Here is a 72,089-nt window from a genome sequence, read left to right on the forward strand (position 1 = left end):
AATAACAGCGAGTAGCTAGCTAAAAAGCCCCAATGTTCACTTTGAACCAGAAAGCTAACGTTAACATACAAGATACGGTTGGGCCAGAGTGAATAAATATCACTTGTCTACAAGGTGAACCAATACGCGTAACTGGTTGAAATAAAATAAGAGTTTAGAGTTATACGGGTCGAAATACAGAAAATGCTATATTACTGCTCAATTCTTGTCCGATGACGAACCTTGCTTTCTAACAGTAAAATAGCTAGCTACATCCAAATAAGCAGTTATGTTTATTTGTACTAATAGCACAAACTCGCATCAAGTTTAAAGGAATTCAGAAGGGGCGTGGCATCAGAGGTATTTGGTGTTATAGTTGTGAGCGAGATGCGTCATGAGTGTGTTCTATTAATTAGTACATAAAAAACATTGTGCTTATTTGTACATAGTTAATGAGAGACTGGGTTGCAACCACACGACTGCGCGTATTAGCGCCACCGGTGTTTAATTTTTGTTGGACGGAAGAGAAAAAAAATAGCTGGCTAGCTTGGTCGCCGCCGATTTGTTTCTAAATTGGTTTCCGCGTACAGGTCAGTTTTTCGGCCTATTATTAATCACAGGAGTAGCGGTAAAGCAGGTACGTTAATCCAATGACAATGTATTTAGTGACCGAGCTACCTTTCTCATTCGTGCACAATGTAACTAGCTAGTAAGTTAAGTAGGTAACGTTCACTAACTATGTATGTGCAATGCGGTCCAGACAAACCGGCCTAGTAGTGGCTAGCGAATGCTACTATGCCTTTATTTACTAACGTTACCTAAATAGCAAACTATCTATTTACTTCCTACCGTCTCGTATTGTCTGCGGTGTTTACTAATGCAAGACACATAGGTTATAAACATATGCCAAACTTGCATTGATAGTTGGTTAATAGTGTTAGCCAGAGGTGAATAATAGGGAAACGAATATTTTTTTGAAGTCAATGACTTAAGTAGACAAGGCAGTTCCCGCATGGTTGATGTCTGTGAGAGCCACCCCTGGTCATTACGTAGACACACTTTTCAATGGTAAACTGCCTGAGTGAACAATTTATTTATCGACCATCATTGGTGTTAGTTAGCTACTGCGTATTGCCAAAGATAGTCAGCTAACGTTAACGTTACGTCTTAACGTTATCTGGCTGGTGAGTCCATTTCGTCGTCGCGTGGTCCAAAGCTGTCATGCCCACGAAGTGTGCTGCCAGTACTGGCTAACGTTAGCTAGTTAGTAAAATTAACGACGTTACCACATGCAATTTGAGCATATATCGCGCCAAATATAGCACTAAACCCGTCTTTGATCGAGCTCATTGGCTCCCAAATATGCCTGCCTTGCCTGCAACGATCGTCATTTACTGCCGTTACGCCCGGTATGTACTTCCAAAAAAAAGTCTACATAAAAATGTAGATGTATTTTTTTTTTACCTCTTCCAGTCAAAAACAATACATACAAAAAAATCTAAATAAAAATGCACAACAGATTTTGGGGGGAAGTACATACCGGGAGTAACGGCAGTAAATTACAATAGTTGCAGGCATATTTGGTGAGTAACGGAAATATTTTGACATAAGGCTTGTAGAGCTGGTGAAGGGTAGCTTGAATCACAGATTTTTGTAATTTAACCAAGATAGACCACAGCCTGTCGTTTCTAATGGGAACAAATGAGCCCGTTTTTTTCGTTGTAAATCCAATCTGGGGTGTGTTCATAAAGTCACTCTGAATATCTACTCCGATTGTAGAGCACTCATCTGAGTGTGCCAGAGCGCAGAATAATGGACGAATTAACAAACGCTCAACACCCGTTGAATATGTCGGTGTCAGTAAACGTCCACAGCTTAACCAGCTCTAATAGGGTGAGTAAAATGGTCAGTGAAGTGTTCTCTCATTTGTGTCTGGAAGTAGCTAGCAAGCTAGCCAACATTAGCTTGGGTACTTGACTGCCGTTGTGAGGTCAGAATGCTCGAATCAACCATACTCTTCAGCCAGAGCCTCCAGTGTGCGCTCTGAACGCTCCGAGAGTGAAACGCTCTGAATTTACGAATGGACAATCTGGCAACACTCTATTCAGAGCTTGCCAGATTGTTCATAAATTCAGAGCGTTAAGCTCACGGAGCGGTCAGAGTGCACACTGGAGGCTCTGGCTGAGGAGCAGTGTTGATCTGATCGTTCTGACCTCACAATGGCAGTCAAGTATCCAAGCTTACATTGGCTAGCTTGCTAGCTATTTCCAGACATAAAATGAGAGAACACTTCACTCATACCATTTTACTCGCTCTAGTAGAGCTGGTTAGGCTGTTTTCAGGTTATCCAGATCGTTGGTGACTAACTGCTGCTGGCAACAATTTAATATATATATTTTTTTTTTTACTGACACTGGTCATATTCAGCTGGTGTTGCACATTTGTAGATTCATCAGTTTTTCTGCACTCTGGCACAGTCATGCATTGAATATTTATGTTAAGGAATGCCTACTCTGAAGTGTGCATTTGCAATAACTCATTTCGCCTTTGCCGTCCTAAACAACTCAATTTTTAAAAACTTAGTCCACTGTAAATAACAGAATACAGTTTTATGTTCCCAAAACTATAATAAGATACAGTTGAAGTCGGCTTTTTACATACACTTAGGTTGGAGTCATTAAAACTCATTTTTCAACCACTCCACAAATTTCTTGTTAACAAACTATAGTTTTGGCAAGTCGGTTAGGACAAGTACTTTGTGCACGACAAGTATTTTTTCCAACAATTGTTTAGACAGATTACTTCACTTATAATTCACTGTATCACAATTCCAGTGGGTCAGAAGTTTACATACACTAAGTTGACTGTGCCTCTAAACAGCTTGGAAAATTCCAGAAAATGATATCATGGCTTTAGAAGCTTCAGATATGCTAATTGACATAATTTGAGTCAATTGAAAGTGTACCTGTGGATGCATTTCAAGGCCTACCTTCAAACTCAGTGCCTCTTTGCTTGACATCATGGGAAAATCAAAAGAAATCAGCCAAGACCTCAGTTTTTTTTTTTAAGACCTCCACAAGTCTGGTTCATCTTTAGGCGCAATTTCCAAACGTCGGAAGGTACCACGTTCATCTGTACAAACAATAGTACGCAAGTATAAACACCATGGGACCATGCATCCATCATACCGCTCAGGGGGTGCTTTGCTGCAGGAGGGACTGGTGCACTTCACAAAATAGATGACATCATGAGGAAGTAAAATTATGGCGATATATTGAAGCAACATCTCAAGACATCAGTCAGGAAGTTAATTAAAGCTTGGTCGCAAATTGATCTTTCCAATGGACAATGACCCCAAGCATACTTCCAAAGTTGTGGCAAAATGGCTTAAGGACAACAAAGTCAAGGTATTGGAGTGGCCAACACAAAGCCCTGACCTCAATCCCATAGAAAATTTGTGGGCAGAACTGAAAAAGCGTGTGCGAACAAGGAGGCCTACAAACCTGACTCCGTTACACCAGCTCTGTCAGGAGGGATGTGCCAAAATTCACCCAACTTATTGTGGGAAGCTTGTGGAAGGCTACCAGAAACGTTTGACCCAAGTTAAACAATTTAAAGGCAATGCTACCAAATACTAATTGAGTGTATGTAACTTCTGACCCACTGGGAATGTGATGAAATAAATAAATGCTAAAGTAAATCATTCTACTATTATTCTGACATTTCACATTGTTAAAATAAAGTGGTGATCCTAACTGACGTAAGACAGAATTTTTGCTAGGATTAAATGTCAGGAATTGTGAAAAACTGAGTTTAAATGTATTTGGCTAAGGTGTATGTAAACTTCTGACTTCAACTGTAAATGTTTCATCGATGAGAGAATTTGGTGAATGTCGGCCAAAATCCCATCTTCTCCCGCTACCGACTAGTCGGCTTCCTCTCTACCATATTTTGTAGTGACTGGAAACGCCAAGTGGATTCTTCACAGATATTTCAATAGATGTATAAATGTCTCATGGTTCTATCGGTGCTTGAATGGTCGCTTTCTGGGCAGAAAGTAGATCTCGTCATATTCATCCTCTCCTTTGCCAAGATACTGGTTCAGCTAGGACCCCCTCCGCCTGACTTGTTTATGTTCATTTGTAGCAAACTGTTACTTTTTATTTCAGCATCTGCAATTGTGAATCATCTACATGGCAGTCAGAAGGGGACACATCAGATACCTCAAAGTGAGTGGCTCTGTCAAATGTTTTTGAAAGTTATTTTGTAACTATCCCAGTGGGCAAAACCAGGTTGAAAAGACGTCTTATTCTGGTTGAAAAGGGACATATTTTTTTCAAGTCTTTTTACTGACCAGAATGACGCATTTTTCTGGCCAACCAAACAACCAGTTGGTCATAATTGTGCCATTTATTCTGACGAAATGGTCATAATTCTGATCACTATGTAGCCTACTGGTCATAGTTAAGACCTCTTCATAAACTGGTAATGACCACCTGACTACAGCTTATTACCTACTGTAAAAAGTATTTTGGAGGATAAAGTTGGATATTGAAAACATTGTTCATTATATTTCTATTTATTTTCCTAGTCACCAATTAAAGTTGGAATCTGAAACATATATTCTTACATTTAAAATAGATCACGCAATGGCAAAAACAAATCTAAAAATGTTTAACAATTGCACACAGTAATTGTTTAATAATTCACCCACAGGCATTACACGCATAGAAATACTGGGACAGAGTATATAAACTCCCATTGTTTTATTTTATTAATGATTAAGAGTGGCGTGATGGGGTAGATCCTCATCAAGGACCTCTGAGCACAGAAGGTGAACTGGAGTGTGGTGGCCCTCTTGAAGAGTGGTGTGATGGGTCAGATCTGCAGTGAAGAGAATCGGCACATTACAACTTTATCAGTCTGAGATTTGAAATGGACATTCCTGAAGAAACTTTGTGGACTCAGCTGGCTAAAAGTTTGGCAGTTATAGCTTAGAGGGGCGGCAGGTAGCCTAGTGGTTACAGCGTTGGGCCAGTAATCGTATGTATGTGTGTGTATGTATGTATATATTATTCCAATTTAAGATGCACTCCTTCTCTCCAACCCTTACATCTTGTATGGTTTGACAGGAAGACGAAGGGATGGTGTGTTAACCCTTCTTTCTCCCTTAAATTGGCCTGACCTCAACCCCCTTGATGCCTAATCCAAAGCTCTCCACCCGTATCACCTATAGCAATCCTGTGACTGCCTCCCCTCTACACAGCACATTCCAAATCCATCTGGCTCCTACAGATAACCATTAACTTCTGATGTAAAAACCAGTCTCTATCACTCCTCAGATACTATAGTATTACTTCTGATGTATCATGTCTCTAGTATAACAATGTTCCAAGTTTAACCCAGAATCTAACAGTCCCCCGTTTGGAACATTTAACTCTGTACTGTTCAACATTACATACACTTGGAAATTACTTAAATGGACAAATAATAATAAAACATGATTAACATTCCCAGTTATGCTTATGACCGCTGGTCTATATGCACACTCTTCATCACACAACAGAATGCCTTTCCAGCTGAAGTTGTTGGCTTCCTCCGCTTCAGCTGGAGCTGCTTTTAGTTTCTCCACTTTCTCCCTCTGGTTCCTAAGAGTGATGGCACAAAACTTGCAAAGCAACGAGAAACACAAAACATAACACTATTAACAATGTGGTAAGCTATGCGTAATTTATATATGCATGAAACCCAAAGTCTGAGACATGACAATTCCAACTCTCTCTTCACCTGACTCTATGCCTCTAGAATACTTTTCTGCTGGATTCACAAAAATGAAAGCCCTAAAAAGCCTCATGTTTTCGCCCAGTCTTTGCCTTTACGGCCCCAGGTTCCGAGAGGTGTTTGCAAGCCATGTTTTTTTCCCTTTGTTCCCCATCTCCTCCATTGCCACCTGATAGGCACGTCACCTGATAGGCAAGTGCGTATCCCTAATCTACGCTACATCCTCTTGAGGTAACTCAGCACTGTATATGCTTTCACATCAATGCCTTCAAAATGTTGTTGAGAGTACAATTACCCCCAACATCTATCCTTTCATATGATGCATTAACCAAAAAAGCAGCTAACCCAACTATGATGTCAAAGTAGCTCCCAGACCCAACCCATCTGCATGTCTACAGTGGAATCTAGTCTCTCTCGCTCCGCTTCCTCTGTCATGGCGTCTTCAAGCTCACCCATTATGCAGCTGGACCTCACTTCCCGTGAGTACTGTGCACCCACCGAGGAGAGACATGACTATCTTTACTGCTGCAGATGCTGTGAGGAGTACTGTGTGTGGACCAGATCAACGCTGTCCCAACACCCCGCCTGGTGTATCTTGATGTACACTCACTCTCCGGAATTCAGCCCCTGCCCGTGGTTATCTCCTGCTCCTCGTGCTGCTTTCACCTGAGGATATACACACTGCGACGCATGGGTCATTTCCTGACAACATCGCCTCCCCCCTTATGGCAAGATCACTAGTTTGTGACATTTGAATAACAGCCCCCGTTTCCCATCGGCCTCCCACTTACCAGCTACCCAGCCATGTGACATGAGTCCTCATAAACTGATAACCCTATAATGCTACTAAAGTAACCCCTGCTACTACTAACATGGCCCATGATTATAGCCTCCTTCAATTACTGTCCCTACAGCGACTGCCGTGAGAATAACTACTATATGTAATCTGTCAAGTGTTCGCCGGCTGTTAGAAATTGGGGAAGATTAATGAGTTGGAAGAATATCCAACCTAACAAAACTCTGAGCCACAGGTTTCTTAAAAGTTTACCATGCTGTCTGAAATGCCACCACTATCTCTTCTACTCTCACCATGATCGGGGTTTATGTAATGTTCAATTTAACTTCATAATAGTCCCTATATTGTGCACGGTTAGCTGTCCTCCCTCTCCTACGAGCTATCTCCTGTAATAATATACATAGTCTCTGGGAATGATACCACATGTATCATGTCTCTAGTATAACAATGTTCCAAGTTTAACCCAGAATCTAACACTATTTAAATAAAGGTTAAATGAAAAATAAATGTCTTCACAAAAGAGCATCTTGCTCATATATACTGAATAGGGGGAAAAAAATAGAAACGCAACATGCAACAATTTCAAAGATGTTACAGTTCATATAAGGAAGTTAGTCAATTGAAATAATTTCATTAGGTCCTAATCTATGGATTTCACATGACTGGTAATACAGATATGCGTGACACATCTCCTTTGCATAGAGTTGATTAGGCTGTTGCTTGTGGAATGTTGTCCCACTCCTCTTCAATTGCTGTGTGAGTTTGCCAGATATTGGCGGGAACTGGAACACGCTCTCGTACACATCGATCCAGAGCATCCCAAACATGCTCAATGGGTGACATGTCTGGGACATTTTCAGCTTCCAGGAAGTGTGCACAGATCCTTGTGACATGGGGCTGTACATATCATGCTGAAACATGAGGTAATCACGTTTATACACTGAACAAAAATATACATGTCAAGTGTTGGTTTCATGAGCTGAAATAAAAGATCCCAGAAATGTTCCATACGTACAAAAAGCTTATTTCTAAATTATTTGGACACATTTGTTTCCATCCTTTTTAGTGATAATTTCTCCTTTGCCAAGATAATCCAACCACCTGACAGGTGTGGCATAAAGAAGCTGATTAAACAGCATGATCGTTACACAGGAGCACATTGGGCTGGGGACAGTAAAACGCCACTGTGCAGTTTTGTCACAACACAATGCCACAGATGTCTCAAGTTGAGGGAGTGTGCGATTAGCATACTGACTGCAGGAATGTCCACCAGAACTGTTGCCAAATAATTAAATGTTCATTTCTCTACCATAAACCACCTCCACCATTGTTTTGTTTTTTGTGAAATTGGCAGTGTAACCAACCGGCCTCCCAACCGCAGAACACATGTAACCACGCCAGCCCAGACCATCCACACCTGGCTTCACCTACGGGATTGTCTCGGACCAGCCACCCGAATAGCTGATGAAACTGGGCGTTTGCACAACCAAAGAATTTCTGCACAAACTGTCAGAAAACGTCTCCGGGAAGCTCATCTATGTGCTCGTCGTTCTCACCAGGATCTTGACCTGACTGCAGTTTGCAGTGGTAACTGGTTTCAGTGGTTAATGCTCACCTTCGATGGCCACTGGCAAGCTGGAGCAGTATGCTCTTTATGGATGGTTTCAACTGTACCGGTCAGATGGCAGACAACGTATGGAATCGTGTGGGTGAGCGGTTTGCTCGATGGTGGGGTTATGGTATGGGCAGGCATAAGCTACTGAAAACGAACACGATTGCGTTTTATCGACAGCAATTTGAATGCACAGATAGCGTGACGAGATCCTGAGGCCCATTTTCTTGCCATTCATCCGCCGCCGTTTGCATAATAATGCCACAGCCCCATGTCGCAAGGATCTGCACATAATTCCCGGAAGCTGACACTGTCCCCCCCCCCCCCATGACCTGCATACTCACCAGACATGTTACCCATTGAGCATGTTTGGGATGCTTTGGATCGACGTGTACAACAGCGTGTTCCAGCAACCTCATACAGCCATTGAAGGGTAGTGGGACAACATTCCACAAGCCACAATCAACAGCCTGATCAACCATGCAAAATATGTCATGCTGCATGAGGCAGTCATGTGAAATCCATAGATTAGGGCCTAATTTATTTATTTGACTGATTTCCTTATGAACTCTAACGCAGTAAAATCTTTTAAATTGTTGCTTTTAATATGTTTGTTCAGTGTGGATAACTGGTCAGATTTGAACCAAATATCAACTAAATTAAGATTTCTTGAAAAACACTAATCTGGTTGTGATCTGGTTATAAGACGTCCCGACCAGATTTCAACCAGTAAAATACGTCTTTATCATGTTGTATGCCCACTGGGATGCATTGTGCTGTTGCGCAGAAGTTTTGGCCTGCATTGTATTATGACTGTTGTGAAATGGACAAGAACTAGGAAAAGGAGTGGAATGGTGTCAAGTGCTCAGTTGTCTGCGTCAAAGGATTGTAAATTAACCAGTGTTTCTCTTGCAGGTGTGTGAGGTACAGAGTTGTCAGGGTGACAACAGAGAGTCACAACGGCATGGAAGTAAGGGTTCAATTAACATAAAGGTAAGTCCACAGATGATTCAACTTTGGCTGTATTTTGAGAAAGCATTGTGTTTTGCATGTCTTATTCTTTTGGAACATGGGCAGCATTCTCTATGATCGGAACTAGTTTACTGTTTATCACCCTTGATGAAGTTGTCTTCGGAATGGCTCACTTACTCTCATCCCATTCTCGTGAAATTATAGCAAGTAGTTTATGATAACGATTACGACGAACACATGGCAGATGAGCCTAAAGATGCCAAAACCAACCTTATCGTCAATTACCTTCCCCAAAACATGAGCCAGGACGAGTTGCGGAGTCTCTTCAGCAGCATCGGCGAGGTGGAGTCTGCCAAACTCATCCGCGATAAAGTGGCAGGTAATCCCTATCACAAAAACCAGAGTGAGTCCAAACCCTTTTCTTTTGACCTCAGTTCATTTACTTTAATCACTCTCCAGAAGGTGGTACATGGCCCTGGCCTTCTGTGTCTGTGCACATGTAGTCCACTACAAAAGTCTGATGTTGAATGTGACATCAAATATTTTTGTTTGACTTTACCAATATTTTCTTTCTTGATTACTAGTCTGTATATTCAATGCATTATTTGTTGGTTACTGTAATTGTATTTTACTTTGTATGCAACTCCTGTGTTTCCTAAAATTATTTTACTAAATGTATTTTGATACTAAGTTTTTTTTAAATTGCAGACTACCTGATTTGGTGTTGGGATCAGGGATAGTATTTTATTTTTTTCAACTCCTGTTTTTCTGTGCTATATTTACACCTTGTTACATCTGTTCTTTAAACTTTTGTTACTTGACTATCTCTTTTAATGGTGGTCTTTGGGGAGTTTTGTTTATGGTCTTTGCGGTTGTTTTCTTGTTTCATTGGGCATTATGGCTGCTCTATGTTATTAGATTTGGTGATAACTCCATATTGTAAAACCAAGCATTAAATACCTTTTCTTTGGTGACTAGTTATAATGGGTTTCTATTTAGTTTCAAATTGAAAATTGTAACGTGTGAATATTTATTGGAAAGAGGGCGTTCAAGTTTTTTTTTAATTAAGTGTTCGATATCAAGGGTCGCATTAGCTTTATGTAAATCTGCATTTTCACAGCGTAGACCATTTAAAATTAAAATAAATCATTTAAAAAACATTTCACCTGCATTTTATATTGTAATTCAAGTGTTTTACTTGAAGTTAGTCTTGCATTTGAACCTACTACTGAAGAAAAACTACACCGGAGGAAAGTACTGGAGAAAAGTACGCTACACATCAGTGAGTCTGGTGATCCAATGATGAGCAAAGATACTTTATCTGAGTGGAGGTGAGAAATTAAGCTTTGCGTATCGGCCTCAAGGCCCCAAAAGCTCTGACGAAGGCCTTGAGGCTGTTACATAAAGCTTAATAAAGAGCAGTGATACTAGCAAGAGCAGTCTGCGGGTTTCTTCATTTTTCTCATCTTATTCAATTTACTATGCACCTGCAACAAAGATGTCTCAGATGTGCGAGTGCCTTTTGAATCTGAGCGAAGTGCAAATTAGTCCTTTTACATTTGTAATGATTTTGCGCGAACCCTGACTGAAGCCGAGCAGAATTTACCATTTTTGATCTGCGTTTACTAAATGCAGCACGATATTTTTTCTGTTTGACCTTTTTCAGAATCCTGCATTAACGTGACCCCTAAATAATTTTGATAGAATACTAACGTTTGAATCTATTGTTATTATATAAGGTTGTTCTCCCTTCTATTTGAAAAATGTTTTTTAATTTACACTATTTCAATGTGGGTCTTTTTTTCTTGGGCCATATTTCGCAGAAAATGTTTTCCTTTGCAAATGTTTTTGCCAAAATGCATGCATTGTGCTGATATCTCCTGTGGGAGACTGGTATCCAATCTGTAAATATGGACAAACTTTTGTTATTTTATTTTGTTGTTTTTCCCCCCTTTTTTTTCTCCAGGCCACAGTTTAGGGTACGGATTTGTTAACTATGTTAACGCTAGTGATGCAGAAAGGGCTATCAATACCCTCAATGGGCTGAGACTACAGTCTAAAACTATCAAGGTAACGTGCAATCAGGTGTTTTCATGTTTCAACTGATGGATGTGATATGTTTCTCAAGTAGTCCCTGGGCAGTTGAGGGGGAGCCCTCCTGCAAAGTGTCTATTTGCAAAAGCATATAAAGGTATTTGGGTAACATGTCTACTTAAACAATCATGTCATATTTAAATGTTTTTGTTCTATAATTTATCGGTTTTGGAAAGTTTGATTTGAAGCAGTTTGCCTGTGTGGGTAACCTGACATGGTTTTATTTTCGGCACATATTTATACTGAAGCTTATTAATTTTGTTCAGACTACTTTAGTTTTTAATTTAACACTACTGGTTATTGCAGAGTTAGTTTTGCTTGAGTGTGACGTTGTGCCGACTCAAAGCCCTGCATTTCACAATTACATTTATTATAATTTTAATTTTATAGCTTTTAACTTTTCAAAATGGACCCATTTTTAGAAATTATATTTACTTAATTTAGTAGCTGCTCACCACTGACAGAATTTTGTGGATTTTAATATTTATTTTGTTCTTTTGTTTTGCTTTTAAAGTTTACGAGACATTTTGGGAGTTTTTGATTTTGAATCTGATTTTTTTTTAAAACATGTTTGTAATTTTGTCAAATTAATTCCAAAGCATTCTTTTTTTAAATAAATATTTTCTTTAAATTGCACAATGGAAACTGACCTGTCGTCTCATCAGGTGTCCTTCGCCAGGCCGAGCTCTGACGGTATTAAGGATGCCAATCTTTACATTAGTGGGCTGCCCAAGACCATGACACAGAAAGACGTGGAGGATATGTTCACACGCTATGGTCAGATCATCAACTCACGTGTCTTGGTCGATCAGGCCTCAGGTAGGCAGGCACTGCACAAATATTTCTCATTCAGGCTGACTCAATTAAATGAGCACAAGTGATGCCACTCAAGTGGACTTTCCACTCTCCAAATCCTAACTATTAGGGCAAAACAATTTTTGGGCATCTGTAGCCTATTCCATTAACGGCTTCTCCATTTCCTCCCCTTGCTTCTCAGGCCTGTCCAGGGGTGTGGCCTTTATCCGCTTTGACAAACGGGCTGAGGCGGAGGACGCCATTAAAGACCTGAATGGGCAGAAACCCCCTGGGGCCTCGGAGCCCATCACAGTGAAGTTTGCTGCCAACCCCAACCAGGCCAAGAACTCCCAGGTCATCAACCAACTCAACCACAACCAGGGTCGGCGCTTTGGGGGCCCAGTACACCACCAGGCCCAGAGATTCAGGTGAGTGGCCGACTGCGCTACACAATGCTTATCAGTGCCCGGTTGTTAGCAAGGGTATTTTTGTGATCTCGGGGAGTTGAGACTAGAACCCCAGACAACCTAGACCCCTGAATTGTTCGTGATTTATATTCTGTGTTTCCTTGGTCATCAGGCCTGCACCTTGTTTGTGGGTTATTTTAAACCGGCATCTATGAAGTAGTATTTGAAGAACCGTTGTTCTGTGCCCCTGGCAGGTTCTCTCCGATGAGTGTAGACCACATGAGCAGCATGTCTACGGTCAGCGCTGAAGGGAACTCCACGGCCGGCTGGTGTATCTTCATTTACAACCTGGGCCAGGACGCTGACGAGGGCATCCTGTGGCAGATGTTCGGGCCCTTCGGAGCCGTCACCAACGTCAAGGTCATCCGCGACTTCAACACCAATAAGTGCAAAGGCTTCGGCTTCGTCACCATGACCAACTACGAGGAGGCGGCCATGGCCATCGCCAGCCTCAACGGTTACCGGCTTGGAGACAAGATACTGCAGGTTTCCTTCAAAACCAGCAAGGGGGGTCACAAGTAAACCGAAAAGGGTGAAGGGGTACTTGTTTTCCATACTTACAATAATAGAGGAGTGGGGGGGAACTAAATGAGATTGGAAAGGCTACACATTTGTTCTTGCAAGGGGATATCTCCTTAGTTCTTGTAATATAATTTCTAGGCTAACTATCACTTAAATCTTTCTTAGCTAGTAGAAAAGTAGTGTCTTCTTGCTGTGACATAAAAATAACCTACGCCATTGTTTTTTTTTTGCTGGGCACGGGGAGGGGTTCTGAAGTTTGCAGAAAGGTTGTTGTCCAATTCTTGTGGCTTTTGTGTGTCTGTGTGCCACATACATGGTTGACGGTGACAATACAAAATCCTGCCATGTCTAATGGTTTGATTCCTACCTGCTTGTATTTTCTCAATATTTTACGTAGCCATTTTATCATGATCAGTAGTTCTGATCCGTGCTAGGCCTTTCTACACGTGCTAGGCCTTTCTACGCTAAGTCTTTCTACACTTATATTCTGTCATTTTTAACAAACGTCCTTTGCTAAATCGACACATCAGAGTATTAGATCAAGCATGCCCTTCTTGATGTGGAAGTGGGCATGTGATGGCAGTGCATTTTATTTTTATTTTGATATCTTTTTTGAAATCGAAAAGGTTTGAGAAAAGATTGCTATTTAATGAGCGACCAAAGAGGGACGACTGGGGAAGAAGAAAAAAAGTGTGTGTATATATTTCTTTTTTTCCCCCATCATGCCCTGTGACATCTTTTAATATCTGAAATGTAAAAGAAACCTCAAAGGTTTAAATGATTCAGTTGATTAGAAGATACTCTTCTGTCAACTGTAATTTTGATACAGTGCTTTGTTTCTTTCTGATATAATTGAGTATGCAAGCTGTACTTAGTCCTATGTTTTTATTTTATTGAAACTGCCTTTCATTGTCAACTTGTTTCCCGTGATCTTTTTTTAGTCTTTCCAGTAACATTTTTGTAGTGGAAATTTTAGTTTGTTCCTGTTTTTTTTAAAGTTACACTTTGCTTTTAATTTGGGTCATTGAATTTGAAAGTTACATAAACATGACTAAATACCATTCCAACTTGGCTTCAGTATGTGTCCATAATTTACCTCTTAATTTGAATTGGAAAGCCCTGTCTGGGCATACCCTGCTTGGTTCAGTTAATTTGAACCTAATCAAGGTACCGCAGGAGGTTGTTTATGGGGTTTCTTGTATGCTATTATTTCCTCACGAGGCCAAATGATGGGGTCCTGGAAGGGGAGCTCACAGTTTCCCAGTTAGATGTGCGTTATGGCCACTTCTGCGATTTGTGTGTACACAGTCAGCAAATTATTATTATTTTATTTTTTTCTTCATTTGACTCTGTCCAGAAAAAATTTATGTTTTGGTCTTTCGCCGAGGAATGAAACCTTTTTGGTAACAGCTGATAACATCCCCATTCTCAAATAATAAAACACTTCTCCATGTGAGAAGTTAAAGCTATTTGTTTTATTCTGGTTCTAGTTGCCTTCATTTTACCCTGAAACCAACCCTCATGGGCTTGACTGGCTGCGACAGACTAAGACTGCCCAGGCTTTGTGTGGGTGTTCAGCTTCTGGAAGGATCTGAGATGTACTGCACTGACCAGATGGACAAAACCTCTAAATGACACAGCAAACACAGCTATTTTTGGTGGCATCTTCTGATAAGGGTTGGGCAGTTTTTTTTTGTTTTTTATGGAAACCTTATCCAGTATCGATGGCCACAAAACACTCCTGTGTTGAATGCTCCAATGAGTAATAAGTAATATGATGTAGCTGATTAAAAATCCATACTGTACCCTGATGAATTTTGATACATCAAAGGGTCTAGCTAGCTTTCATTTCTATAGTAGATCTGAAAAGCTCAATACCCAAGATTAGTTCACACAGTGCTGTTTGGCCATAAGGTGGTGTAATTACAGTGAGAACCAGAACCTGCCGAAAACCCAAGAAGGTTGAGTTGTGGAAAAACCTTTGACACTAAGCAATCCTATATCAAGGGCTCACACATGTCTATTAAAACATTGATAATCCATATTTTTACTTATTCTATTGACCAAATTCCCATCAGATCCAACAAAATTGGCTGCATAGTGCCTCTGCCAAATTAGTCTACATTTAAGATGATAAAGTGCAAATGTTTATTTTCCACATCTCGACATTGTTTGCCAACTGTAATAAACTGCCTGGCGTGGAATTGTTAAATTCCTTATTACAAGTCTGTTTAAAAAAATTTGGGCATAAAAATAGATTCCAGGAGATTTTGTCAATTTGACCCAGATCGAGGCTGGGAGCATCAAAGTCCATTTTACAGCTTTATCTACAGTAAGGCTTGTATGTGATTATAGCACAGGATGCCTTTTGCGTAGTAGGTCACAAAGTGCCAGCCTGCTAGACTTACAAATGGCTTGTGTATTCAACATCTCAGTGTGTGTTGTTGGAGGAACAGAGGGCTTGAATTGAGGGCTGCCGTTAAATTGCCTTCCTCCCTCCCGCCTATAAACGGCTGTACACATGACCTGAAAATGTGTCATCCAGTGTGACCTAATTTAGCTACCAGGCAGTGGCATGCACCTCTCCTGCTCTTTAACCCTGACCAGACCAAAATTTGGTGATTATACTGATCCAATTTAAAGAAAAGTCTATTTTAGACTATTTTAATGCACTGTTTGAGTCTATTTTAGACTATTTACACTTGGAGTTTTCAATATTTATAGTCCACAAGATGGCAGTATGCACCATATTTCTGGGTTTTGTTTCTCCTGCCAGCCTTATTTTTGCTGTGTACCATATATGGAAATGCAGAATTTTTTCCTGCCCCTTGGCAATATGTGTAAAATTGCAAGAAATTAGCTTTAAAACAGCAGCATTTTCTCTCAGCCTCATGGCAAAATGTGTGTGATGGCATGAGATTCGCTATAAAACTGCACTTTTCTCTGCACCATGGCAAAATGTGTAGAATTGTAGGAAGTTAGCTGTTCTTCCCCCCCCCCCCCCAAAAAAAAATTGTTGTTTGGGGGGGGCTTGCTCAGACCCAGCAAAACTGTGGTATGCCACTGCATGCAGACTCCTAGTTTTGACCTACTAGCTGGATAGTAAGCTGAGCTCCCTGGAAGTTGTTTTCACTCAGAGGACATTCTTTCCACTCAAACCAGGTCAGTTATTCCCACCCCTCTCTTCCTCGCTCTCTATCACCTTCAACAGAGCCAACAGGCAGCCAGGGGCATCTAGCAGTGGCCTACTACTCTGTGTATGCAAGTAGTCTGAAATATACATTGGATTTGATGATCATAAATTGAAGTGTTTTTTGTCAATTTTGACCCGTTTAAATACACAAATGAGAAACTATGACATTTTATAAAAAATATAACATAGAAGGCCCCTACTGAACACACTTGTCACACCAGTGGTTTTCTATCATACTCAATCTCTCGTGACAATGCATTTATGGTTTCTTCTTTCTAAACAGGAATGGGACCAGTTGTTATGCCTGTCCATGCTCCAAATTGTCACTTTCCCTCCACAATGAAGCATGGCGCTCTTGTTTATTTTGCAAGATATCAGATGTTGCCGCTAATCTTGTTTCCTTTTTCTGCAGCTGTTTTGTTGTTGTTTTAGAGAAACGTTCCTCTCCCTTAAAGGACAAGCTCTCATCTCTTTATGTGGTTGGACTGGAGAGGCAGGGTTTCTTCAACTATGAATGGGTCGGGACCCAAAGTGGGCCCTGGGCATGTGAGAGGACAAATAAAATTGAAGTGTATTTGTCGCATACACAGAGTAGAAGATGTTAAAGTCGGTGTAGTAAAATGCAAATAATTCTAGCTGCAGCAGTGCAGTAAGTGTCTAACAGTACAATACGAATGCACAAATACCCCCCCCCCCCCCCCCCCCCCCATCAGAACGAGCAATGTCAGAGTCCGGAATATAAAAAAAATGGTTGTATAGACAGTATGGACAATATTTAAGTAGGAAAAGGTATGTACAGCAGTAGTTATATAGGATGAGCAATGTCGAGAATACAGTAAATACATATAAAGTGAGTAATCGATTAGCTTAATTTCGGAGATCAAATTAAATTTCAACAAAATAATGTTGTAGAAATGCTTATCTGTCTAACTACAGAAATGATTTCAGAACAAATTGTTAAAGTGACCAGTGTTCAATGCCTCTATATACATAGGGCAGCAGTTTCTAAGAGTAGAGTGATGTTTGATAGCCGGCTAGTGACAGTGTCTAAGATGCAGGGCAGGGTACCGGGCAGAGGCTGGCTGGAAATGACTTCAACAGTCTCATGGCCTGGAGATAGAAGCTGTTTTTCAGTTCGTCTTTCCCAGCTTTGATGCACCTGTACTGTCTTAGTCTGCTAGATGGTAGCAGGGGTGAAATGGCCGTGGCTCGGTTGGCTGACGTCCTTGATGGTCTTCTTCGCCTACCTGTAACACCTAGTGCTGTAGATGTCCTGGAGATGCGCCCCTGGTGATGCATTGGGCTGACCGCACCACTCCGTTGACGAAGGTGCATCTGTAGAAGTTTGTGAGACTTCCTTCAGCCTCCTGAGGTTGAAGAGGCGTTTTTGCATCTTCACCACAGTGTCGATGCGGAGGGACCATTTCAGGTCTTCAGTGATGTGCACGCAGAGGAACTTGAAGCTTTTGTGTAGGTTGCGAGTTATGAGAATACATCTACAGTACCTTCAGAAAGTATTCACACCTTTTGACTTTTTCCATATTTTGTTGTGTTACAAAGTGGGATTAAAATTGATTTAATTGTCATTTTTGTCAACGATCTATATAAAATACTCAAATGTGGAAGAAAAATTCCAACATTTGTAAAAAAATAAATAATTTATATATAGATATTATATCTTGACTAGATTAGTATAACCCCCTGAGTCAATACCAATCATGTACAGTTGAAGTCGGAAGTTTACATACACTTAGGTTGGAGTCATTAAAACTAGTTTTTCAACCACTCCACAAATTTCTTGTTTAACAAACTATAGTTTTGGCAAGTTGGTTAGGACATCTACTTTGTGCATGACACAAGTAATTTTTCAAACAATTGTTTACAGACAGATTATTTCACTTATAATTCACTGTATCACAATTCCAGTGGGTCAGAAGTTTACATACACTAAATTGACTGTGCCTTTAAACAGCTTGGAAAATTCATAAAAAGGATGTCATGGCTTTAGAAGCTTCTGATGGCTAATTGACATAATTTGAGTCAATTGGAGGTGTACCTGTGGTTGTTTTTCAAGGCCTACCCTCAAACTCGGTGCCTCTTTGCTTGACATCATGGGAAAATCAAAAGAAATCAGCCAAGACCTCAGAAGAAAAAAAAATTGTTGACCTCCACAAGTCTGGTTCATCCTTGGGAGCAATTTCAAAACGCCTGAAGGTACCACTGTTACGAGAATTATGTTCTCAAGGTTCATAAACTGAACTTCAATTAACTACTCAGTCTGCACCCCAGAATTCGTAGGAAACTGGTTGAAATGAAAACAGACAGAGGTCCAGCTACGATAGTCAGAAAGTTTATTTACGAGAGCGCTAGTTAGTTGAACAAAGCCATTCATTTTATACTGGCTTCTTACGCACATACTTTCACACACAAACAGACTCCTTACGCACATACTTACACACACAAACATTAGGTATCCTACGCACACACTGTCCCACTACCCAGCTGACAAAGATTAGGGGAGTACGTGAGAATCACTCCCCATCCTCCCTCAAGATAAGGAGACCCTGGGAAGTACTCTGTGGCCCCCAGCCAAGGTCGGCACCGAATCTTGCTCAGACAGTCTGTGTTTAAGACACTTTAGAGACATACTGTACATATATATTGTTTTACCCTAATTCTGACTAAAACTACACACATCATTTATTATAATTTTACTGACTAAGACTACACACATCATTAATAATAATTTGATGATTCTAATGTATTTCATTGATGATTCTAATCAATTACATACAATTATATAGTTTCGGGGTGGAATATTCTAGTCATTCATTTGAACATATAAATTCAATAGCATGCAAGTATAAACACCATGGGACCATGCAGCCGTCATACCGCTCAGGAAGGAGACGCGTTCTATCTCCTAGAGATGAACGTACTTTGGTGCAAAAAGTGCAAATCAATCCTAGAACAACAGCAAAGGACCTTGTGAAGATGCTGGAGGAAACCGGTACAAAAGTATCTATATCCACAGTTATACGAGTCCTATATCAACATAACCTGAAAGGCCGCTCAGCAAGGAAGAAGCAACTGCTCAAAAACCATCATAAAACAGCCAGACTACGGTTTGGAACTGCACATGGGGACAAAGATTGTACTTTTTGGAGAAATTTCCTCTGCTCTGATGAAACAAAAATAGAACTGTTTGGCCATAATGACCATCGTTACGTTTGGAGGAAAAAGGGGGAGGCTTGCAAGCCGAAGAACACCATCCCAAACGTGAAGCACGGGGGTGGCAGCATCATGTTCTGGGGGTGCTTTGCTGCAGGAGGGACTGGTGCACTTCACAAAATAGATGGCATCATGAGGTGGTAAAATGATGTGGATATATTGAAGCAACATCTCAAGACATCAATCAGTTATTAGTTAAAACTTGGTCGCAAATGGGTCTTCCAAATGGACAATGACCCCAAGCATACTTCCAAAGTTGTGGCAAAATGGCTTAAGGACAACAAAGTCAAGGTATTGGAGTGACCATCACAAAGCCCTGACCTCAATCCTATAGAAAATGTGGGTAGAACTGAAAAAGTATGTGCGAACAAGGAGGCCTACTCAGTTACACCAGCTCTGTATAGGGGAATGGGCCAAAATTCACCGAACTTATTGTAGGAAGGTTGTGGAAGGCTACCCGAAACATTTGACCCAAGTTCAACAATTTAAAGACTATGCTACCAAATACTAATTGAGTAAATGTAAACTTCTGACCCATTGGAAATGTGATGAAAGAAATAAAAGCTGAAATAAATAATTCTCTCTACTATTATTCTGACATTTCACATTATTAAAATAAAGTGGGGATCCTAACTGACCTAAGACAGGGAATTTTTACTAGGATTAAATGTCAGGAATTGTGAAAAACTGAGTTTAAATGTATTTGGCTAAGGTGTATGTAAACTTCAGACTTAAACGGTATATAAAACCTGGATTGTTGATGCTATGTATTAGCCAGTGAGAGGCTTTGAAGCCACCGGTCGGCCATAATGGCACACCCCAGTAGGAGCAGTCCTCCATTGGAATGAATGGAATCCTACAGTAATTCCAATTACATGTTTCAAAGACAAAATGACATGCATTTTTTTTAAACGTTGCAATCTCTAAAAGGAAAATGTTTTTCTATATTTGTTCATCATTTTTTTATGTTTAGCTCATATAATATATGTTAAAAGTATGCATTAAGGTGTCTAATATAATAAACCTTTCAAACACGAATGTAGACATTAATGTATGCATTTCTATAGCTTCTAAAATAGTTTTTACAATCGTGAGGGCGGGCCAAGATGGAGGCATGGTGGCTTCAACACAGCGCCCCCTATTATGCACCTAGTGTATATATAAATTATTAGTCAATACATGTTATAAATCACCTTTGGCAGTGATCACAGCTGCCTAAGAGCTTTCCACACCTGGATTGGGCAATATATGCCCATTATTCTTTTAAAAATTCTTCAAGCTCTGTCAAATTGGTTGTTGATCATTGCTAGACAACCATTTTCAGGTCTTGCCATACATTTTGACTTAAATCTACTTGAAAATCTAACTCGGACACTGTCTTCTTGGTAAGCAACTCCAGTGTAGATGTGGCCTTGTGTTAAAGGTTATCTGCTGAAAGGTGATTCCTCTCCCAGCGTCTGGTAGAAAACAGGTTTTCCTCCAGGATTTTGCCTGTGCTTAGCTCCGTTCCGTTTCTTTTTTTATCCTGAAAAACTCCCCAGTCCTTAACGATTACAAGCATACCCATAACATGATGCAGCCACCACTATGCTTGAAAATATGGAGAGTGGTATTCAGTAATGTGTTGTGTTGGATTTGCCCCAAACAACACACTTTGTGTTCAGGACAAAAAGTGAATTGCTTTGCCACATTTTTTAAAGTATTACTTTAGTGCTTTGTTGCAAACAGGATGCATGTTTTCTGTACAGGCTTCCTTCTTTTCACTCTGTCAATTCGGTTAGTATTGTAGAGTAACTACAATGTTGTTGATCGATCATCCATTTTCTCCTATCACAGCCATTAAACTCTGTAACTGTTTAAATGTCACCATTGGCCTCATGGTGAAATTCCTGCACGGTTTCCTTCCTCTCCAGAATCTGAGTTAGGAAGGACACTTGTGTCTTTGTAATGACTGGGTGTATTGATATACCATCCGTAGTGTATTTAATAACTTCACCATGCTCAAAGGAATATTCAATTGTGTGTGACCAGATACAATGCTATTTTACAGTAAATAAATTGACAACAGACTTTCAGCACGCTTATAGGGAAGGATATTCAACAAGCACATCACTTACACAAATGACTGATGATTGGCTGAGAGAAATTGATGATAAAAAGATTGTGGGGGCTGTTTTGTTAGACTTCAGTACGGCTTTTGACGTTATCGATCATAGTCGGCTGCTGGAAAAACGTACAGTACCAGTCAAAAGTTTGGACACACCTACTCATTGCAGGGTTTTTCTGTATTTTTACTATTTTCTACATTGTATTATAATAATGAATACATCAAAACTATGAAATAACACATATGGAATCATGTAGTAACCAAAAAAGTGTTCGAAAAATATATATATTTATATATATATTTGTTGTTGTTGTTGTTGTTTAGACTCTTCAAAGTAGCCACCCTTTGCCTTGATGACAGCTTTGCACACTCTTGGCATTCTCTCAACCAGCCTCATGAGGTAGTCACCTGGAATGCATTTCAATTAACAGGTGTGCCTTGTTAAAAGTTCATTTGTGGAATTTCTTTCCTTCTTAATGTGTTTGAGCCAATCAGTTATGTTGTGACAAGGTAGGAGTGGTAAACAGAAGATAGCCTTTTTTGGTAAAAGACCAAGTCCATATTATGGCAAGAACAGCTCAAATAAGCAAAGACATACGACCGTCCATCATTACTTTAAGACATGAAGGTCAGTCAATACGGAACATTAAGAACTTTGAAAGTTTCTTCAAGTGCAGTCGCAAAAATCATCAAGCGCTATGATGAAACTGGCTCTCATGAGGACTGCCACAGGAAAGGAAGACCCAGAGTTACCTCTGTTGCAGAGGATAAGTTCATTAGTTACCAGCCTCAGAAACTGCACCCAAATAAATGTTTCACGGAGTTCAAGTAACAGACACATCTCAAAATCAACTGTTCAGAGGAGACTGTGTGAATCAGGCCTTCATGGTCAAATTGCTGCAAAGAAACCACTACTAAAGGACACCAATAAGAAGAAGAGACTTGCTTGGGCCAAGAAACAAGAGCAATGGACATTAGACCGGTGGAAATCTGTCCTTTGTTCTGATGAGTCCAAATTTGAAATGTTTGATTCCAACATCTGTGTCTTTGTGACATGCAGAGTAGTTGAACGGATGATCTCCGGTAGTGTGGTTCCCACTGTGAAGAATGAAGGAAGAGTTGTGATGGTGTGGGGGTGATTTTCTGGTGACACTGTCACTGATTTATTTAGAATTCAAGGCACACTTTATCAACATGGCTACCACAGCATTCTGCAGCGAAACCCCATCACATCTGGTTTGCGCTTAGTGGGACTATCATTTGTTTTTCAACAGGACAATGACCCAAAACCCCCCTCCAGTCTGTAAGGGCTATTTGACCAAGAAGGAGAGTGATGGAGTGCTGCATCAGATGACCTGGCTTCCACAATCACCCGAACTCAACCCAATTGAGATGGTTTGGGATGAGTCAGACCGCAGAGTGAAGGAAAAGCAGCCAACAAGTGCTCAGCATATGTGGGAACTTCTTCAAGACTGTTGGAAAAGCATTCCAGGTGAAGCTGGTTGAGAGAATGCCAAGAGTGTGCAAAGCTGTCATCAAGGCAAAGTGTGGCTACTTTGAGGAATCTAAAATCTAAAATATATTTTAATTTGTTTAACACTTTTTTATTTACTACATGATTCCATATGTGTTATTTCATAGTTTTGATGTCTTCACTATTATTCTACAGTGTAGAGAATTGTAAAAATAAAGAAAAACCCTTGAATGAGTAGGTGTGTCCAAACTTTTGACTGGTACTGTATGTGTTATGGATTTACACCCTTGCTATATTGTGGATAAAGAGTTACCTGTCTAACAGATCACAGAGGTTGTTCTTTAATGGAAGCCTTTCCAACATAATCCAGTGTCATTCCTGTCCTGTGAGGATCGCAATGGGTCAGATCAGCATGGCAATAGCTGACAATAATGGACCTTCTCTCACCCGCAAAGGGGAGGAGGGAACTGGTTTGGGGGTTTTGACACCTCCACACCCAGTCGTAAATTAAGCGGGAGAGGACTCTCTCCACCCTCCAGTATTGGCTAAAGGAATGCCCCTTTGTTTTCAGAGACCTTTGCCCGTCCAAAACTCTAAAGTCCAAAAAGTGGATAATGGAACAATAATTCTAACATAAAGAATGTGGAGAACTATCAGTGGGGAGATGTAGAAAACAAATGTCATTGTTTTCATTTTGTGATGTCATTAAAAACTGTATGGATGAAATACTGTAACTTGGAAAGGATACCCCCTTTATCTGTCAATTTTCCATCCAATACATTATGCATATGTGACCACCCCACCCCACCTCACCCACCCATTTCTTTAAATGTTGATCCAACCATTCTGTACTAACTTGCCAGCTACATCTAAGAGAGAGAGAGAACAGCTGACTGAACATTACTCGCTCTATCTGTGGTTTCACGTTCTGAACGCACACTGGATGCTCTGGCCAATAAGTAGGGTTGTTCCGAAAGCTCTGACCTCACAACTACAGTCAAGCACCCAAGCTAACTGGCTAACATTGGCCAGCTACTTCCAGACAAATAATGAGAGAACACCCCACTCTGACCATTTTACTCACCCTAGCAGAGCTGGTTAGGCTTTTTTCATGTTATCCAGAGCGTTGGTGACTGTAACTTTTCTGCTGGCAACAATTGAATTACGCTTTGTTGCCAACGTTTACTGACACCAGACATATTCAATTGAATTACGCTTTGTTGCCAACGTTTACTGACACCAGACATATTCAATTGAATTACGCTTTGTTGCCAACGTTTACTGACACCAGACATATTCAATGGGTGTTGAGCGTTCAAAAATTGCAATTGGCTCAGAACAGGGCAGCACGGCTGGCCCTTGATTGTACATAGAGAGCAAACATTAATAATATGCATGTCATATGCATACCCAAATAAAGGGTATATAACAAAGTATTGAGATAAACTTTTGTTATTGACCAAATACTTATTTTCCACCATAATTTGCAAATAAATTCATTAAAAATCCTACAATGTGATTTTCTGGATTTTTTTTTCTCATTTTGCTGTCATAGTTGAAGTGTACCTATGATGAAAATTACAGGCCTCTCTCATCTTTTTAAGTGGGAGAACTTGCACAATTGGTGGCTGACTAAATACTTTTTTGCCCCACTGTATAGACATACAGAAGGAGGCTAATTCGTCAATTTTATATACGATTTTTTTCGTAAAGATAAGCATTATATTGTTAGATGAAAGAATTAACTGGTAGCCCCAAAAGATTCTTCCTCACTTCAAGTTCAACTGTCGGAGTCAAAGTGCCGGTGCGTACTGCCTTCATAGGCTTGGAGTAGCTAAGACTAATAATAGCCATGCCACACCAAACATTCACTAAAGTTGCTTAACTTTATTAGGGTAATATATCAAAAGTAAGTCAAGGCATTGTTTATGGGGAAAATACTTATATTGTGGCTTTAAATCAAGTTTTGCGAGTATCATAGTAGGCCTACCAGTAATTCTGTTAAAGGTCCCCAAGCACACACATCCCTGGGTCGCTCGTCTTTTCAGTTCGCTGCAGCTAGCGACTGGAACGAGCTGCAACAATCACTCAAACTGGACAGTTTGATCTCAATCTCTTCATTCAAAGACTCAATCATGGACACTCTTACTGACAGTTGTGGCTGCTTTGCGTGATGTATTGTTGTCTCTACCTTCTTGCCCTTTGTGCTATTGTCTGTGTCCAATAATGTTTGTACCATGTTTTGTGCTGCTACCATGTTGATTTATTGTGTTGCTACCATGTTGTTGTCATGTGTTGCTGCCTTGCTATGTTGTTGTCTTGGGTCACTCTTCATGTAGTGTTGTGTTGTCTCTTATATACTGTATATATATATATTTTTTTAAATCCCAGCCCCTGTTCCCCGCAGGAGGCCTTTTGCCTTTTGGTAGGCCGTCATTGTAAATAAGACCTTAACGCATCCAACCTTAACGCACACACACACACTCTCTCTCTGTGTGGTTACAGTAGGTTAACGTATGTCAATGGTTTTAGGAACAGCAGTAACATCAGGCAGGATTTAGGCTGCCAACTGCCTAGCCAGTTGTAGCTCAATCTTCGGTGCAATGATCACGTTCCCGCACTGACTGACTGTGTGGAGGCTCATTGATTTAACGTTACGTTAGCCTACATGATACACTAGTAAAGTAATAAAAAAATATAGCTGTCGGCTATATTAGCCACGACTTACCGTTCTTTGTGCAGCTTCAAATGTCGAACAATGTTAGAAATTGTTGCGCCTCCGTCTGTAATTTTCTTCCCGCATGTTTTGCAAGTTGCAATCCATTTTTTGTTGATACAGCGTCGTCTTTATATCCGAAAATAATAATTTTGGGTATCATCTTTCCATGGGCTCCATCTGAATTCACCCGCCGATGTTCCTCTGCACGGCCACGCACAACTCTTTCTCAGCTGGCACAATTTGATTGGCTGCTGTCCGATTCAAACTGTAATCCGTTAAATGAAGAGTTGATGCGCTGCACACTTTTTTTAATAGCATAATTTTTTATATTTGGGCTTGGGGAGGGTATCAAGTCAGGTCGAGTCATAAGGCTCAAGTCCAAGTCAAGTCACGAGTCATTGGTGTTAAAGTCAAAGTCGAGTTGCAAGTCATCATATTTGTGACTCGAGTCTGACTCGGGTCCAAGTCATGTGACTCGAATCCACACCTCTGCTAACAAAGCCGATTGCTTACCATAGGCCTGACTACCCAACAAATGACAGCAATAGGCTAATGCTATTTATTTTACAACAGGCCTACTTTTAACCTTAAACTAAATACAGAGCACAAAATTAAAGACTGTTACAACTTAATTTAGCCATGAAAATGTCTCAACAAAAAGAAGGAAAAAAAGAAAAACTTTGTCCACAACAATGTAAAAACTTGTCCCCGAATACATTCCCCTTGTCGGCATCTTTTCACAATACTCTTTCTTCTCTAACTTTCATTTTACTTAAATGAAAAAGGACTCCATCTTCGCAATAAACAGTAGCCTAGGTCAAGGCTCCTTTTACTCGCTCTCTCGCTCTCTCCTACGCATCAGGCACATGTGAGGTGAGCAGATGGAACCAGTTTCAGCTGGACATAATCTATACTTTTATTGAGTTGCAATTGCCCAACACAGATAACAAGCTTACGCAGTTCTCATCACACAAACACTCAATTAACAGAGGACAGGTCCAATCGGGTCCAGTCGATAAATCGATTTTAATTGCACATAGCCAAAGCCGAGACAAAAGTCTGAATTTAGGATCCGCTTGGGTACTGGATCGGATCTCAGAAGTTTGGGTCTGTTGAAACCGTGAAGACCCCTACTGTGATATCCCGCGGGGACAGACCGGATTTCTTCAGAGTTGCTGCCGTGCCTTCTTCACCATGGTGTCTGTGTGGTTTGACCATTTCAGCTCCTCGGAGAGGAACTTGATGTTTTTTACCATCTCCATGGCGGCCCCGTTGATGAGGATGGGGGCGTGCCCAACCTTGATTACTCCTGAAGTCCACAATTGGCTCCTTTGTTTTTCTGACGTTGAGGGAGAGGTTGTTTACCTGGCACCACACCGTCAGAGTGCCTACCTCCTTCCTGTAGGCCGTCTCGTCGTTGTTGGTAATCAGGCTTACTAATGTCGTCATCAGCGAAATTGATGGCGTAGTTGGAACTGTGTGAGGCCACACGGTCGTGGGCATACAGAGAGTACAGGAGGGGACTGAGTACGCCGTGTTGAGAATCAGTGTTGAGGATGTAATGTTGCCTACCTTCACCACCTGGGCGGCGGCCCGTCAGGAAGTCCAGTACCCAGTTGCATAGGGAGGTGTTCAGATCCAGGACCCTGAACTTTGTGGGGAGCTTGGAAGGCACTATGGTGTTGAAGTCCGAGCTGTAGTTGATGAACAGCATTCTCACATATGCATTCCTTTTGTCCAGGTGGGTAAGGGCAATGTGCAGTGCAATTGTGTCGTCCATGGCGATTGTGTCGTCCATGGATCTTTCAGGGCGGTAGGTGAATTGGAGTGGGGAGGGAGGGAGGAGTTGGCTAGCCTCTCGAAGCACTTCATGATGACGGAAGTGAGCGCTACAGGTCGGTAGTCATTCAGTTCAGTTACTTTCCCTTTCTTGGGCTCTGGGATGATAGTGGACATCTTGAAGCAGGTGGGGATAGCAGCCTGAGCTAGACAGTGATTGAAAATGTCCAAAAACACAACAGCCAGCTGGTCTGCACATGCTCTGAGGGCGCGGCTAGAGATACCATTTGGGCTGGCAGCCTTGCGAGTGTTAACACATTTGAATGACTTACAAACGTCCTCCGTGGACACCGTAAGCCCTCGTGGTCCTCAGGGGCTCTCCTCGGCCGCTCAGAGTCGTCGATGTGCTCGACTCGGGACAAAAAGGTGTTTAGCTCGTCCAGTAGGGCGGCGATGGCGTCCGTGATATGGCTGGCTTTATTTTTGTAATCCGTGATCGTTAGGATCTCCTGCAACATACGCCTCATGTCCGACCCGCTAAATTGCACCTCCACTTAGTTCCTATAATGTATTTTGCCTTCTTGATCGATCTGTGTAGGTCGTATTTGTACTGTTTAACCATACTATTGTCCCCGGTCACCTTGCCATGTTTATAAGTAGCATCTCGCTCCTTCAGTTGAATGCGGCACGACAACCAGTTAGCAAATCTGAAATTGCTGTTTCCTAGTTCCGACTAGCACATGAATGTGGCATGAGCCATTTGATACAGTCTGGAATGGGCCAAATGTGACAAACACTGGATAGAGAGGGGACACACCACATGAGCCTAGGGGGAAGGGTAGATGGTCACACAAGGTTCACTGCAAATAAAAGGTGTGTGTGTGTGTGTGTGTGCGTGATGGTGGGGGGTTGTGTCTATTTACTGTACATGTCTGTGAGTGTGGGGGAGGTGTCGCCACAGATATCCTAAACGCTGCATCCATCAGTGTCTCTGTGTGTTCTTCAAGAAGCGTGTTATCATCCTAATTACCTCAATTGTGTTTAAATGTTGTCAGCAGAGCCCCGAGGTTCACAGGGGAATGTTGTGTCAATGATATGAAGTAAAACCCGGCACTGTTTACTCCTAAAATACAACCAATACACAACTCCCCAACATGAAGCTGAAGAAACAATCACTGGTAAACAATGATACAGTATTACTGTCAAGCTCAGTTCAGTTTTTGAACATGTATTTTGCGATTGTGGGAGGGGTTTGATGTGTTATGTCAAGTGCAAAGAGAAACATTTGTGACCAATACATTTTCTACAACTGTTTATCCGACTCATTACACAGATTGTAAAAACAACAAATTGCTAGACAATGTCACACATCACCCTAAAAACCCAAAGCCTCCACTCAGGTGAGTAAGTACTCAGTGATAAATTGAAGATTATGGACTATCAGTGTTTGTCAAGTGAATCTTGTCTTAACACACAAACCTAACTATTCCTAGTGTCAAACTCATCAAGGAGTCAAGTGGTGACCGGTGGTGTGACAAACTGGGAGACAAAGGGGGCCATCTGAAAGGACCCTCCCCCAGATGAGGACCCCTACCCTGGGAACTCTGGTGGGGGTCGGGTGGAGGGGGTGTGAAGGTAGAAGGAGTGGAGGATGGGTGAGATCAACACATTCCTTAGGGAATAGCTTTGGCAACCCCCTGAAGCCCTGTGTGTGACAAACACTCATGCAAGCACAGACATGCAAGTGTACACACACACACAAGCATGCACGCACACAAACATGAATGCATGCACAGACACACAGACACGCACACACATATCACCTCCCCAAATGTATGGACACTCCTCCCCCTTGTCCTTTCAAGACCTTGAATGGAGCCCAACCCCCACACACTACTCTGTTACACACAAACACATGCAAAAGTACACACAACCACACACACACCAGCCCCCCAGGGCACAGGGGCCAACCTCCTGCCAGCAGGCTGTCTCTATTGTTCAAACGCAGCCACATTAGCAGGGAATGTTAACATACACAAACACAGCATAATAGGGTCTTGCATTTCCATAACAGCTAATATTAGTCTCTCCATGATAGAATCCTTCCTAAACACGTTTTCATGTTTAATGCTAAAAGGATTTACACAAAATCACTTGGCTAATGATGTTAAAAGCCACAAATATCCCAGTAAGTGCTATGGGTTTGAAATGAACGAACATGAAGTCACGCAGTGTGTCTATGCACAAAGTGTGTTTGTTTGTGTCCACTGCATAGCAGCATGGTTCGGTCTGGATTTTCATAACGCCATAAACAGCATGTAATCCCGGTGTGTGTGAGCGAATATTCCTCCGCACAGCTGTTCCTCTACATACTAATGGAGGGAATGATCTGTGACATGGTTCACATTAGCATGTCTGACTGCCAGGTACCAACACAGCGCAGCCTGTCATTACACATCCCCTGTGAGTGTATGTGGGAGGGGGGGGTGTGTCAGATATGCATGAGTATGTTTGTCAGTGTGTGTCATTAGTGTGTTTTAGTGTGGGTGAGTACATGTTTTTCTGTGTGTGTCATTAGTGTGTGTTTTAGTGTGGGTGAGTACATGTTTTTCAGTGTGTGTCATTAGTGTGTTTTAGTGTGGGTGAGTACATGTTTTTCTGTGTGTGTCATTAGTGTGTGTTTTAGTGTGGGTGAGTACCTGTTTTTCTGTGTTTCCGTGTCTGTGGGTCTGAGTTTGTGTTTGTTTACACAACTTCTGGGGCGCACGTGTGTGTATGTGTGTGTGTGTTGTGAGCATGGCGCCGTTGCCTGTGTCTCCATGTTTGTCACAGTGTGGAACACAGAGGATGGCACGTCCCCCCCGAAAGACTAACTAACTGCATGCCTGTCAAAATACACTCCTTACACATCCATCTCCCCACAGAACCCTCAGTCAGACACACACACCACCCCTCCCCCCGCTCAGACATACTCCCCTGAGGGCGACGGGACTGGGAGCCAGGAGGGTCATAGTTCCACACCTGAGGTATACACACTCACAAACACACAGATACACAAACACCCCCTTCCCCTGCCTCAAGCCACTGTAGATGTAAACACAATGGATAAACTCTGGGAATTTCAAATGGCCTTGTGTCTGTGAATATCTGTCAATCTCTATGTTATAATACCACTGATCTCACACACACACACACACACACAGGAGCTAACAGCGGCTCAGTGGAGAGGACGGCTGCATCCCCGCACCAGATCCAGTGTGGGCTGTAGGATATTTATAGCACAGCAAAGGAGAGGAGCAGACAGTGCCCTGAGAGAGAAACACAGAGAGAGAGAAAGGCAGAGAGAGAGAAACACAGAGAGAGAGAGAGAAATGGAGAGAGAAGAGAGCAACAGAGAGTGTTATGAGAGAGAGACAAAGAGACAGGGGGGAGGGAGGGGGAGAGAGACAGAGATAGAGAGAGATACAGGGAGCGGGAGAGAAACAGAGAGAGACAGAGATGGAGAGACAGCGATAGAGAGAGAGAGACAGGGAGGAGGAGGGGGGGGGTGGTGAGAAACTGAGAGAGAGACAGAGATGGGGAGAGAGAGAGAGTAGGCGATGATGAATCATCCTCCTAGAACAGGAGAGGGAAGGAGAGAGCGCACGTCTACAGACGCCTCCCCTCTCTTTTCATCCCTCTCTCCTCTCATCCACCCACTCCTCTGCGTCCACGCATCACCTCTTCAGAGGAGGAGAGTAAAAAACAAGGGTTGACTAAAGCCTGTGCGTCATGTCTATAAAAAGGTGCTGATGTAACATTATAATTGAATCATTTAGCAGATGTTCTTCTGCAGAGAGAGACACACTCACCACAGTTATGTTAACAAAAGCACAAAACCCATGTGAAGTCTCGAGAACAATATTGCGACACCTTAAGCAACCCTAAATTCAACATTACTAGGTCTGACATATTAAACCCTTACGCAACCGTAATACAACCGTATTGCCCAGGGGATGAATAGAATTGGATTTCCTGCTAAACCCCATTGACTGCTGAGAGAAACCCTTGCTATTAGCATCAGTCAGCATGCAAACCCCACACCTCCGCTCACCTACACCACTAAGCCAATAAAGAGGGTGTGCGCCCTGAACATATGACACTGACCCCATTTAGCCATGTTTGTTTAGGAAACATATGAGCTCCTTGCTGCACCGTTGCGTCGAACAACTGAGGCTAAACACTCCCAATGGTATTTCTGTACTACTAAACACAGAATTTCACATCACGCTGTTTAAGTGATTTACAGTTGAAGTCGGAAGTTTACATACACTTAGGTTGGAGTCATTAAAACTCGTTTTTCAACCACCACAAATTTCTTGTTAACAAACTATAGTTTTGGCAAGTCAGTTAGGACATCTATTTGTGCATGACACAAGTAATTTTTCCAACAATTGTTTACAGACAGATTATTTCACTTATAATTCACTGTATCACAATTCCAGTGGGTCAGAAGTTTACATACGCTAAGTTGACTGTGCAATTAAACAGCTTGGAAAATTCCAGAAAATTATGTCATGGCTTTAGAAGCTTCTGATAGACTAACTGACATCATTTGAGTCAATTGAAGGTGTACCTGTGGATGTATTTCAAGGCCTACCATCGAACTCAGTGCCTCTTTGCTTGACATCATGGGAAAATCAAAAGAAATCAGCCAAGACCTCAGAAAAAGGATTGTAGACCTCCACAAGTCTGGTTCATCCTTGGGAGCAATTTCCAAATGCCTGAAGGTACCACGTTCCTCTGTGCAAACAATAGTTTGTAAGTATAAACACCATGGGACCGTCATACCGCTCAGGAAGGAGACACGTTCTGTCTCCTAGAGATGAACGTACTTTGGTGCGAAAAGTACAAATCAATCCCAGAACAACAGCAAAGGGCCTTGTGAAGATGCTGGAGGAAACAGGTACACAAGTATCTATATCCACAGTAAAACGAGTCCTATATCGATATAACCTGAAAGTGTCACGTCCTGACCATAGTTCTTATGTGTGTTGCTTGTTTTAGAGTTGGTCAGGACGTGAGCTGGGTGGGCATTCTATGTTGTGTGTCTAGTTTGTCTGTTTCTGTGTTCAGCCTGATATGGTTCTCAATCAGAGGCAGCTGTCAATCGTTGTCCCTGATTGAGAATCATATATAGGTGGCTTGTTTTGTGTTGGGGATTGTGGGTGGTTGTCTTCTGTCTTTGTGTTCTGCACCAGATAGGACTGTTTTCGGTTTTCACATTTATTGTTTTGTTGTTTGTAGTGTTCACATATTCTTTATTAAATTATGTTGAACACTAGCCGCGCTGCGTTTTGGTCCTCTCCTTCATCCCAGGAAGAAAACCGTTACAGAACCACCCACCAAACTCGGACCAAGCAGCGTGGCTACGGGAAGCAGCAGCAGCAGCAGCAGCAGCAGGAGCTAGCAAGGCAGAGTGGCTGGAAGCCCGAGAGGCTCCCCCAAAAATTTCTTGGGGGGGGGGGGGGGCACACGGGGAGTGTGGCTGGGTCAAGTGGGAGACTTGAGCCAGTTCCCCGTGCTTACCATAAGGAGCAGTTGGCTAAATTAAGGTACGAGTCGGAGAATGTGGAGGAGTTATTGGACAGATTGGAGGAAAGTGAAAGGATGGGAGATTATGAGACATTTGATGAGTTGTTGGTGATATTGGAGGAGAGCGAAGAGAGAGAGATGTTGGTTTGGCGTAGTATACACAGTACTCGCCCTGAGGTGTGTGATTACCATGGAGAGCGGGAGTACGGGCAGACACCGTGTTATGCGGAAGAGCGCACGGTGTCTCCTGTACGTTTGCTTAGCCCGGTGCGGGTTATTCCACCTCCCCGCACTGGTAGGGCTAGATTGGGCATTGAGCCAGGTGCCATGAAGCCGGCTCAACGCGTCTGGTCTCCAGTGCGTCTCCTCGGGCCGGCATACATGGCACCAGCCTTACGTATGGTGTCCCCGGTTCGCCAACACAGCCCAGTGCGGGTTATTCCACCTCCCCGCACTGGTCGGGCTACGGGGAGCATACAACCAGGTAAGGTTGGACAGGCTCGGTGCTCAAGGGAGCCAGTACGCCTGCACGGTCCTGTATATCCGGCGCCACCTTCCCGCCCCAGCCCAGTACCTCCAGTTCTGGCACCACGCACCAAGCCTCCAGTGCGTCTCCAGAGCCCTGTTCCTCCTCCACGCACTCTCCCTGTGGTGCGTGTCTCCAGCCCAGTACCATCAGTGCCTACACCACGCACCAGGCTTCCAGTGTGTCTCCAGAGCCCTGTTCCTCCTCCACGCACTCTCCCTGTGGTGCGTGTCTCCAGCCCAGTACCTCCAGTTTCGGCACCACGCATCAAGCCTCCTGTGCGTCTCCAGAGTCCTGTACGCACTGTTCCTTCTCCCCGCACTCGCCCTGAGGTGCGTGCCCTCAGCCCGGTACCACCATTTCCGGTACCACGCACCAGGCCTATAGTGCGCCTCGAGATTCCAGTGTGCCCTGTTCCTGCTCCCCGCACTTGCCTTGAGGTGCGTGTCTCCAGTCCGGTACCACCAGTTCCGGCACCACGCACCAGGCCTACTGTGCGCCTCAGCAGGTCAGAGTCGGTCGTCTGCCCAGCGCCATCTGAGCCATCCGTCTGCCCAGCGCCATCTGAGCCATCCGTCTGCCGAGCGCCATCTGAGCCATCCGTCTGCCCAGCGCCATCTGAGCCATCCGTCTGCCCAGCGCCATCTGAGCCATCCGTCTGCCCCGAGCCGTTAGAGCCGCCCGTCTGTCCCGAGCCGTCAGAGCCGTCCGTCAGTCAGGAGCCGCTAGAGCCGTCCGTCCGTCAGTCAGGAGCCGCCAGAGCCGCCAGCCAGTCAGGAGCCGCCAGAGCCGCCAGCCAGTCAGGAGCTGCCAGAGCCGCCAGCCAGTCATGAGTTGCACTCCAGTCATGAGTTGCACTCCAGTCATGAGCTGCCTTCCAGTCATGAGCTGCCCTCCAGTCATGAGCTGCCCTCCAGTCATGAGCTGCCCTCCAGTCATGAGCTGCCCTCCAGTCCGGAGCTGCCATTAGTCCGGAGCTGCCCTTCAGTCCAGAGCTGCCTCTCTGTCCGGAGCTGCCCTTCAGTCCGGAGTTGCCCCTCTGTCCTGAGCTGCCCCTCTGTCCTGAGCTACCTCTCTGTCCTGAGCTACCTCTCTGTCCTACCTCTCTGTCCTGAGCTACCTCTCTGTCCTGAGCTACCTCTCTGTCCTGAGCTACCTCTCTGTCCTGAGCTGTCTCCTCTATCTAGGGGGGACCTTTGTGAAGGTTCCTAGACCAGGGTCGGGGGCGAGGGTCGCCACTCAAAGGACGCTAAGGAGGGGGACAAAGACAATGGTGGAGTGGTGTCCTCGTCCTGCGCCGGAGCCGCCACCGCGGACAGATGCCCACCCAGACCCTCCCCTTGAGATTTAGGGGTGCGTTCGGAGTCCGCACCTCAGGAGGGGGGAACTGTCACGTCCTGACCATAGTTCTTATGTGTGTTGCTTGTTTTAGAGTTGGTCAGGACGTGAGCTGGGTGGGCATTCTATGTTGTGTGTCTAGTTTGTCTGTTTCTGTGTTCAGCCTGATATGGTTCTCAATCAGAGGCAGCTGTCAATCGTTGTCCCTGATTGAGAATCATATATAGGTGGCTTGTTTTGTGTTGGGGATTGTGGGTGGTTGTCTTCTGTCTTTGTGTTCTGCACCAGATAGGACTGTTTTCGGTTTTCACATTTATTGTTTTGTTGTTTGTAGTGTTCACATATTCTTTATTAAATTATGTTGAACACTAGCCGCGCTGCGTTTTGGTCCTCTCCTTCATCCCAGGAAGAAAACCGTTACAGAACCACCCACCAAACTCGGACCAAGCAGCGTGGCTACGGGAAGCAGCAGCAGCAGCAGCAGCAGCAGGAGCTAGCAAGGCAGAGTGGCTGGAAGCCCGAGAGGCTCCCCCAAAAATTTCTTGGGGGGGGGGGGGCACACGGGGAGTGTGGCTGGGTCAAGTGGGAGACTTGAGCCAGTTCCCCGTGCTTACCATAAGGAGCAGTTGGCTAAATTAAGGTACGAGTCGGAGAATGTGGAGGAGTTATTGGACAGATTGGAGGAAAGTGAAAGGATGGGAGATTATGAGACATTTGATGAGTTGTTGGTGATATTGGAGGAGAGCGAAGAGAGAGAGATGTTGGTTTGGCGTAGTATACACAGTACTCGCCCTGAGGTGTGTGATTACCATGGAGAGCGGGAGTACGGGCAGACACCGTGTTATGCGGAAGAGCGCACGGTGTCTCCTGTACGTTTGCTTAGCCCGGTGCGGGTTATTCCACCTCCCCGCACTGGTAGGGCTAGATTGGGCATTGAGCCAGGTGCCATGAAGCCGGCTCAACGCGTCTGGTCTCCAGTGCGTCTCCTCGGGCCGGCATACATGGCACCAGCCTTACGTATGGTGTCCCCGGTTCGCCAACACAGCCCAGTGCGGGTTATTCCACCTCCCCGCACTGGTCGGGCTACGGGGAGCATACAACCAGGTAAGGTTGGACAGGCTCGGTGCTCAAGGGAGCCAGTACGCCTGCACGGTCCTGTATATCCGGCGCCACCTTCCCGCCCCAGCCCAGTACCTCCAGTTCTGGCACCACGCACCAAGCCTCCAGTGCGTCTCCAGAGCCCTGTTCCTCCTCCACGCACTCTCCCTGTGGTGCGTGTCTCCAGCCCAGTACCATCAGTGCCTACACCACGCACCAGGCTTCCAGTGTGTCTCCAGAGCCCTGTTCCTCCTCCACGCACTCTCCCTGTGGTGCGTGTCTCCAGCCCAGTACCTCCAGTTCCGGCACCACGCATCAAGCCTCCTGTGCGTCTCCAGAGTCCTGTACGCACTGTTCCTTCTCCCCGCACTCGCCCTGAGGTGCGTGCCCTCAGCCCGGTACCACCATTTCCGGTACCACGCACCAGGCCTATAGTGCGCCTCGAGATTCCAGTGTGCCCTGTTCCTGCTCCCCGCACTTGCCTTGAGGTGCGTGTCTCCAGTCCGGTACCACCAGTTCCGGCACCACGCACCAGGCCTACTGTGCGCCTCAGCAGGTCAGAGTCGGTCGTCTGCCCAGCGCCATCTGAGCCATCCGTCTGCCCAGCGCCATCTGAGCCATCCGTCTGCCGAGCGCCATCTGAGCCATCCGTCTGCCCAGCGCCATCTGAGCCATCCGTCTGCCCAGCGCCATCTGAGCCATCCGTCTGCCCCGAGCCGTTAGAGCCGCCCGTCTGTCCCGAGCCGTCAGAGCCGTCCGTCAGTCAGGAGCCGCTAGAGCCGTCCGTCCGTCAGTCAGGAGCCGCCAGAGCCGCCAGCCAGTCAGGAGCCGCCAGAGCCGCCAGCCAGTCAGGAGCTGCCAGAGCCGCCAGCCAGTCATGAGTTGCACTCCAGTCATGAGTTGCACTCCAGTCATGAGCTGCCTTCCAGTCATGAGCTGCCCTCCAGTCATGAGCTGCCCTCCAGTCATGAGCTGCCCTCCAGTCATGAGCTGCCCTCCAGTCCGGAGCTGCCATTAGTCCGGAGCTGCCCTTCAGTCCAGAGCTGCCTCTCTGTCCGGAGCTGCCCTTCAGTCCGGAGTTGCCCCTCTGTCCTGAGCTGCCCCTCTGTCCTGAGCTACCTCTCTGTCCTGAGCTACCTCTCTGTCCTGAGCTACCTCTCTGTCCTGAGCTGTCTCCTCTATCTAGGGGGGACCTTTGTGAAGGTTCCTAGACCAGGGTCGGGGGCGAGGGTCGCCACTCAAAGGACGCTAAGGAGGGGGACAAAGACAATGGTGGAGTGGTGTCCTCGTCCTGCGCCGGAGCCGCCACCGCGGACAGATGCCCACCCAGACCCTCCCCTTGAGATTTAGGGGTGCGTTCGGAGTCCGCACCTCAGGAGGGGGGAACTGTCACGTCCTGACCATAGTTCTTATGTGTGTTGCTTGTTTTAGAGTTGGTCAGGACGTGAGCTGGGTGGGCATTCTATGTTGTGTGTCTAGTTTGTCTGTTTCTGTGTTCAGCCTGATATGGTTCTCAATCAGAGGCAGCTGTCAATCGTTGTCCCTGATTGAGAATCATATATAGGTGGCTTGTTTTGTGTTGGGGATTGTGGGTGGTTGTCTTCTGTCTTTGTGTTCTGCACCAGATAGGACTGTTTTCGGTTTTCACATTTATTGTTTTGTTGTTTGTAGTGTTCACATATTCTTTATTAAATTATGTTGAACACTAGCCGCGCTGCGTTTTGGTCCTCTCCTTCATCCCAGGAAGAAAACCGTTACAGAAAGGCCGCTCAGCAAGGAAGAAGCCACTGCTGCAAAACCGCCATAAAACAGCCAGACTACGGTTTGCAACTGCACATGGGGACAAAGACTGTACATTTTGGAGAAATGTCCTCTGGTCTGATGAAACAAAAATAGAACTGTTTGGCCATAATGACCATCATTATGTTTGGAGGAAAAAGAGGGAGGCTTGCAAGCTGAAGAGCACAATCCCAATCGTGAAGCACGGGGGTGGCAGCATCATGTTGTTTGGGTGCTTTGCTGCAGGAGGGACTGGTGCTCTTCACAAAATAGATGGCATCATGAGGCAGGAATTAATAATTATATAGTTAATATAAGTAGACATGCACTCCTAATTGACTGTAGCACATTTAAAGCACCCACAAGCTACGGGTGCCTGAAAACACAATCATCGTAGGATGAACGAGTGACTAATTTCCGGCCAAGGGTGGTCCATTTAAAAATCATTCCTTCCTCCCTCGCCCCCAGCCCTACAAGTGTATACTTGTCAGACGTCATGATACATCATCAGAAGTGTCCACTTAATTTGAGGACTGAGGGGATAGGGTGTGTCTTTTAAGTGTTTGGACCGCACATTAGTCTACACCTGTTGTTTAAGAATCATGTGACGAATAGCATTTGATTTGATTTGATTTAGCCAGTTCTGCGTAAACAAACCCATAACACAAAGTGTCCCATAGATGACACAGGAGATAGCTGGTTCAGAAGCAGGGTGGGGACACACTAAAGCTGTATGCTTCCCAGTCAAAACAGTTTTCGCATATATTATGACAAAAAAACGGTTTTGTTCGTTTTGGAGTTCGGCAGGTTTTTTTCGGCTGTTCGAGCACACGGCATCTTTTATTGAGACTTGTCGAAGTTGGGTGACTGAAGTCTACGCACCTTTATCAGTGTTTGGTCGACAGTAGGGATTCTTCAACAAAGTGTTTGTTGTCATTCAACAACAGACGGCTAGTTTTCATGCACATTTTTTCACTTGAGAAATGCTACACCAAACATCTTAGTTCGATGTAAAAGTCTGCGACCAAGAGCTCTGCAAAAATGTCAAAATGAATGAAAGATATCTTGATTGATCAGATTGATTCTGACTATTTTGAGGAAGTGTTACCATATGTTGTTGCTACGGGGTCTCAAGATGGACAAACAATAATATTGCAATTTTTAAAATTGTTTTTCAAGCTTATGTCTTTTTAAGGGAGTATGCGAGGCACAGACGTTTGCTTCTCCTAGCCAAGTTCTGCTCGGAGCAAACTGAACCTAGTATAAGGATTCCTTTATGCCGGCGGTCTGTCCTCATGGCCTGAGTCATGTCACCTTAGTTAGTGTGACAAGACAGTTTAATCATTAGTGTTCCTTATGCGTCATACCAGACCAGCCAGCTAAGCCTGTTTGATACCGAAACACACACACACATACACTTAGACAAAACACATAAACACAATGGATTGTGTCAACATCCTTGGCATTTCCTCGTTAAACAACTATGTGACAGGTTTTCTCCCTCCAGCTATGTGATAATCATTGTCACCTTTGGTATTGTTCAACAAAGTAAGCAGTTTAAATATCTTCATTCATACCAATCATAAAAAGTAATGACAAGCCGTGACAGTGTCATGATATATTAAAGGAAAACAGTTGAATGCTTTTAACATTGAAAGTTTAAATATGGTTCCAATGAATTAGTTAATTGTAGCATGATGCATTATAGTTAAGGGTTTGATTCCTGCATTGGCCACTTACAAGGTATTGATTATTTATGACGATATTAAAGACTTTTTGACAATTTTTTATTATATCATTATTTCATGCGCTACTGTTTTGTTGTAAATTGTCAATTCATGCTAGGACAGTGATGATGTCATTCTTATGACAGTGTTATGACAATGTTTTGCCAGTATACTAGAAATAACCATCCACCATGTCTCAGATCCTCTCCCAGCAGGAAGTGAGCCGACACAGCTGCGAGTCTCCTGGGTCAGACACAGTCGCATTAGAATCCCCTTGCTAATGCTGCAACTGTCTCCTTGACCCTGCCATGCTGTGTCAAAAGCTCCCTCACTGTGTTTATCATAACAACAATGCTGATATGGGATCAGAGACAGTGCTGCATGTGCAGTTCTCTCTGTTTGTGCATTCAATGGTCCAGACAGGAGTATCTCTTCAGAATAAGGGTCAACGTACAGTACGTGGCAATAAATAGTATTACTACTGTCATGACGTTGGCCTGATGTGGGGAGGTTTATGATCCCCATAAATACCGTTCCCCTTTTCTCTCTCCTTACTCTACAGAGTGACTCTTGGAAAGTCCTTTGTTAACATAGAGAGAGTCTTATAACATCAAAAGGGTGGGGAAAGGAACCATATTTCGGTAATCCAACCAGCTGAAAATATGCGTTGGTACTTAAAGAAGATGATGCCAGATCAGTTGTCATCTGAGACATTATTACTAATGATAGCCGTCTTCATCAACCTGGCCAAGGCTTTCGACTCTGTCAATCACCATATTCTTATCGGCAGACTCAGTAGCCTCGGTTTTTCTGATGACTGCCTTGCCTGGTTCACCAACTACTTTGCAGACAGAGTTCAGTGTGTCAAATCGGAGGGCATGTTGTCCGGTCCTCTGGCAGTCTCTATGAGGGTACCACAGGGTTCAATTCTCGGGCCGACTCTTTTCTCTGTATATATCAATGATGTTGCACTTGCTGCGGGCGATTCCCTGATCCACCTCTACGCAGACGACACCATTCTGTATACTTCTGGCCCTTCCTTGGACATTGTGCTATCTAACCTCCAAACGAGCTTCAATGCCATACAACACTCCTTCCGTGGCCTCCAACTGCTCTTAAACGCTAGTAAAACCAAATGCATGCTTTTCAACCGTTCGCTGCCTGCACCCGCCCGCCCGACTAGCATCACCACCCTGGACGGTTCCGACCTAGAATATGTGGACATCTATAAATACCTAGGTGTCTGGCTAGACTGTAAACTCTCCTTCCAGACTCATATTAAACATCTCCAATCCAAAATCAAATCAAGAATCGGCTTTCTATTTCGCAACAAAGCCTCCTTCACTCACGCCGCCAAACTTACCCTAGTAAAACTGACTATCCCACCGATCCTCGACTTCGGCAATGTCATCTACAAAATAGCTTCCAATACTCTACTTAGCAAACTAGATGCAGTTTATCATAGTGCCATCCGTTTTGTTACTAAAACACCTTATACCACCCACCACTGGGACCTGTATGGTCTAGTCGGCTGGCCCTCGCTAGATATTTGTCGCCAGACCCTCTGGCTCAAGGTCATCTATAAGTCCATGCTAGGTAAAGCTCCGCCTTATCTCAGTTCACTGGTCACGATAACAACACCCACCCGTAGCACGCGCTCCAGCAGGTATATCTCACTGATCATCCCAAAAGCCAACACCTCATTTGGCCGCCTTTCCTTCCAGTTCTCTGCTGCCTGTGACTGGAACGAATTGCAAAAATCGCTGAAGTTGGAGACTTTTATTTCCCTCACCAACTTTAAACATCTGCTATCTGAGCAGCTAACCGATCGCTGCAGCTGTACATAGTCCATCTGTAAACAGCCCACCCAATTTACCTACCTCATCCCCTTACTGTTTTTATTTATTTACTTTTCTGCTTTTTTGCACACCAGTATCTCTACTTGCACATGGTCATCTGATGATTTATCACTCCAGTGTTAATCTGCCAAATTGTAATTATTCTCTCCTATGGCCTATTTATTGCCTACCTCCTCATGCCTTTTGCACAAACAATCACGGACAAAACAGAAATGAAAGCCAGAGGGTTAAATAGGGAACATGATGGGGAAATTGAAATCAGGTGTGTATAATACAGACAAAACAAAACGAAACTGAAAAATGGATCGATGGTGACTAGAAAGCCGGTGACGTCGACCGCCGAACACCACCCGAACAAGGAGAAGGGCCGACTTCGGTGGAAGTCGTGACAGTACCCCTCCCCTGACGCGCGGCTCCAGCAGCGCGACGACACCGGCCTCGGGGACGACCCGGAGGGCGAGGTGCAGGGCGATCCGGGTGGAGACGGTGAAACTCTTGTAACATGGACGGATCTAGAATGTCCTCCACCGGTACCCAGCATCTCTCCTCCGGACCGTACCCCTCCCACTCCACGAGGTACTGAAGGCCCCTCGTCCGACGTCTAGAATCCATGATGGCCCTTACGATATACGCCGGGACCCCCTCGATGTCAAGAGGGGGCGGAGGGACCTCCCGCACCTCAGACTGCTGGAGCGGACCAGCCACCACCGGCCTGAGGAGAGACACATGGAACGAGGGATTAATACGGTAATCAGGGGGGAGTTGTAACCTATAACAAACCTCGTTCAGTCTCCTCAGGACTTTAAATGGCCCCACAAACCGCGTACCCAGCTTCCGGCAGGGCAGGTGAAGGGGTAGGTTTCGGGTCGAGAGCCAGACCCGATCCCCCGGTGCATACACCGGGGCCTCACTGCGGTGGCGGTCGGCACTCGCCTTTTGTCTCCTGATGGCCCGTTGTAACCGCACATGGGCAGCGTTCCAAGTCTCCTCTGAGTGCCGAAACCATTCATCCACCGCAGGAGCCTCAATCTGGCTCTGATGCCATAGTGCCAGGACCGGCTGGTAACCTAGCACACACTGAAACGGTGATAGGTTGGTAGAGGAGTGGCGGAGGGAGTTTTGGGCCATCTCCGCCCAGGGGATGTAAGCTGCCCACTCCCCCGGCCGGTCCTGGCAATAGGACCTCAGAAACCTACCCACATCCTGGTTGACTCTTTCCACCTGCCCGTTGCTCTCGGGGTGGAAACCTGAGGTAAGGCTGACCGAGATCCCCAGGCGTTCCATAAACGCCCTCCAGACTCTAGACGTAAATTGGGGACCCCGATCAGAAACTATATCCTCAGGCACCCCGTAGTGCCGGAATACGTGGGTGAACAGAGCCTCCGCAGTTTGTAGAGCCGTAGGGAGACCGGGCAAAGGAAGGAGACGGCAGGACTTAGAAAACCGATCCACAACGACCAGGATCGTGGTGTTACCCTGCGACGAGGGAAGATCCGTCACAAAATCGACCGATAGGTGTGACCACGGTCGCTGTGGAACGGGAAGGGGTTGTAATTTCCCTCTGGGCAGATGTCTAGGTGCCTTGCACTGTGCACATACCGAACAGGAGGAAACATAAACCCGCACGTCCTTAGCTAAAGTGGGCCACCAGTACTTCCCAGCAAGGCAGCGCACCGTCCGACCGATACCAGGATGACCAGAGGAGGGTGACGTATGAGCCCAACAGATCAAACGATCGCGGACATCAAACGGAACGTACATACGCCCAGCTGGACAGTCAGGTGGAATGGGCTCTGAACGTGACGCCCGTTCGATGTCCGCGTCCACCTCCCATACCACCGGTGCCACCAGGCGAGAGGCTGGAATGATGGGAGTGGGATCTGAGGACCTCTCCTCTGTATCATACAGCCGGGACAGTGCGTCTGCCTTAACGTTCTGGGAACCTGGTTTGTAGGAAAGGGTGAAATCAAAACGGGTGAAAAACATGGCCCACCTTGCCTGGCGAGGGTTCATTCTCCTCGCCGCCCGGATGTACTCCAGATTGCGGTGGTCAGTCCAAATGAGAAAAGAGTGTCTTGCCCCCTCAAGCCAATGTCTCCACGCTTTCAGAGCCATGACAACAGCCAGCAACTCCCGGTCCCCCACATCATAGTTTCGCTCCGCCGGGCTGAGCTTCTTCGAAAAGAATGCACAGGGGCGGAGCTTTAGTGGCGTACCCGAGCGCTGAGACAGCACAGCCCCTATCCCCGCCTCGGACGCGTCCACCTCAACTATGAATGCTAAGGAAGGATCAGGATGAGCCAGCACGGGAGCTGAGGTAAACAGAGCCTTCAGCTGACCAAACGCCCTGTCCGCCCCAGCTGTCCACTGCAGTCGCACCGGTCCTCCCTTCAGCAGTGAGGTAATGGGAGCCGCTACCTGACCAAAACCCCGGATAAATCTCCGGTAGTAGTTGGCAAACCCTAAAAACCGCTGCACTTCCTTTACCGTGGTTGGAGTCGGCCAATTACGCACGGCTGAAATGCGGTCATTCTCCATCTCTACCCCTGACGCTGAAAAGCGGTACCCTAGGAAGGAGATGGACTGTTGGAAGAACAGACATTTCTCAGCCTTGACGTACAGGTCATGCTCCAACAGTCGACCAAGCACCCTGCGCACTAGGGACACATGCTCGGCGCGTGTAGCGGAATATATTAGAATGTCATCTATATACACCACTACACCCTGACCGTGCAGGTCCCTAAAGATCTCATCCACAAAGGATTGGAAGACTGATGGAGCATTCATTAACCCGTACGGCATGACGAGGTACTCATAATGCCCAGAAGTGGTGCTAAATGCTGTCTTCCACTCATCTCCCCCCTTGATACGCACCAGGTTGTAAGCGCTCCTGAGGTCCAATTTTGTGAAGAAGCGCGCCCAGTGTAATGACTCGGTCATACTCGCTATAAGTGGTAGCGGGTAACTGTATTTTACCGTGATCTTATTTAATCCGCGATAATCAATACACGGGCGCAAACCTCCATCCTTCTTCTTCACAAAAAAGAAACTCGAGGAGACAGGTGAGATGGAAGGCCGAATGTATCCCTGTCCCAGAGATTCGGTGACATATGTCTCCATAGCCACCGTCTCCTCCTGTGACAGAGGATACACGTGACTCCTGGGAAGTGTAGCGTCTACCAAGAGATCTATCACACAATCCCCCGGTCGATGGGGTGGTAATTGAGTCGCCTTCTTCTTACAGAAGGCGAGTGCCAAATCGGCATATTCGGGAGGAATGTGCATGGTGGAAACCTGGTTTGGACTTTCCACCGTAGTGGCACCTAAGGAAACACCTACACACCTCCCTGAACACTGACAGGACCATCCCTTGAGAGCCCTCTGTTGCCACGAAATAAACGGATCATGAGAGGCCAACCAGGGAAGACCCAACACAACAGGAAACGCAGGAGAGTCGATCAGGAAGAGACTAATTCTCTCCTCGTGATCCCCCTGCGTTCTCATAGCGATGGGCGCTGTGACCTCCCCAACCAGCCCCGACCCCAAAGGACGACTATCTAAGGCATGTACAGGGAAGGGAACATCAACCGGAATAATAGGGATCCCTAAGCTATGAGCCAAAGAGCGGTCAATAAAGTTCCCAGCTGCGCCTGAATCTACTAGCGCCTTATGCTGGGGATGTGGGGAAAACTCAGGAAATTCTATAGGTAACCACATGTGTGCAACAGAAGGCTCTGGGTGAGTTATGTGCCTACTCGCCTGAGACGACCCACCAGTGCTCCGCCTGCTACCTCGACTTCCAGGAGAAACACCCCAGCACCGGACAGCAGTGTGCCCTCTGCGTCCACAGTTGGTACATGGAGTGGTTCCCCCTCCGGTCTCCCTCCTAGCAGCCCCTCCCAACTCCATAGGGGTTGGATCCAAGGAGCTGGGTAATGGAATGGGCGGACCCCGATCTAGACGCCCGCGGGAGGCCAACAGGTTATCCAGCCGGATAGATAAATCCACCAGCTGGTCCAGGTTGAGAGTGGTGTCCCTGCAGGCTAGCTCCCTACGAACGTCCTCTCGTAGACTACACCTGTAATGATCGATCAGGGCCCGCTCATTCCATCCCACACCAGCGGCCAGAGTACGGAAGTCCAAGGCGAAATCTTGAGCGCTCCTCATCCCCTGTCTTAGATGGAACAATCGCTCTCCCGCCGCTCTCCCTTCAGGTGGATGATCAAAGACTGCCCGGAAGCGGCGAGAGAAGTCATCATAGTTATCCAGGGTAGATCCCTCTCTTCCCCAGATGGCGTTGGCCCACTCCAGGGCTTTACCAGTCAGACAGGAGATGAGGGCGCCCACCTTCTCGTGTCCCGAAGGGGACGGATGAACAGATGCCAGGTATAGCTCCAGCTGTAGGAGGAAACCCTGACACCCGGCTGCTGTTCCGTCATACGCTCCTGGGAGCGAGAGCCGAATTCCACTGGTTCCGACCGGTGGAGGGATGGATGGTGGTGTAGGAGGAGGTGCGGGTATTGGTGCTGGGGTATGATTTACTGGGAGACCTCCTCTCTCCCATCTGTCCATAGTTTGCAGCACGCGATCCATGGCTGTCCCTAAACTATGCAACATGGTCGCGTGCTGTTGAACCTGCTCCTCTACTGGGAGAGAAGGGCTGGCTGCGCCTGCTGACTCCATTTGAAGAAGGTCCGTGATTCTGTCAGGGTTGTGTGCGGAGAATATTCGGAGTCAAACGCAGGACACAGGTGTTGAGCGAAACCACAGTGTTTTACTCAAAATTAAGGCAAAATTCCACAAATGGAAATAATCAGATACATACACGTATAAACCACAACCACTAACGCACAAACAATCACGGACAAAACAGAAATGAAAGCCAGAGGGTTAAATAGGGAACATGATGGGGGAATTGAAACCAGGTGTGTATAATACAGACAAAACAAAACGAAACTGAAAAATGGATCGATGGTGACTAGAAAGCCGGTGACGTCGACCGCCGAACACCACCCGAACAAGGAGAAGGGCCGACTTCGGCGGAAGTCGTGACAATAAGCCCTGTCACGAAAATGTAACTTTCTGTTCCAAGGGCGTGAGGACTTACCATCCCCACTCTGAAATGACAAAGACCACCTACAGAACTAAGCCAACCTCAGCAAGAACCTAACGGAATTGGCATCGAATTTCAATGTGAAGGTGACAACTTACACGCCGAAAGGATGAATTTCGACTATACCAGCCAGAATATAGCATGAGCTTAAAGTATGGCAACTTGGTATGAACTTTGAACTCTTGTTCACTAAAGAAGTGATACCTCCTAGCCGTCGCGTTAGCGCAGCAACTGTAGACGTGGGCTACCTGTCTACCACACGACCACGGTACTACCAAGTATCCATTCTACCACCAGACATTCTTCAAAGGATAACTCAGCCTCCCATCTATGACCAACCGATCGAAGCGGAGCTCAGAGTAAATATTTATTGCATTTTCCTTTTTCAAATGGGCGGTAATTTAGAATGCATAAGATACTGTATTTACGATAGAGTAGCTGCCTACAGCCCGATAGAGACATAGCTTCTCCCTTTGTTCCTCAGTCTTCCCGCTCTTTCATTCAAAACCCCACCCCCTTTCTTTGTGTAACCAGCTGTCATATCTGTTCCATCCGCTAAGGACGTTTTCCTTTATGACATAATTTGTAATCAATGTATGATACATTCTGTGTATATGTAATTCTGTGTGATTATTTAGGTATTTAGTAAATAAATAATTAAACCAAATTTTGTATTGCTGATTCAACTTGTTAGCCAGGGTTCGTGAAGATAACCAAGAATTTACAACTTTCAGATGAGACTAAACAAGGTGACGATTAAATATTGACTGCTATTGATGTAAAATATTACTAGGTCTAGAAGATAACAGCTCTATAAACATTATTTGGTGGAGACCCGACTTTCTAGTTAATTACATTCACCTGATTAGCTTAATCAGGTAATATGAACTACAGAGAAATTATTTTATAGAATAGCATGTCATATCACTTAATCCGGCATAGCCAAAGACACGGCACTACATAGTGCCCCTGTATTAGCATTAGGTTATGTTTCAGTTGGCTTGAGCATGGTGCTGGTTAAAAAGCCATAGGGGCTTTAATTACTATATAGGCCATACGCCATACATTAGATGCATGTTTAAATTGTAAGCTATTTTGGATAAAACTATCTGCTACAGAACCATTGTTTAAGTTTTGTGGTCAGATCCGTATTGTGTTTGCGCTGATAAGTTAGCCATTACATGACCGAGCAATCTGAGCCAGCTCCGAAACATTCAGGGATTAAAAGATTAAAATTTCCCCCTGTTACCGCCATCGTCAAGTTAACAACCCACATCTACATGAGTAACAGTCAGGGAGGAGTCCCATAACATTCTCTCATTCTTGTCATTGTTATATAACTTCAACGTTGGCCAATATAGGACAGCATGTCCTAGATCTTCATGTCTGACCTACAACTGAGTGAAGGAGGGGGAGAGAGGACAAGAGAGAGACGGAGGAGGAGAGAGGGAGGGGCCTGCCAGGGAGAAGGGGGCCGATATGTTGTGGATGATGAATGGGGAGCAGTGTCCTCAGGAAACAGGGGACTACACACACACACACACACACCAGGCTATCACAGCATGGGAATGGGAGAAATTAATTGCCTTGTTTTGCACCTCTTGTAACAGTTCAACATAATAAACATACTCTATAACACAATGGTTTGATGTCACTTCTAAATCGATGAGGCGATGTTTGGCAAATGCACCTGCCAAGGATTGCTGGTGAAGTCAACGTACCTTGGCTTTGCTAGCAACAACATAAACCACATTCATTCACAAAGCGAAGAATTTCTGCCTGGACTAAGATAGAAGTGACACTATTATGAAAGCACTTCAAGTACAATTCCTAAGAAATGGTATAGTACAGTATACTGAGATCAGTTATGCTTATGGATCCTGGAGTGTACAGTCTGGATTTGTTTTATTAATGAACTGAGACTCCCTCTATGCAAACACACACAGACAAACCTCAAAATAACACAGACGAACACTCTTCGACAATTCTCCAGAGAATTGCTTGTCTCTCAGCTTCTGATGCTTACATGCGCACACAAACATAGACTAAATGACCTGGACAAATTCAAGATGACATCTACACCGAAGGAGGAGTGGCCATGCATGTACACTGCTGGAGGTGCTATAATCACGCACACACACACTAAAACAACACAGATAAACACTCCTCCAGCTCGTTCACTTCTGCATTGACTTACACGGATGCTCCAACCCACTGGCATGATGCATAAACAACAGAATGCACACATGCATCCAGGCAACACTCGGCTGTTGATGTCAAATTGGGCCACGGTCCACCCCCCCCCCCCCCCCCCCCCCCCCCCCAGCAGTCTGCCCAGATTCACTGAAGTCATGCTGAGATGGCATCTGTCACCCTACGCACGCACGCACAAACACACCCCATCCCCCTTTGTTCTCCCTCATGCTAAGATCCACCTTTTATTATTCACAGTGTGTCCTCTTCTCACAAGATATCCAATTTTCTTATGTCTGCCTGTCTATCCAGCGTTAGTATGTCATCTACAGTACACAGAATTTTTCACAGCTCATATTTGATGATTGGTGTTATCTAATCAAAAATCTTGATGATTTATTCCTATATAACGTCAATGTGAAAACATTTGCTATGTTACGTACTGAATCAGTTCTATTGTATTCCCTGGTCTTAATGGTAGTGTAGCACAATATTACACTCTCCAACATAGCCATGAACCCAGAATACCCAGGCATTTGTATGTGGGAAGTGAGGTCTCAGGAAAGCAATGTCACAGTGCAATGCTATACGAACCACGACTAGCTAATATCTGAGGGCAACACTACATTGTAAAGGGGTTGCCGTGAATTTGACAGTAGCTTACAGGCAACTCGTGGCAAGTAAAATGCTGTAGTTCTACTGTAAAATACAGTTGAAGTCGGAAGTTTACATACACCTTAGCCAAATACATTTAAACTCAGTTTTTCACAATTCCTGACATTAAATCCTAGTAAAAATTCCCTGTCTTAGGTCAGCACCCCCACAACATGATGCTGCCATCCCTGTGCTTCACGGTTGGGATGGTGTTCTTCGGCTTGCAAGCCTCTCCCTTTTTCCTCCAAACATAACGATGGTCATTATGGCCAAACAGTTCTATTTTTGTTTCATCAGACCAGAGGTTATTTCTCCAAAATGTACAGTCTTTGTCCCCATGTGCAGTTGCAAACCGTAGTCTGGCTTTTTTGTGGCGGTTTTGGAGCAGTGGCTTCTTCCTTGCTGAGCGGCCTTTCAGGTTATATTGATATAGGACTTGTTTAACTGTGAATATAAATACTTTTGTACCTGTTTCCTTCAGCATCTTCACAAGGTCCTTTGCTGTTGTTCTGGGATTGATTTGCACTTTTCACAACAAAGTACGTTCATCTCTAGGAGACAGAACGCGTCTCCTTCCTGAGCGGTATGACGGCTGCGTGGTCCCATGGTGTTTATACTTGCGTACTATTGTTTGTACAGATGAACGTGGTACGTTCAGGTGTTTGGAAATTGCTCCCAAGGATGAACCAGACTTGTGGAGGTCTACAATCCTTTTTCTGAGGTCTTGGCTGATTTCTTTTGATTTCCCATGATGTCAAGCAAAGAGGCACTGAGTTCGAAGATAGGCCTTTAAATACATCCACAGGTACACCTCCAATTGACTCAAATGATGTCAGTTAGCCTATCAGAAGCTTCTAAAGCCATGACATAATATTCTGGAATTTTCCAAGCTGTTTAATTGCACAGTCAACTTAGCGTATGTAAACTTCTGACCCACTGGAATTGTGATACAGTGAATTATAAGTGAAATAATCTGTCTGTAAACAATTGTTGGAAAAATTACTTGTGTCATGCACAAAGTAGATGTCCTAACCGACTTGCCAAAACTATAGTTTGTTAACAAGACATTTGTGGAGTAGTTTAAAAAAGGCCTTAACAAAGGCTTTCAAAGTGGTAGTGACTACAGGGCAAAACAGACCAAAGGGACATTTTTTATTTTCATTTAACCTTTATTTAAACTAGGCAAGTCAGTGAAGAAAAGTGTTTTGTTAAGAACAAAGCCTGCCCCAGCAATACTCTAACCCGGACGACGCTGGGCCATTTGTGCACCGCCCTATGGGATTCCCAATCACAGCCTGTTATAATACAGCCTGGAATCGAACCAGGGTCTATAGTGATGCCTCTAGAACTGAGATGCAGTGCCTTAGACTGCTACGCCACTTGGGAGCAGACTTGGCTAAATACTCAACCATTTACGGTTAAGACTTGCTGCCACTCCAATCAGGTGAAATAGGGGCGCTTATATTTGTCCCCTATAAATTTTAAATTGATAGGGCACGATAACCACATACGAGTTAAATAGGTACATCATTCTCACTCATGGGTGCAACAAATATAGCCTCTTACAAGGTACGCCTCAAAATATGTTAATGAGCCAGAAACAGCATGCACCCACAAGTGATCAAAAGATTTTGCGCTCCAAAGATAAGGTACAGTACCGTATTTTGTGGGGTGGATTACAGTACCATTTGAAATACAACAACTTCAACACACAACAGAGTATTGTGTATATTGATAAATATAAAGGAAGGAAATATTGATAATACCCAAAATGACCGAATAAATTACAGTTTTCCGTTATAGTATAGTATGCTGGGTCATTTAAGGGGTTAGTCAGTTGATTGGTCTGTTTTGGATCAGAGAGTTGCATCTCTGATGTAAGCCTTCCTATCTGGGCTCACTTGGTGGTCTGAGATCCCATCACTATGAGCAGCTTTCGGATTTAGTTCCTGCTTGGATTACTCCTCCTTCCTTGTCCCTCCCCCATTTTCTCTCTCTCTCTCTCTCTCTCTCTCTCTCTCTCTCTCTCTCTCTCTCTCTCTCTCTCTCTCTCTCTCTCTCTCTCTCTCTCTCTGTCTCTGTCTCTGTCTCTGTCTCTGTCTCTGTCTCTCTCTGTCTCTGTCTCTCTCTGTCTCTCTCTCTCTCTCTCTCTCTCTCTCTCTCTCTCTCTCTCTCTCTGTCTTTTTCTTCCCTGCAAAATCCTATAGTCTCCTTAAGCATCTGTTAGCTTGGCGACTTGAGCGGGAGAGAGGCAGGGATAGGAGCACACACACAAACACACCGTGCCATTCCTTATGAGGTCACTGGGGCAGGATGTGTGTGTTTGTGACTGACAGGCTGTCTCAAGTGAGTCTAGAACAGTGCACTGACCCGGTGGCCCTGCCAAGCTCTGTGGGAAACAGAACAAGATACAGTGCCTTCAGAAACTATTCACACCCCTTGACTTTTTTTCAACAAAAAAAATTGTGTTACAGCCGGAATTTAAAATGGAGTAAAACGATAATGCAGTGTTTCCCAAACTCGGTCCTGGGGACCCCAAGGGGGGCACGTTTTGGTTTTTGCCCTAGCACTACACAGCTGATTCAAATAATCAAAGCTGGATGATTAGTTGATTATTTGAATCAGCTGTGTAGTGCTAGGGCAAAAAACAAAACATGCACCCCTTGGGGTCCCCAGGACCGAGTTTGGAAAACCCTGACATAATGTCAAAGTAGAATTATGTTTTTCAACATTTTTACTAATGAATTAAAAATGAAAAGCTGAAATGTCTTTTGTCAAGAACTATTCAACCCCTTTGTTATGGCAAGCCTAAATAAGTTCAGGAGTAAAAATTAGCTTAACAAGTCACATATGTTGTGTTTTACATTATTTTGGAATGACTGTAAGGTACCTCAGTCGAGCAGTGGATTTCAAACACATATTCAACCACAAAGACCAGGGAGGTTTTCAAGTGCCTCGCAAAGAAGGGCACCTATTGGTAGATGGGTAAAAATAAAGCAGACATTGAATATCCCTATGAGCATGGTGAAGTTATTAATTACACTTTGGATGGTGTATCAATATACCCAGTCACTACAAAGATAAAGGCTCAGTTGTCGGAGAGGAAGGAAACTGCTCAGGGATTTCACCATTAGGCCAATGGTGACTTTAAATCAGTTACAAAGTTTAATGGCTGTGATAGGAAAAGACTGAGGAGGGATCAACAACATTGTAGTTACTCCACAATACTAACCTAATTGACAGAGTGAAAATAAGGAAGCCTGTAGAGAATAAAACATATTCCAAAACATGTATTCTGTTGGCAACAAAGCACTAAAGTAATACTGCAAAACATTTGGCAAAGCAATTCACTTTTAGTTCTGAATACAAAGTGTTTTGTTCGGGGCAAATCCAATACAACACATTACTGAGAACCACTCTCCATATTTTCAAGCATAATGGTGGCTGCATCATGTTATGGGTATGCTTGTCGTCAGCAAGGACTAGGGAGTTTTTCAGGATAAAAAAATGGAATGGAGCTAAGCACAGGCAAAATCCTAGAGGAAACCCTGGTTCAGTCTGCTTTCCACCAGACACTCTGACATTAATTAAACTTTCAGCAGGACAATAAATTAAAACACAAGGCCAAATATACACTGGAGTTGCTTACCAAGAAGACAATGAATGATCCCGAATGGCCGAGTTTAAGTTTTGACTTAAATCTGCTTAAAAATCCATGGCAAGTCCTAAAAATGAATTTTTAGCAATGATCAACAACCAATTTGACAGATCTTGAAGAATTTTGAAAAAAATGAAATGGCCAAATATTGTAAAATCCAGGTATGTAAGGCTCTTAGAGACTTACCCAGAAAGACTCACAGCTGTAATTGCTGCCAAATATGATTCTAACATATATTGGCTCAGGGGTGTGTGTGAATACTTATGTAAATTAGATATTTCTGTATTTCATTTTCAATACATTTCCAAAAACTGTATTTGTCAATATGGGGTATTGTGGGTAGATGGGTGAGAGAAAAAAATATATTTAATAAATAATCAATTTTGAATTCAGGCAGCAAAATATGGAATAATTCAATGGGTATGAATACTTTCTGAAACTAAGGACCCAGACACAGTGGTTCACACACACACACACACACACACACACACACACACACACACACACACACACACACACACACACACACACACACACACACACACACACACACACACACACACACACACACACACACACACACACACACACACACACACACGTGAACAAGTAAATAAGGCAGTTATATACCTTCTAGGAAAGGAGTGGAAGAGAGAGGGTGGAAAAGCTTGCACATACTGTATATACACACACATACACCCGTGTAAGGAGCTCACGTATCACAATGTGGTGTTCATGACAGTTTGGACACGACGGTTAACAGGGTGGTGCAGTTTAGAGTTTCTTGTTGTCAACGTCTCCAGCAGGTGCCCCTTGAGATAAGTGCGTGTGCATGTGTGGTTCGTTTATCCTTGTGGGGTCCTAAAATTCCCCAAAGTCCCCACAAGGATAGTAAAACAAGGAAAATGCTATTTTAAGCTTAGGGGTTAGATTTAGGGTTAGGGTTAGAATTAGGGTTAGTGGTTAGGGTTAAGAATTAGGTTTAGGTTTAGGGTTAAGGTTAGGATTCTGGTTGGGGTTAGAATTAGGGTTAGGGGTTAGTGGTTAGGTTTAAGAATTAGGTTTAGGTTTAGGGTTAGGATTACATGTTAAGGTTAGGGTTAGGGTTAAGGTTAGGGAGTTAGGGAAAATAGGATTTTGAATGGAAATACATTTTAGGTCACCATGAGGATAGACTAAGTGTGTGTGTGTGTGTGCGTGCGTGTGTGCGTGCGTGCGTGCGTGCGTGCGTGCGTGCGTGCGTGCGTGCGTGCGTGCGTGTGTTTATATTTAACTGTAGGAGCCAGCAGTCGAGAAATGCTGCTCCATAGTTCTTTAACCTTGACAATAGATTATCGACATACATCATACTGAATGAATGTCATGATTATCCCCACCTCTCTCTCTCTCTTTCTCTCTCGCTCTCTCTCTCTCTCTCATCTAATCTGTTTTGATAAATACCACAGTAGATAGGGACAACAATAGCAGTAGTTCACTAGAGTAAATAGTTAGGGATTTGGAGGTACAGACAGTACTGTATCTTAGGAAGTGTTGTTGTAAATGATTGAACAGCTGTATTCCAGTCATATTCACTAATCTCCATATGGCATTGGTAGGCAACTAGATTTAGCCGCGGGCCGATTTTTTTCTGAACGGATGGTCGGGGGTCCGGAACATATTGATAATAATTTGTACACTGCAAATAGACCACAACGAAGCCCGGATAGAGGTTGTATTTAAAAAATAACAATAATTCCATACGTCTCTTTTATTATTTGTGGGAGTAGTTAGGAACAGATTTTTAAAAAACATTTTTTTTGTTGTAGCTGAATTCCTGATGATTTGAATTTTTTTATAACAAATCTTTGGAAGGGGCAAAATAAATCACTTGTGGGGTGGTTTTGGCGCGAGGGCTGCCTATTGCACATACACAAGTGCATGCAAGCAAACACACAGGACCAGAGGCATAGGACCAGAGGCAGAGCAGGACAAGCATTACCTCACTGTTGCTAAGTGCCATCGCACTGTTTTGTTTTTGTGTTTTGGCAAAGAGAGACAAAGCTCGAGGATCTCAAGCTGAGAAACAATGTGGGCTGCTCTAGCAAACTGGACGTTCACTTAATGTTAGATATAGAGCTAAATATGTATGTTTCAACATTATTTGGTAAAAAAAATATTTTTAACCACAGATGGAAAGTGTGTGTTTACAGTTGGAAGATGAATGAAAGGAATATAACTGTAACAGTAGCATATTCTACTGTATATGTTAGGGATGTCAAACTCCGTATATTTGTGCAGACAGAAAAACACTTCTGAATGTGTGAGAGATAGAGAGGTATTTGAAAGTGACCGCCTCTGTTTGTTGTCAGGGCAGCTGCTGCCGTTCGTTACTAGGCCACGCTGTGCTCCCTCCCTCCCTCCCGCTCGCGGCTTGTTATGTCTCCTTAGCAACACTCCGGCTCTTAAACACTTCATTGACCACGTTAGAAACAGCCGGGCCAACCTTGACTCCTTCCCCCTCTGTTTTAACACAGCGGCCTGGATCCTCTCGCAGGAAACCAGTCGCTATTGTTCCTCGTTAGCAACGATGGTAGCAAGACACGAGACAGATAGTAAAATTGTGTCACATTTGACCCCTGTTAGCAGCTTGTGTCTTGGGTAGGAGTACTACCCAAATAAAAACACTACATGTACTTTAGTTGTGGGAATAGGGTGAGGGGTCTGCCCTTTTTACCAGAATGACCCTCACTTTCTGGCCTCTGCCTCTCGTTCAAAAGGTCAATTGTGTCATCCGACAGGGGATCTATGTTGAGTGACAGAGAATGTACACAAACAGTGTGAAGCAATCCAGTGCAAGACAAATCGATACTAATTGGATAAGGCTACTGCACTACTGCTTGTTTCGGCAATGGATTGTTTGGATAATTATGCTGCGAGGCGTGTCATAGGGGCTAGGAAACAGCTTCATAACAGTAAATAAAGCAGCTCTTAAATAACAGAGTTATAAGCGGTGCATAAAGACCTATATACGTTCTTATGTCGACAAATGTTCTTCCGATGTCAAACTAACATTCACAGGGTTTTAGGGATGGAGGTTTTGATTTATATTAATCATGTTAATTTTATGTATGGAAATTATATTTAGATATTATTTATTTCCCATATAAAGAAAAAAATATTTAGGGTTAAAAATCAATCCAGGGATTGGAGTTTCACAGAGAGGGATTGCCCCAGTCTTAGACAGTCCTCTACAGCCACATCAAACACAAGAGGTTTAACCAAGTAATTACTAAATACAAATTAAGGAGCTTTTCTCCACTAGCATCCAAAGCCAGTTCCAACATAGTATAGCCACAGGGAAAACATTATCATCTTTTAACCACCCAAGTCTTGTAGGCTTGTGATATGTGTGTGTCTGTCTGTGTCTGTCTGAGTGTTTACATTGCTGATGTATGTACCTATACTCGTGGTTCATAAACTTCATGTGATGCTGCACTTGCATTAGCTAAATGTATTTATACACAAGGTTGTTCTCTGTTCTATTTTCAGTGGTTACGTTCAAGTTAATTAGAGAGAAAATTGTGTGTAAATGAGTCAGAACAAAGACAAACAGTTGTCGTTTCTATTTGAGGGACAAACCCTGTGAACCCAGTCTGAGAATGCAGAGAGCCGTGTCTGTCTGGCCTGCCAGTTTTTGCTATGTGGACATATATGCTTAACCTGATAACAAACATATCCATACACCCCCCCCCCCCCCCCCCCCCCCCCAAAATGAAAATGTGAAACAGGTGCATCTCCTTGTCTTTCATTTGTACCCATCTGTCATGTCCTCCATTTTATTATTTCCCTCTCTTTCCCCTCTCTCTTCATTTCCCTCTCTGAACAAGTCAGAGCTTGTGGAGAGAGCGGGGCCAGACACAAACTGGAGGAGTTCCTCTTTAACAGGAAACTTGAGACCACTGTAGACAGAGAACAGAACATGCAGCCAACACACTGCACTTAGGGCTGGCCATGAATGAGTGCGTTTCATAAGGGTTTAGACACATTTGGACTGTGTGTGTGTGTGTGTGTGTGTGTGTGTGTGTGTGTGTGTGTGTGTGTGTGTGTGTGTGTGTGTGTGTGTGTGTGTGTGTGTGTGTGTGTGTGTGTGTGTGTGTGTGTGTGTGTGTGTGTGTGTGTGTGTGTGTGTGTGTGTGTGTGTTCGTTCATGAGGAACTCTTTGTCTTTGCTTTTTACGCACCACATTGGTGTTTTCAGCATACATTTCTGTGTGCATAAATAGTGTATGTATTTACATATAAACAACACTCACATATTTGGTTGTATCTATTCGTGAGATGGTTCTATCTTGTTAGAAGCTATCAGCTTTCACCCTGCCGCCAGCCAACCAACACCCCCTCCCCCTACTCCTCTCTCCTTCCCTCTCTCCCTCTTCCTCCCTCTCAGGAAGCCCAACCCTGGAATTGATCCCACACTGGCATTTTTCCCAGGATACCCCTCCCCCGATCCCCTTTTTACCCCACCCCCACTCTGACACCCCCCTTCCACTGCCCTCCCCCACCCCCCCCTGTCCTCCTGTCCTCCACCAGTTCCCAAGATAAACAAAGACCTCAGTTTGTCTGGGCTCCAACGGGGGTCACATAACCATGAATGGAGGGGCCAAATTGAAGGGGCTCCTTCTCTCTTTTTATAAGAAAAGGAGGAATGGCAGAGTTGTTTTTGTGATGGCCCAAGGGGGGTTGTACATGGTTGTATTGTATACCTGCAAACTTTAGGTTTAAGTTGTGTCTGTTTACTATTTGGCTTTTAATGCCAAGTAAAACATATAAAAAATAATCTAATCTCTATTTTATTTGTTTCAGCATTTTAAGGATATGTGGTGCTAAGTATGAAATGTCAATTACCTTCCGAGATTGTGTCGGTAAGAAATTTGAGATGATAGAAACATTCAGTAGGCTGTCACAGATCTATCCGAATAAGCCAGGAGATAAGGGCATGATTGTATGTGGTGTAACTGGTATTTCAATAACTCGACAGCTTGTGGGAGAGCATTCTCAGAATGCTGTGTTGGTTGTGTTTTGGAGAGCTTTGATAGGGTTTTGACAATTCCAGCGCACAGCGTTGATTCAATTGAACAAGGAGCTTTGAAAAGGAGAGGGATTTCTCCTTGTGTGTGCGTGTGTGTGTGTGTGTGTGTGTGTGTGTGTGTGTGTGTGTGTGTGTGTGTGTGTGTGTGTGTGTGTGTACGCGCTCTAGTAGTCAACCCCTCAGGCTAAGCAGTCACATGCTTTCAATCTCAAGGGTGTTTTTTAGAACAAGCTGCACAAGTGTCAGCTGAACTTTTTGTCTGTCAAACAAAGTTAAAGCAGAAAACATAGTGAACAAGTAAAGGGATTTGCAAATATTCATCAAAGCTGAAATAGACCGATGGATAGCTTGATAAATAGATTATTGGCCTATTGTGTTTTGGCTTCATTAAGAAGATATATTCATCTTGTTGAGAGAATCTAGACTAGAGTTTGTTGGCTTTCCTCACTTCCTGGTGACAAAGGGGTTATTGTGGCATAACTTGCCTGGACATGTTTCAGGAGTGGTGATTGGGCTGTTTGGTTGCTGCTCTGGAGAGCTTTCAGATGAACTAGAGAGAAGTAGGCCACAGAGGGACTGTGACCTCTAACCTTACATGTCAGGGGTCAAAACACCTTGGTCAAAACCCATCTATCTTCTTATGGCATTGCTTATCTACAGGTAACTGCGGACATCAAGGAAACATGAGTAAATGAGGGATACAAAATACATAGAAGCAGGTGCTTACACACAGGTGTGGTTCCTGAGTTAATTAAGCAAATGACATCCCATCATTCATAGGGTTATGTATGAAAAAGCCTAGTTGCCCATTATTTTGATTACCCTGGCTAGAAGAAGAGATCTCTGTGACTTTGAAAGAGGGGTCTCAAAGGAGCATAGGTGGTTTGAAGTGTGTGTGTTTGTCTCAGCCACTAGATCTCAACCCTAATGAACACTTACGGGAGATTCAGGAGCAGTGCCTGAGACAGTGTTTTCCACCACCATGAACAAAACACCAAATTATGGAATTTTTCGTGGAAGAATGGTGTCACATCACTCCAATAGAGTTCCAAACACTTGTAGAAGATATGCCAAGGCGCATTGAAGCTGTTCTGCCGGCTTGTGGTGCCCCAACACCCTATTAAGACACTATGTTGGTGTTTCCTTTATGTTGGCAGTTACCTGTATGTTGTAGCCTGTAAATATTCGGTTACTTTGCAATCAATATTGAAAGTGAAGTTAAAATAGTTACTTTGTTCAGTTACCATATGTGTATATTTCTAGTACAAAGCCTTTGTAAAAGGAGGTAATTACAGTACCAAATATTTTCATAAATAATATGTTGGCTATTCTCATTGTAAGAATGTAGAAGGTAAACTTTGTGCAGTCCTTTTTCACTGGCCCTCACACACTAAATGTTTGGCCACAGAGCCTGCGTGTTGGCATTGGGCCAACTGTGGCTTCAGCTTAGTATCTCAATGAGTACGTTTAATCAAACCAATATTTCCCTTAAATTCCTCAAGTTTAGCCCATACATTCCACTCTCTCTTTCCTTCTCACACCCACACAGTGGCTCAGCAGGGAATGGTTTCGCAACTCACTTCTCTGCTCTCTCTCCCTTTCTCTCGCTCTGTCTTTTTCCAGGAATCTGGGATTCTGGAAGAGGGGCCAACAGTTTCAGAGGGTGATGGGATGGACAGCTGCATGCATTTAGCTTGGAAGGAGCCAGGCATTTACAATGCCTTCAGAAAGTTTATTTCTGCATTTTGTTGTGTTACAGCCTGAATTGAACATTTATTAAATGGCGATTTTTTGTGTGTCACTGACCTACACACAATAGCCCATAATGTCAATGTGGAATTATGTTTTTCACCATTTTTACAAATTAATTACAAATGAAAAGCTGAAACGTCTTGAGTCAATGAGTATTCAACACTTTTGTTATGGCGAGCCTAAATAAGTTCAGGAGTAAATATGTGCTTAACAAGTCACATAATAAGTTGCATGGATTCCCTCTGTGTGCAATAATAGTGATAACATGATTTTTGAATGACTACCTCATTTCTGTACCCCACACGTACAATTATATGTAAGGTCCCTCAGTCAAGCACTGAATTTCAAACATAGATTCAACCACAAAGACCAGGGAGGTTTTCCAATGCAGCGCAAAGAAATGTACCTATTTGTAGATAGAAGCAAAAAACAAACAGCCATTGAATATTCCTTTGAGCATGGTGAAGTTATTAATTAACCTTTGGATGGTGTATCAATACACCCAGTCACTATAAAGATACACGTGTCCTCCCTTACTCAGTTGCTAGAAAGGAAGGAAACTGGTCAGGGATTTCACCATGAGGCCAATGGAGACTTTAAAACAGTTACAGAGTTTAATGGCTGTGATAGGAGAAAACTGAGGAGGGATCAACAACCTGTACAGAATAAAACATATTCCAAAACATGCATCCTGTTGGCAACAAGGCACTAAAGTAATACTGCAAAAAATGTGGCAAAGCAATACATTTTTTGTCCTGCATATAAAGTGTGGGAGATTAATTCACCTTTCAGCAGGACAATAACGTAAACACAAGGCCAAATAATACACTGGACTTGCTTCCCAAGAAGTCAGTCCTGAGTGACCGAGTCACAGTTTTGACTTAAATCTACTTGAAAATCTATGGCAAGACCTGAAAATGGTTGTTAAGCAATGATCAACAACCAACTCGAGCTTGAAGAATTTAGAAAAGAATAATGGGCACATGTTGCACAATCCAGGTGTGGAAAGCTCTTAGAGACTTACCCAGAAAGACGAACAGCTGAAATTGCTGCCAAAGGTGCTTCTACAAAGTATTGACTCAGGGGTGTGAATACTTATGTAAATTACATATTTCTGTATTTCATTTTCAATAAATGTACATACATTTCTAAAAACATGTTTTCACCCAAAAACATATTTGATCAATTTTGAAATAAGGCTCTAACACAACAAAATGTGGAATAAGTCAAGGGGTATGAATACTTTCTGAAGGCACTGTACTCACATGTGTGCAGCCTTCTGTCTGTCTCAATACTGGGAGCGGAGAGAGGATGGGCGCTTAGTAATTGCATCACATGCAGATTAGTCATGCAACATAAAACATGATCAGACAATAAAACCATTCCCACACCTGTAGAGATCCTTTAAACCCAGTCACTCTCCCCGTCTCTCTCACGCATGCAAGCATGCATACACTTGCACTACTTTTCATGAGAATAAGGTGATACGTATAATACCTAACCCTGTCCATAAATTCCTACCATCTTATAAAGCAAATATAACCAAGCCAATATATGCCTTTGGAAAAAGGACCACACATCATAAAGCAAGCTCCCCTCCAGTGTTCTTCAAACCTAGCCATTGGGATCTACAGGGTGTGCAAGGTTTCGTTCCAACCCTGCAATAAGATCCGATTCAACTGATCAAGGGCTTGATGATAAGTTGAGTCCGGTGTGGTACAGTAGCAACTGGCTCTAATCAAATCCTGCACATCCTGTGCATCCCCAGGAACCAGGATTCAAGTACACTGCTCCTCCCTTTTTTCTCCCTCTGTTTGTGTTCTGCTGGTGAGAGTGCTTGTCCTGGGACCGTCGTGACCCACATTCTATGTGTTAGCCTGCCTAGCCGGGATCCAGCCGGCTTTAGCCGCGCCTTCTGCTGCATCTCCAGGGAGCGCCGGCTATTAATACCCAGCTGTGACCGTGTGAAGACATGTGGCCATGCAGGACACAGCAGGCTAAATCCCATTTAAGCCCACGCTGCATTGCCTGCATAGCCGCATTGGACCAATTTGGTATTGGAAATATGTTCGGATGGTGCAAAGACATCCAAGGAATTACATTAGGGTTGTATACACTGAGTATACTAAACATTAGGAACACCTTCCTAATATTGAGTTGCACCAACAGCCTCAATTTGTAGGTCATGGACTCTACGAGTCGAAAGCGTTCTGTCAAGTTGGCTGGATGTCCTTTGGGTGGTGGACCATTCTTTATACACACGGAATACTGTTGAGAGTTAAAAACTCAGCAGCGTTGCAGTTTTTGGCATAAACCGGTGCGTCTGGCACTTACTACCATACCCCGTTCAAAGGCACTTAAATCTTTTGTCTTGCCTATTCGCCCTCTGAATGACACATACACAATCCATATCTCAATTGTCTCAAGGCTTAAACATCATTCTTTTAACCTGTCTGCTCCCCTTCATCTACACTGACAGAAGTGGATTTAACAAGTGACATCAATAAGGGATCATAGCTTTCACCTGTTCAGTCTATGTCATGGAAAGAGCAGGTGTCCTTAATGTTTTGTATACATAGCATATGTATGTAGTATCAATTGCACGCCTACACCGTTTTTTAAATTTAGTACCATTTAGTAATAGTACTCATTGAGATGTCACATGGATGTAAGGGTTTTCTCCTTTAATACCCACCATGTTGCACATTTTTAGACTGAGTCTATGTTTACTTCCCCAAGTGTACAGTACTATAGTGGGTCTATGGAAACCGTTTTCCTGTAGATTGGTTTCTTGACTTGGGCTGAGGAGTGAGGTTGTTACCTCACTGACATAGAAGTGTAAATATGTGTTAAGGTTGAACAAGCAATGGTATGGTTTAGATAGTTCATGTTGGTAAGAGAATGGTTCAGGTGACACTAGAATGGCCAAATGTATAATTAGCCGTAAGTCCATTAGGTTAAAAGCACCAGGTTACTGGAGCACAGCTCGTAGTTTACCTATTAGCCTACATGTTGAACAGTACAAACCAGGATTAGCTTCAACATAGCAGAGGCTAGAGTAGAAACCTGAGGCTGCATAGTAGACATGCCTGTAGGCACAATGAAAATGGTTCACAGAGAGCAGGAATAAGAAACTGGTTCGGCCTGACAAGTTTCCCGACTATCTGGAATGGTGAATGACCTAGAAATAATTCCTGAAAACATTTCCTCATCTTGATAAATAGGTTGGCTTTCCTCGTTGAGCTATAAAAAGTTGTAAAATGATTGGACCAGACTAGAGAAACATGCTGGTTGTCACTGGCATGGAGTCTTCTGTACATAGCCACATGACGCAAAGCAACAGCTGCTCTATCAAGGTCAAAAAAAATGTACTGGTGTTTAGTAACATTAGGCCAAGATTAGTATTTAGCGATAACACTATAATTGATGTAAGAATAGGCACAATGGAGCAAGCCTGAATTGACTGAGGATTAGTAGGGGCTACAAGTTGCAACATATTGTATTTGCTTGAAGAAAGAGTATCCCTTTAAATGGACAACATAAGATGTGATGACAAGAATTACTAAGTGTCATACCATACATATGATGATTTAGCATGAGTTAGCTACTGTGCAAATGGTATCCGACCTACCACATCTGCCAACCACCCCTACCAGGTGACACCGTCGCAGCACTTAGTGCATTATGTACAAACCAACCCAATGAAAAAAAGAGAGCAAAGAAAAGTGAATTGTTAAACAAAATGTTTTAATACGTGAGCATCACGCAATTATCATAATCCATGGCAGATACCAAAATACATAAATTCAGAATAGGACATGGGAAAACAGTATTTACAGGCACAATATTACAAATGTACAAGTCTTTATAAAACAAAGACATTAGAAAACAGTGACTGACAGATAAACGTCAGATGACGTCAGCATTGAGTGGTCACATTCAGTCCTGTAATATTACCCTTGTTAAGGATACATTTTAATAAATGATACTCGGAGCTTTTGGAATACTGTAGCTGACCTGTGTAGGAGCAGATAACAGAGTTAACTATCATAAGTCACTGATTACATTAGTATCGCTCCTCTAAATGCCACCTTGCTCGCATCCTTTCAACAGAAATTCCATGTAAATAGCTACAACAGTAGGCCTACTTTCATTGTGATCTTTTGGGGAATTCCAATTTACTACTGTCTTCCACGTTCCACCACGTGGGGTTAGAACTGCAACAGTTGATGAAACCTCCCGTTCTATCCCTATTAAAATCCCCCAAGTAGGATATCAAAATCACAGTTTCAACGTTTAAAAAGCAACAATTGCAGTACTCCAAGGGTTGAGGTTTTTGAGCATTTGATCACAACAGATTTGCCCAGAGTCACTGTCCTCTGCATCGGAGTCAGGCTGCTCTCCCTCTTTGTTACTCAGGAGTCCAGAAAAACTGGAACCGAATATTGTTATCAAACTCGATACATTGCTAGTGTCCATTTCTTCAGTTTCCCCTTTATTCTCATCGTTTGTAGAAGGTAGAGATGTGGAAGTTAGTTTCGTTCTTTTCGTTGGTGAGTCTGTGAGTTCAGAGTCATCGGCAGTCCGTTTCCTGTTAGTGTAAGCCTGGGGCGCTTTGGGCTCGTACGAATGTTTCTCCGCTGATTCACTGCTGTCCGTCTGGCAGTCTGTCGGCGTCTCCGTTTCCCCTTTTGGATCACTCGGAGAGGGAACACTGATACAGTTGGATGAGATAGCAGTAACAACACTGGCGACCTCACATGTCTGAGTAGCCTCCGGACTCTCTTCCGGGATTTTGATGTCGCTACATCCTGAATCCGAAACTCCATTTTCGGCGCTGTCTTGCTCGCCACTCGCTTGAGTTTCTACGTGGAGTGCCGCCGGGGATTCGACCACATCTCTGGGCTCCTGCTTGTCCACCGCCACTTTGCTTTCCTCGTCCGATTCAGACAGGCTCTCTGTCGAACCGGGGACCAATTTGTCTTGTTCTGAAGCCATGTACTCCCCCTCACACCACTCTCTTGCTTGCTGGGCGCTCAGGCATATGCCGCCGTAGTAGTCACTCAGGTATACTTGCCGGGCACTCCGTAGAACGAGGGAGACCAGTAGATTTTTGTGTAGTTTGATACCACCACGTTGCACTCGGGAATTATAAATCTTCCCGAGTGAAATACTCATAATCCGATGCGCCTCAACTTTAAACTCCATGATTAAAAACTATTCGTTTGGTAAGCAAAAGCACCCACTGTCTTAATTGTGCTTCAGTCCACGTCGAAACAACTGGTTAGAAAGGTAATCCTAAAATCCCGGGTGTAAATGTAGGCTATTCGAGTTTGTTTGTCCAGCTAACGACTGCACGCGATTCGCTTACAAATCGCACTGAATTCAACAGTGACGTAAATCTATATATATATATTTTTAGAAACTGGCATTTGATGAATGCAAGATGTGTTTCATCGTTCTCCTGAGCAGAATCAAATTGGTGCATGGGTGAAGAAATTAAAGGCTTTCATTAAATTCTTACACCTTTCCCTTCAATCAACAGCTGAGCATTAAGAGGAATGGGGCTGTATCTATTTTTAACACAGCTTTATACCCTAACGTAACAACCAGGCCAGCCAATGAAAATACGTGTCGTCTTTACAATCACTACGAATACAGCCCCGCCAAATTCATATGGACCAATGGGCGTGCGCTAAAAAGATAAATCAGATTTAAATACAAACCTGAGAGAGTGTTTTAAAGGAATAAACGCAATTTTAAACTGTCGGAATTAGCCTTCTAAAAATATATATAAAAGTGCACATAAAATATAATACCCAAGACATAGGCTATAGCTTATTATATGTAGGTTACTAATGTGATTTCACATTATGAATGAGCTTATTTGATCATTTTAGATTTAAAAAAAATCTATTTTATCCATTCATTTGGGCTATTTTACATTAGTCCAAAATGTTTCTGATGATCATACTTGTAATATCAGAAATGTGTTTAGATTTCCCCTTACTGTTATCTCCCGAACCAAAATGTTAGTCTAGTCTTTTCGCTAGAACAACAACACTAATACATAAATACAGCTCTTTTCTGCTGCCATGCTGTGTCCCCTTTTAGAGTACGGTATATTTTCTTTTGATTGCTGACTTCCTGAGCTGATGTAATGCTTTGACTGTTTTCAGCCAGGTCACATGATGCTTTTGTGCCGTGTCCTGGCAAAGGCAAATTCTAGTGAATGGAACAGTTAGGAGGGGGAGGGGTAGTGGTGTTTTGTTTCAGGAGACTGTTATGCTGCATTCATAACCAAGTGGGAAGGTGCTATTACCACATACGACTGAGAATAATCCACTTGAAAGACCCTACAACTGGTGGGAAACCCGTCTATCATCTCTGAGCTCCAATTTCTCCCACATGCTGACCTCTGGAAATTACATCGATAACAGCTTTTTCGGCAACATCAAAACAATATTTATAACAATAAATATATACATATTTTTTGAAGACTCATTTCTTTACAAGCATGATAGGTGTACTTTTAGTTAGGTTGACGCAGCCATTAGCCAATCAGCATTTCTCAACAAGATAAAGCACATGAATGCATCCAACTGCTATTTACGACTTCAGAACTGGTAACTACCTTCTTCCCACTTGGCTATGAATGCAGCATTAGGTATGCATTAGTTATGTGTGGGGAGGGTTTGTTGAAATGTACTCTAATCTTAAAGGAAAATTAGTGTCTCTTGAGCCTGTAGCTCAGTATAAAATGTGGTGATTTGTCAAGTCATTGTCTGGACATGTGTGGGTCATAATTTGCATGATTTTTGTGTTTTAAAAAACATGCCTGTAACACTTACCCCAATTGTTGGTGACAAGATAAACAGTTTTTGGGTCCATATATCACATATTTAAATACCCTATTATAGGCATATGGTATTATGCTCATCGGGTTCAATTCAATCCAAAAATATATTTATAATATTGTAGAAGAACAATCCAATTCCTAACCTGAAGGTAGTCCTTGGATTACACTAAAATCCAATCCATGTATGCGCTAAAAAAGGGATGTGACCTGGCTGACCATCAAACGCTCGCAGGTTAAATAACTATCTAATTGATTGAGGATTGTTTATTTGCATTAATGCTTTTCAATTTATCACAAATATTGAACATAAAGGACCCTGTTAAGACCATGTAGATCGGCTACTGCAGTGGGAAAATTGATTGATCCATAAATTATAATGAGTAGTGATTAGGATGCAAGGTCAATAATGGCACTGGAGGAGATTGCTGCCATTTTACAGGCTCCTAACCAATAGTGTTATTTTGTGTGTTTTTCCGCATTATTTGTGACTTATTTTGTACATAATGTTTCTGCCACCGTCTCTTATGACCGAAAAGAGCTTCTGGATATCAGAACAGCGATTACTCACCTCGAACTGGACAAAAACATTTTCTTTAACGAGTTAGTCGCAAAGGATTTATTCCAGATACCCGACAAGGCACAAATCGCCATCATTCGCGCGAAGAGAAGACGCAGATACAGGGGACACAGGTCCGGGTTCCCTGTGAGAATTCGTTGGCAAGGTGAGAATAACCCGCCTCTACCATCCGTCCTATTGGCCAATGTGCAATCATTGGAGAATAAACTGGATGAGTTCCGTTCAAGACTATCCTACCAACGGGACATTAAAAACTGTAACATCTTATGTTTCACAGAGTCGTGGCTGAACGACGACATTGATAGCATACAGCTGGCTGGGTTTTCGGTGAATCAGCAAGACAGAACAGCTGCCTCCGGTAAGACAAGGGGTGGTGGTCTGTGTCTATTTGTCAATAACAGCTGGTTTGCAAAATCAAAAATGTAGGAAGTCTCAATATTTTTCTAGCCTGAGGTAGAGTATCTCATGATAAGCTGTAGACCACACTATTTATCATGAGAGTTTTCATCTATATTTTTCGTAGCTGTCTATTTACCACCACAAACTGATGCTGGCACTAAGACGAAACTCTAACTCAACGAGCTGTATAAAGCCATAAGCAAACAAGAAAATGCTCATCCAGAGCCGGTGCTCCTATTGGCCGGGGACTTTAATGCAGGGAAACTGTTTTACCTCATTTCTACCAGCATGTTACATGTGCAACAAGAGGAAGAAAAACTATAGACCACCTTTACCCCACACACAGAGACATACAAAGCTCTCCCCCACCCTCCATTTGGCAAATCTGACCATAATTCTATCCTCCTTATTCCTGTTTACAACTAAACACTAAATCAGGAAGTACCAGTGGCTCGCTCAATATGGAAGTGGTCAGATAATGCAGATGCTAAGCTACAGGCTTGTTTTGCTAGCACAGACTGGAATATGTTCCGGGACTCATCCGATGGCATTGAGGAGTATACCACATCAGTCACCGGCTTCATCAATAAGTGCATCGTACAGTTCCAATCAAACGTTTGGACACACCTTTTTCTTTATTTTTTACTATTTTCTACATTGTAGAATAATAGTGAAGACATCAAAACTATGAAATAACACATATGGAATCATGTAGCAACCAAAAAAGTATCAAGTATCAAAATATATGTTGTATTTGAGATTCTTCAAATGTAGCCTTGATGGAAGCTTTGCACACTCATGGCATTCTCTCAACCAGCTTCATGAGGTAGTCACCTGGAATGCATTTCAATTAACAGGTGTGCCCAGTTAATTTGTGGAATTTCTTTCCTTCTTAAAGCGTTTGAGCCAATCAGTTGTGTTGTGACAAGGTAGGGGTGGTATAAAGAAGATAGCCCTATTTGGTAAAAGACCAAGTCTATTTATGGCAAGAACAGCTCAAATAAGCAAAGAGAAACGACAGTCCATCATTACTTTAAGACATGAAGCTCAGTCAATATGGAAAATGTCAAGAAATTTGAAAGTTTCTTCAAGTGCAATCGCAAAAACCATCAGCGCTATAATGAACCTGGCTCTCATGAGGACCGCCACAGGAAAAGAAGACCCAGAGTTACACCTCTGCTGTAAAGGATAAGTTCATTAGAGTTACCAGCCTCGGAAAATGGCAATTAACTGCACCTCAGGTTGCACCTCAGAGAGTTCAAGTAACAGATACATCTCAACATCAACTGTTCAGAGGAGACTGCGTGAAGATGGTGCCGGAGAACAAGGCTGACGTTTTACGTATTCCTAACCAATTGTGTTCTTTTGTTAGTTTCTTTGCGTTGTTTGTAACTTATTTTTTTTACTTATTTTGTACATAATGTTGCTGCTACCGTATCTTATGACCGAAAATTACTTCTGGACATCAGGACTGCGATTACTCACCACGGACTTGTAGAATCCTTTTTTTCCTTCAACGAGTCCAACGAGCCCGACGTGAATGATATACTGCTTCCCCGGGAACAGCCCCAGATCCCCGTCATTTGCGTGAAGAGAAGGCAGAGAAAAAGGGCCAGAGGGCAGGCTGTCTTCTGAGAATTCGTAGGCGATCGAATAAACCCCCACTTCCTTCCATTCTGCTAGCAGACGTGCAATCTTTGGAAAATAAAATCGATGACCTACACAGAAGATTAAACTACCAACGTAATATCTTATGCTTCATGGAGTCGTGGCTGAACAACGACATTATCAACATACAGCTGGCTGGTTATACGCTGTATCGGCAAAAGAGAACAGCGGCGTCTGGTAAGACAAGGGGCGGCAGACTATGTATTTTTATAAATAACAGCTGGTGCACGATATCTAAGGAAGTCTCAAGGTATTTCTCGCCTGAGGTAGAGTATCTCATGATAAGCTGTCGACCACACTATCTATTTAGAGAGTTTATCTGTATTTTTCGTAAATGTCTACATACCACAAGGAGGCGGCACTCCTAGTAGCCGGTGACTTTAATGCAGGGAAACTTAAATCAGACCTACCATATTTCTATCAGCATGTTAAATGTGCAACCAGAGGGGGAAAAAACTCTGGACCACCTTTACTCCACACACACAAAGCTCTCCCTCGCCCTCCATTTGGCAAATCTGGCCATAATTATGTTCTCCTGAATCCTGCTTTCAAGCAAAAATTAAAGCAGGAAGCACCAGTGACTCGATCAATAAAAAAGTGGTCAGATGAAGCAGATGCTAAGCTACAGGACTGTTTCGCTAGCACAGACTGGAATATGTTCCTTGATTCCTCCGATGGCATTGAGGATTACACCACATCAGTCATTGGCTTTAGCAATAAGTGCATCGATGATGCGCACATACCCCAACCAGAAGCCATGGATTACAGACAACATCCACACTGAGCTAAAGGCTAGAGCTGCCGCTTTCAAGGAGCGGGACTCTAACCCGGAAGCTTATAAGCTTATAAATCCCGCTATGCCCTCCGACGAACCATCAAAAAGGCAAAGCATCAATACAGGACTAAGATCGAATTGTACTACACCGGCTCTGACACTCGTCGGATGTGGCAGGGCTTGCAAACCATTACAGACTACAAAGGGAAGCACAGACGAGAGCTGCCCAATGACACGAGCCTACCAGACGAGCTAAAATACTTCAATGCTCGCTTCGAGGCAAATAACACTGAAACGTGCATGAGAGTACCAGCTGTTCCGGAAGACTGTGTGACCACTCTCTCCGCAGCAGATGTGAGTAAGACCTACAAACAGGTTAACATTCACAAAGCCGCAGGGCCAGATGGATTACCAGGACGTATACTGCGAGCATGCGCTGACCAACTGGCAAGTGTCTTCACTGACATTTTCAACCTCTCCCTGTCTGAGTCTGTAATACCAACATGTTTTAAGCAGACCACCATAGTCCCTGTGCCCAAGAAGACTAAGGTAACCTGCCTAAATGACTACTGACCTGTAGCACTCACGTCTGTTTTCGTGAAGTGCTTTGAAAGGCTGGTCATGGCTCACATCAACACCATTATCCCAAAAGCCCTAGACCCACTCCAATTTGCATACCTCCCCAACAGATCCACAGATGATGCAATCTCTATTGCACTCCACACTGCCCTTTCCCACCTGGACAAAATAAACACCTATGTGAGAATGCTATTCATTGACTACAGCTCAGCATTCAATACCATAGTGCCCTCAAAGCTCATCAATAAGCTAAGGACCCTAGGACTAAACACCTCCCTCTGCAACTGGATCCTGGACTTCCTGACGGGCCGCCCCCAGGTGGTAAGGGTAGGTAACAACACATCCGCCACGCTGATCCTCAACACAGGGGCCCCTCAGGGGTGCATGCTCAGTCCCCTCCTGTACTCCCTGTTCATTCATGACTGCATGCCCAGGCACGACTCCAACACCATCATTAAGTTTGCTGATGACACAACAATGGTAGGCCTGATCACCGACAATGACGAGACAGCCTATAGGGAGGGGCCGTGTGGGGCCAGGACAACAACTCTCCCTCAATGTGATCAAGACAAAGGAGATGATCGTGGACTACAGGAAATGGAGGGCCTTGCATGTGGTGGAGCAGGTTTAGAAATTCAAGTTCCTTGGTGTCCACATCACCAACAAACTATTTCCCCTCGGGAGACTGGAAAGATTTGTCATGGGTCCTCAGACCCTCAAAAAGTTCTACAGCTGCACCATCAAGAGCATCCTGACTGGTTGCATCATTGCGTGGCAAGGCGCTACAGAGCTTCCTGTCATCCAGGACATCTATACCAGGCAGTGTCAGAGGAAGGCTCTAGAAATTGCCAAAGACTCCAGCCACACTAGTCATAGACTGTTCTCTCTGCTAACGCACGGCAAGCAGTACCGGAGTGCCTAGTCTAGGTCCAAAAGGTTTCTGAATAGCTTCTACCCCCATTGCCATAAGACTGCTGAACAGCTAATCAAATGGCTACCTGGACTATTTGCATAGATTTTTACGCTGCTACTCGCTGTTTATTTTCTATTATCTATGCATAGTCACTTTACCCCTACCTACATGTACATATTACCTCAATAATCTCGACTAACCTGTACCCCCGCACATTGACTTGGTACCGGTACCCCCTGTATTTAGCCTCATTATTAAAATGTTATTGTTGCTCTTATATTTCTTACTTGAGTATTATTTAATTTTTTTACTCCCATTTTTCTTATAACTGCATTGTTGGTTAAGGGCTTGTAAGTAAGCATTTCATGGTAATGTCTACACCTGTTATATTCAGGGCATGTGACAAATGCAATTTGATTTGAAGTAGATCAGTCAGTCTGGAGTTGACAACCGCAAAAGT

The 72,089-nt window shown here is 43.8% G+C and overlaps 2 protein-coding genes across 7 annotated transcripts; one reads left to right on the forward strand and one right to left on the reverse strand.

The window, feature by feature from the left end:
* Positions 1-317: 317 nt before the first annotated feature.
* Positions 318-14,487, forward strand: LOC120054653 (ELAV-like protein 1-B). Of its 6 annotated transcripts, none has more exons than XM_039002174.1 (8): positions 318-339; positions 4,149-4,208; positions 9,084-9,161; positions 9,345-9,543; positions 11,107-11,210; positions 11,900-12,053; positions 12,232-12,457; positions 12,691-14,487. In XM_039002174.1, exons 2-8 carry the CDS (start codon positions 4,173-4,175, stop codon positions 13,016-13,018), a joined length of 1,125 nt encoding a protein of 374 aa, XP_038858102.1. In that variant the 5' UTR covers positions 318-339; positions 4,149-4,172; the 3' UTR covers positions 13,019-14,487. The 6 variants fall into 6 exon arrangements, with proteins under 6 accessions (XP_038858102.1, XP_038858100.1, XP_038858103.1 ...); XM_039002172.1 differs by lacking the exon at positions 318-339 and adding an exon at positions 351-616; XM_039002175.1 differs by lacking the exon at positions 318-339 and adding an exon at positions 351-616 and having other exon boundaries at positions 9,345-9,519.
* A 49,100-nt stretch (positions 14,488-63,587) lies between these two features.
* LOC120054415 (immediate early response gene 5 protein-like) lies at positions 63,588-65,408 on the reverse strand. Its single transcript, XM_039001831.1, has one exon. It carries the CDS (start codon positions 65,065-65,067, stop codon positions 64,156-64,158), a length of 912 nt encoding a protein of 303 aa, XP_038857759.1. The 5' UTR covers positions 65,068-65,408; the 3' UTR covers positions 63,588-64,155.
* Positions 65,409-72,089: the final 6,681 nt, after the last annotated feature.

The sequence above is a fragment of the Salvelinus namaycush genome, chromosome 10 (genome assembly GCF_016432855.1).
Source record: "Salvelinus namaycush isolate Seneca chromosome 10, SaNama_1.0, whole genome shotgun sequence".
Taxonomy (NCBI): domain Eukaryota; kingdom Metazoa; phylum Chordata; class Actinopteri; order Salmoniformes; family Salmonidae; genus Salvelinus; species Salvelinus namaycush.

What these genes read in the sequence shown, in the direction of transcription:
- LOC120054653 (XM_039002174.1), top strand. Translation starts at nt 4,173, where the DNA reads ATGGCAGTCAGAAGGGGACACATCAGATACCTCAAA. An exon ending in AGGGTTCAATTAACATAAAG is followed by an intron (nt 9,162 to 9,344) that starts GTAAGTCCACAG and finishes GTGAAATTATAG; the next exon opens with CAAGTAGTTTATGATAACGA. An exon ending in CACCAGGCCCAGAGATTCAG is followed by an intron (nt 12,458 to 12,690) that starts GTGAGTGGCCGA and finishes TGCCCCTGGCAG; the next exon opens with GTTCTCTCCGATGAGTGTAG.
- LOC120054415 (XM_039001831.1), bottom strand. Translation starts at nt 65,067, where the DNA reads ATGGAGTTTAAAGTTGAGGCGCATCGGATTATGAGTATTTCACTCGGG.